Raw genomic sequence first — 72089 nt, forward strand, 5'->3', positions numbered from 1 at the left:
CTTAGTCAGTTAGTGACTCTGGGATCTTATTGCCTTCTCAAAATATTGTGTTTTTAATGAATAATTAAATCAATATATTCATGGGAGTGTTTCTGATGTTTTGATGAGCAAAAGCAGGGTTTTACATCTTGCATTGTGATGTGAAAAGAAAGTTTTGGAGGCTAGGGATTTCGAGTACCCAGTGTTACGGTGAATCTGCAATCCAGCAAGTTCAGTTTCCAGTGGAATTGGACAAAAAACACATAATTTTTTAGAGTATAGTTCTAAAAATAATAATCAGAAGGTCAGCACAGGTAGTAAACTATGAAGTGACTTAGCAGCAGTAGCAGTAAACTACAGAAAAGTAGTTTCATACATTTCATACAATTCTAAAGCTGGTGAAACAAACAAAAAAATTCTCTTCAATGCCCCCTCTCCCTGCCCCACCTTATCTTACAGGTAAATCAGCATTTACCAGTGTAGTTTTTTTTTTTTTTTTTTTTGGCTGTAGCCTTTCATAAGCAAATAAACAAAGATTTATGTCACTTCATGGTTTCCTATTTGTAGTACCATATTTCTGATATAAGAAATCATGTATATGGTAATAGGTTAGGACATCAGAGGTTCAAAACCTTATAAGCAATGTATTTGATGAGATAAATGTGGATTTCCAATAAACACAAACATAATCTAATTTTATGAATATTATATTTTTATTTACTTTCTAGAGTTCACAGAAAATCCTGATACTTGTTTTTCTTGTAATAGTATCAATTCTATTTCTTATTCTTTTTTTTTTTTTTTAGTAAAGCATTAGTACATTTTAAAAAAATGACATTTTTTCCCCTTGCTATTGCTTTTCTTTTTTCTTTTTTTTGGGGGGTGGGGGGGGTTCCAAAATCACTGCAGATGGTGACTGCAGCCATGAAATTAAAAGATGCTTACTCCTTGGAAGGAAAGTTATGACCAACCTAGACAGCATATTCAAAATCAAAGACATTACTTTGCCAACAAAGGTCCATCTAGTCAAGGCTATGGTTTTTCCTGTGGTCATATATGGATGTGAGAGTCGGACTGTGAAGAAGGCTGAGCACCGAAGAACTGATGCTTTTGAACTGTGGTGTTGGAGAAGACTCTTGAGAGTCCCTTGGACTGCAAGGAGATCCAACCAGTCCATTCTGAAGATCAGCCCTGGGATTTCTTTGGAAGAAATGATGCTAAAGCTGAAACTCCAGTACTTTGGCCACCTCATGAGAAGAGTTGACTCATTGGAAAAGACTCTGATGCTGGGAGGGAATGGGGGCAGGAGGAGAAGGGGACGACAGAGGATGAGATGGCTAGATGGCATCACTGACTCGATGGATGTGAGTCTGAGTGAACTCCGGGAGTTGGTGATGGACAGGAAGGCCTGGCCTGCTGTGATTCATGGGGTCGCAAAGAGTCAGACACGACTGAGCGACTGAACTGAACTGATTGCTTTTCTTTTAGTTGTTGAAACTCCACTGTGTCTGAGTCATTGTAACCCCATGGACTGCAGCATGCCAGGTCTCCCTGTCCTTCACCATCTACTGGATCCTGCTCAACCTTATGTCCATTGAGTCGGTGATGCCATCCAACCATCTCATCCTCTGTCATCCCCTTTTCCTCCCACCTTCGATCTTTCCCAGCATCAGGGTCTTTTCTAATGAGTCAGCTCTTCACATGAGGTGGCCAAAGTATTGGAGCTTCAGCTTCAGCATCAGTCCTTCCAATGAATATTCAGGATTTATTTCCTTTAAGACTGACTGTCTGGATCTACTTGCAGTCCAAGGGATGCTCAAGAGTCTTCTCCAACACCACAGTTCAAAAGCATCAGTTCTTCAGTGCTCAGCCTTTTTTATGGTCCAACTTTCACATATATGCATCACTACTGGAAAACCATAGCTTTGACTATACAGTCCTTTGTTGGCAAAGGACACCTTGTTCCATGTCTGGTTCCAACTGTTACTTCTTGCATACGGGTTTCTCAGGAGGCAGGTTAGGTAGTCTAGTATTACCATCTCTTTAAGAATTTTCCCCAGTTTTTTGTGATCCACAGTCAAAGGCTTTGGCACAGTCAATGAAGCAGAAGTAGATGTTCTTATGTAATTCTCTTGCTTTTTCTATGATCCAGTGGATGTTGGCAATTTGATCTCTGGTTCCTCTGCCTTTTCTAAATTCAGTTTAAACATTTGGAAGTTCTCGGTTCATGTAACGTTGAATCCTAGCTTGGAGAATTTTGAGCATTTCTTTGCTTGCATGTGAGATGAGTGCAATTGTGTGGTAGTTTGAACATTCTTAGGCACTGCCTTTCTTTGGTATTAGAATCAAAACTGACCTTTTCCAGTCCTGCAGCCACTACTGAGTTTTGCAAATTTGCTGCCATATTGAGTGATCACACCATTTTGGTTATCTGGGTCATTAAGTTTTTTTTTTTTTTAATTTTTAAATTTTTTTGGTTCTTGTGTGTATTCTTGCTAGCTCTTCTTAATATTTTCTGCTTCTGTTTGGTCCATAACATTTATGTCCTTTATTGCGCCCATATTTGCATGAAATATTCCCTTGGTATCTGTAATTTTCTTGAAAAGATCTCTAGCCTTTCCCATTCTATTGTTTTCCTCTATTTCTTTGCATTGATCACTTAGGAAGGCTCTCTTATCTGTCCTTACTATTCTCTGGAACTCTGTATTCAGATGCTGTATCTTTCCTTTTCTCCTCTGTCTTTAGCTTCTCGTCTATTCTTAGCTATTTGTAAGGCCTCTTCAGACAACCATTTTGCCTTTTTGCATTTCTTTTTCTTTGAGATGGTTTTGATCACCACATACTGTACAGTGTTGCAAACCTCGGTCAATTCTTTTCCATTAAAAATCTACATTCTAGTCTGGTATCATTCTGTTTTCTGAGTAATATTCATGATAAGAATGATGTTTTCTGAGGACTATTCATATGTATCTTTAATTCACTGTACTTATACCTCTGCATTTAATGTCGTATGGATGCTATTTGCAGCCTTAATATGAAAGCAGACAAAAAACATTCTGGAAATGTATGATACATATAAATATAGATAGACAGATACAGATGTATGCTTGTATATCCTTTTTTAACTTTTTTCAGTATGTGACATGGACGTGAGTCTGAGTGAACTCTGGGAGTTGGTGATGGACAGGGAGGCCTGGCATGCTGTGGTACTTGGGGTTGCAGAGTCAGACACGACTGAGCAACTGAACTGACTGACTGACTGATTGTGTAATATATAATAATTTAAAAACTTTTCTTTTTCTCTAGAGAACCCTTTTATCCCAAGGAAGTATTTATGAAACTTCATTATCTAAAACCAACTTTAGTTACATCACAGTCTTTCAAGATGCTCAGTTTCCTCATTGTGACCTCGGTTTCTCCTTGGCTAAATATACTGTCCATGTTACAAATAATTCAGTATATGTCAGTTTTAATGAAAATGTAGTTGGGGAGGAAGAAAAATGTTACATTTTAAGTAAATATATATTACACATTTTAAGTTATATAGAAAATTAAAATACCTAGAGCAAGAGCTCACTGATGGTCCCAGTTGCAGTCATGCAGAGGGGTCATGGGGGGAGTGGAGACACTGAGGACTGTTTCCTGGGTAACACAGTCCCCAGTCTATTCACCATCATACACCCAAGAAGGAAGTCACACAAAAATAATTTATATATGCATGTGTAAGGAGAATCCAATTCAGGTAGCGTGGTTTCTCCACTAAGAAATTAAAAGCAAATGCACACAAAAATTCTATGTATTAGACATTGAAGGGTATTTTCAGATAACATAAATGGAATTAAATGTTTAAATCTCATATATCTTCCCAACAACCTGGCAGGAAAGAAATTGAAATAACCTACCATATTTGCCAGAGTACTCGTTTGCATATACAAAACGTATAGCTGTAACAGAGATTATATGAACCCATGTATGTTATATGAAATGTTTCCCTGTAAAAAAAAAAAAAGACAAAAACAAAAACAAAAAAACAGTGTGGTATGATATGTTAGAACTCCCTTATTTTTAAACCTCTGTTCAATATTGGTCAAATGTATTAATTTTATCGTCTTGCACCCCCTATAGACATAAAAGCTTTCAGATAAACTTATTTTAACATAAAGGCTTCTAGATCTTTCCACACATAATTGCAATTTGGGTTTCATTTTTTATGAGGTAAGGTTTAGCATGTGTAGTATGTAATATTATGTGACTTTAATTTTGTAAATATAATGGTGTGATGGTCATTATACAAAAAGATGACAGAAAAGCTTACCTTCACCTATAAAACAGCACCTAAAATTTATAAAATGTTTTAGACATGTTTCCTTCATCTATATTTATATCAATCCATATCTATATCCACACATCTACTAACTCAGGTCAGTCTTGGCCCTTTGGCATTTTGGGCTGTATAATTCCTTGTTGCTACATCAAACACTTTGTGATCCCACAGATTTTATCCACAGAAAATTTATCCAGAATTTTCCTGACAAGAATACTGGAGTGGGTTGCCATTTCCTCCTCCAGGGTATCTTCCAACCCAGCGATTGAACGCATGTCTTCTGAGTCTTCTGCATTGCAAGCAGATTCTTTACTCACTAAGCCATTGGAGAAGCCCCCTTGTTGTTTGGGGGGCAGCCCTAATATACTAGGATAAATACCAGTCTCACTGTGATCTCGAGTGCTGACAGTGCTGACAGTACCTCCAGTGCTGTCAACCAAAATGCCTCAAAATACTGTTACATGTTCTTTGAGGGGTTGATCTTCACCAGTGAAAAACTACAGGTCTCTCTCTTTCTCCAGATATATATTTACCTCTCTTTTTTATTTCTATTTATATTTGTATGTTTTATTTATAGGATGCAGAATTTTTTCTTTGTGTTTAAAATATAATTTACATTTATTTTATTTATGTCATGTATGTAAACTAAAAGAAATCACTAAAGTTCATTAATGATATCATTGACTATACAATGTCTCTATAAAAATAGGTTTTCTGATTAAATGGAAACACACAATGGAACAGTGCTGAGCGAATTCATCCTCATGGGAATCACAGACCGCCCTGAGCTTCAGGCTCCATTGTTTGGGCTCTTCCTCATCATCTACATGATCTCAGCAGTGGGCAACTTGGGCATGGTCATCCTCACTAAGGTGGACTCCAGGTTACGGACACCCATGTACTTCTTTCTCAGGCACCTGGCTCTTACTGATCTGGGTTATTCAACATCTGTAGGACCCCAAATGTTGGTAAATTTTGTTGTGGATCAGAATAAAATTTCCTATCATTTGTGTGCCACACAGCTGGCTTTCTTCATCGTGTTCATTATTAGTGAGCTTTTTATTCTGGCCACAATGTCCTATGACCGCTATGTGGCCATCTGTCACCCCCTGCTTTACACAGTCATCATGTCACAAAGGGTGTGTTGGGCACTGGTGGCAATCCCCTACCTCTATAGCACATTAGTTTCTCTTCTAGTCACTGTAAACATTTTTAATTCATCCTTCTGTGGCTATAACATCATCAGTCATTTCTATTGTGACAGTCTCCCCATATTATCACTGCTCTGTTCAAACACACATGAAATTGAATTAATTATCCTGGTCTTATCAGGATTTAATTTGATTTTCTCTCTTCTAATAGTCCTTGTGTCTTACCTCCTCATCCTCGCAGCTATTGTCAGGATGAACTCTACTGAAGGTAGGCGGAAGGCTTTTTCTACCTGTGGATCCCACCTGACAGTGGTCACCGTATTCTATGGGACTTTGATATTTATGTATGTGCAACCAGAGTCCAGTCATTCCTTTGACACTGATAAAGTGGCATCTATATTTTACACCCTTGTTATTCCTATGTTGAATCCCTTGATCTATAGCTTAAGAAACAAAGATGTAAAATATGCACTACAAAGGACATGGAAAAAACTTTGCAATATCTTTCCTTAAAAGCCACTGTCAATGTCATTCCTACAACCTAGGTTGGCTACTTTCCACCTTGTGGTGGGTGCTTTCAGAGGGAAAAGCAAATACATATAAGATCATCATGAATTTGGAGTATTCTATTTGATAGTCACACTCCTAAGTGATATAAACACATTGGCAAAAAGAAAAAGGCAAAACCTTTGCCATCTCTGAGAAGTGATGAAATATAGGCATAACAATTAAGTATATTTTAGAGGACACTAGAATAGACCATCAGAGCAATCAAGGACTGTGTGTATGCTATGTGAGGGTAAGGAAGAGTAGTAGGTACAGAAGGGAAATTTAAATGACTTAATTGCCACAACTTGATCATAATATGTTTCTGTGTGAGCTATGGAAGTTTTTCCCCAACTTATATGTGTTAGTTTCTTGCGTTTGTACTTTTGTATCTGTCTTTATTCAAATGTGGGGAATTCTTGCCCATTATTTCCTTAAATAAACTCTTTTAGTGGTGTCATCTAAGTCCCTGAGTATCTCTTCACTTACTATTATTACTATTAGTATTATTATTATTCACTCCTCATACTCAATACTTTAAAATGACTTGAGTTTAATTCCCTGATTATTAACTTCTGATTGTTCTAATCTGCTGGTGAAACCAGGTAGTAAAATTTTAATTCAATTGTTGTTTTCGGCTTTTGAGTTTTTGATTTGGTTCTCTTTAAATTACTTTCTACCTGTGTCTGTGTCCTCAGTTTGTTTATATATGGGAGAGTTATGTTTATTTGAATTGATCTATTTTCCTTGTTTCCTTGTGATGTTTCTGTGTGTTTCTTTGTGATGCCCTGTGATCTTTTGTTAAAAATTTGGCATTTGAAAAAAGCAAGCACTTCTCCCATGATCTGTGGTATGGACTCTCAAATCAGACTGGCATAAAAACTCAAAAGTCCTGTCTCTATCTCTGTCTACACAGGAACACTCACAGAGGCAGATATGTGATATGTGTATCACGTAGAATTTGTTCACAACATATTAACATGTCAAACTCAAGGCTTTTTATTGGCGTATATGTTTTAGTAGTGTTCATGATAGCTGAGGATGAAAAAACAACAACATATGCATTAATAAAGAAAAGATCCACAACTTTCTTTATGTATTTTTTACTGTAATGAATAAAGAAAAAAAATCACATCATGGTATATGACAAATAATCAGCAAATTACATTAAACAATGCAATTTGCTGCTCAATAATAATATGTAGACATAGTAAAACATGTGCACAAAATATGACAATACTGCAAAATATATTGATCATGCAAGGCTTACATGAAGCACAGTAGAATCTGTGAATTGAGACAGAAAAATGAGAATGGGTATTGCATGTGGTAGTGAAAATGTTGAATTCAACGTTTCAGTACATTGAAATGTAATGAAAACAAAGCAAATGAAAGAGAGTTCTGTAATAAAATGATGCTGATGTTGTATGGAATGAGAATGTAAAATAGAAGTAGCTAATTCCTCTCCCTAGAGTTTTAAAATGAAAAAATAAAAAGGAAACATGATCTTATCTAGACACATCATATTATTATATTTAGTGCATTTAAACATTTTAAATAAGACAATGACTTAATACATCTCCATTATGCTATCCACTTAAGGAGATCACTGAGGAGCTACAGGAATGCTGAAGGGCTTGTACTATGGATAAAATATATCTTAATCCAAATCCTTATGAGGTCGTATTAGGGTGAACCATAGGAACAGAATTAATACAAACCTAAGTATGGGCTGCTGCCTATGGGGTCGCACAGAGTTGGACTTGACTGAAGCAACTTAGCAGCAGCAGCAGCAAGTATGAGGAAAAGGAAAATGAAATGCACACAAATAAGTCTGACTAGGCTACTGGGAAACACAAATTGCTCAAGACTACTAATAGCCACATCTCCTCCCTTGTTTCTGTTAAGATTTCAAATGCTTCAGGGATGATCAAGAAATTGCTTGGCATCTCCTTAGAGATCAGTCTCAGAGGGCAGAAAAGAATCCATAAATTGTTCACAATATGTATTTTATGAAGCACATGCGAAAGCTAAGAAGAGTTTTCATTACAGGTAAACAGATAGTATATTTTGTGTGGTGCCATATTTTACCAATATCTAGATTGTCTGATGATTTGCAATATAGCACTGATTCTATACCCCTTGTAGGCATCAAGTTGGTCATGGTGGGAGCACTGAGGACTCTTACCTGGAAACACAATATCTATTCATCATCATACCCCTGAAAAAAAGTTTAGTCACACAAACAGAATTTGTATGTACATGTGTAAAAACAATCTGTTTTAGGTAACTTGCTGTATCCATTAAGAAATGAAAAATAAATATCAGGAAAATCCTATTTAGCTGACATACGAAGATATTTCCATGGAATATTACAGGTTCCATGAATATACTGAAAGATTTCATTCTTAATTATCTTCCCAACAATCTTGCAAGAAATAGTTGATTTTGCTGATGGATATAAAGACATTAGGGGCTTCTCCTATGGCTCAGTGGTAAAAAATCCACCCGCACTGCAGGAGACAAGGGTTCAGTCCCTGGGAGGAAGGCATAGAAACCCACTCCAGGATTCTTGCTTGGATAACCCTGTGGACAGAGCAGGCAGGTGGGCTAAGGTGCATGGGGTTGGGAAGAGTCAGACACAATTCAAGTGACTGAGCAGGCATGCATGCATAAAGAGATTAAGATAGCTTGTATTTGCCAAAGTACTACTTTGTATGTACCAAAAACGTACATATAATGGATTATACCATCTATGCACACTTCTCAAAATGTTTCCTGATACGAAAGCCGATTATGTTTAACATGATCTGATAGAATTTCTTTAACTTCAGATCTCTTTCCAATATTAGGCAAGTGTGTTCATCATTTCATCCTGTGCATTCAGTAGACATAAAGTCTTTCACATAAATATGTTTTAAAGTGAGGGCTTCTAAACATTCCCACCCATAAAGAAGCTAAAGTGTATATCATTTCTTTTCCTTTCTGTTTTTTATTTACCTTTGTATGGATCTATGTGTGTGTGCTAAGTCACTTCAGTTGTGTTTGACTCTTGGCTACCCTATGGACTGTAGCTATGTGCACACACATGATCAGGGTTCACCAATCTTAGTTCTCTGACATTTTGGGCTGTATAATCCTTATTTGGAGAAGGCAATGGCACCCCACTCCAGTACTCTTGCCTGGAAAATCCCATGGATGGAGGAGCCTGGTAGGCTGCAGTCCATGGGGTCGCTAAGAGTTGGACACGACTGAGCGACTTCACTTTCACTTTTCACTGTCATGCATTGGAGAAGGAAATGGCAACCCATCCCAGTGTTCTTGCCTGGATAATCCCAGGGATGGCGGAGCCTGATGGGCTGCCGTCTATGGGGTGCACAGAGTTGGACATGACTGAGGTGACTTAGCAGCAGCAGCAGCAATCCTTATTTATTGGATCTGCCCTAATCTAGTAGGATGTTCAGAAGCCTCACTAAATCTTAACTATTAGAAGCCAGTAGTATTCGTCCTGCAGTGATGAAAACCAAGATTGTTCAAAGCATTATCAAATATTATTTGGAGGACAAATTTTCCCCTTTGGGAAGCTACACATCTCTCCCTATCTCCACATGTATTTCTATCTTCATTTCTGTTAATATTTCTATACATCTATGCTTTATTTCCAGGCAGAGGGCATAGAGTATTAAGCTTAAAATGTAAATGTAGATATATAAAACACCAAAAATTTACCTAAATGTACTACATGACTATGCTGATATCTCTGTCAAGAGTAGATTTTCCAATAAGCCCAGATGGGAAAACACAACAGAACAGTGCTGAGTGAATTCATCCTCATGGGAATCACAGACTGCCCTGAGCTGCAGGCTCCACTGTTTGGGCTCTTCCTCATCATTTATGTGATCTCAGTGGTGGGCAATTTGGGCATCGTCATCCTCACCAAGAGGGACTCCAGGATACAGACACCCATGTACTTCTTTCTCAGGCATCTGGCTTTCACCGATTGGTTATTCAACAACCATGGGCCCCAAAATGTTAGTAAATTTTGTGGCAGATCAAAATAAAATCTCCTATCACTTTTGTGCCACACAGCTCAGTTTCTTTCTCGTGTTCATTATTAGTGAGCTTTTTATTCTGGCAGCAATGTCCTATGACCGCTATGTGGGCATCTGTAACCCTCTGCTCTACCCAGTGGTCATGTCGCAAAGGGTATGTCAAGTGCTGGTGGCAATGCCATATTTCTATAGCATATTTGAATCTCTTCTTATCACTGTAAAGATATTTGACTCATCATTCTGTGGCTATAATGTCATCAGACATTTCTACTGTGACAGTCTTCCCTTGTTATCTTTGCTCTGCTCAAATGCAAGTGAAATTGGACTGATTATTCTTATCTCAGCAGGTTTTAATTTGATTTTCTCTCCTCTGATAGTTCTTGTGTCTTTCCTTCTTATTCTTGCATCCATTCTTAGGATGAGCTCTGCTGAAAGCAGGCAAAAGGCTTTTTCTACCTGTGGGTCTCACCTGACGGTGGTCACAGTGATCTATGGGACTTTAATATTCATGTATGTGCAACCAGAGTCCAACCATTCATTTGACACAGATAAAATGGCATCTATATTTTACACTGTCATTATCCCTATGCTAAATCCCTTGATCTACAGTTTGAGGAACAAAGATGTAAAATGTGCCCTACAAAGTACATGGAACAGAATATGCAATTCTTTCTCTTAAGTCTTGTGTACAATATGAATCATATAATTTAGGTGATGGGCTTCAAACTGTTCTCTGTGTGTCTCTGAAAAGAATAAAAAGTATGGAAATGTTCAGCACATATTTAGAAATTGCCTTCTAAGGGCTAGTCATACTTCTATGTGCTATATATACTTTAGCACCCAAAGGGAGAAAATATCTGCCTTTCTTGAGGGGAAGAGATGAATTACAAATATAATTAAGTAAATAGCACCATACCTTAGAATGAGTTAGGACACTCTAAGGACAAGTAAAGACAGTCAAGTGAAAAAGAATAGCATATATAAAAAGATTCAAATGATTATTGTTATCCCCAACTATTAGAATAAATTTCCTAGTGTCTACATGTGTTTGTGCATATACATGTGGTTTTATGTAAGCACATGCTTATGCTTTTATTCACTATACTTCTCTAAGGCATGTATTAAAATTAAACTTATGGTGGTTTCTAGGAGGCTCAGTGTAATAAAATGATTTGAATTCATCATTCATCTGAATTAATTCAGAGGCTCCCTTATCACGTGGAAGAGTTTAGGATCCTGCTCTGTCCTCATCAGTTAAGTTGCTTTTATATATGAGCCCTAGAAAGTCTTTAGACTCAGAACACTTAGCAATTCAGTAACTCACAGCATCTTATTTATCTAAATCAGACTGTTTCTCTGTAAATTCAAGTTCAGTCACTCAGTCATGTCCAACTCTTTGCTACCCCATAGGCTGCAGCACACCAGGCTTCCCTGTCCCTCATCAACTCCAGGAGATTGCTCAAACTCATGTCCATCACACCAGTGAGCCATACACCAACCTCATGCTCTGACGTCTCCTTCTCCTGCTTTCAATCTTTCTAAGCAGGAGGGTCTTTTCCAATGAGTCAGTTCTTCACATCAGGTGGCCAAAGTATTCTCTGAACCAGATACATTTTCTTAATTGTCTTTAATAATATTCTGTATTTGAAAGTTGCTAATAGAGTGGGCCTTAAATATTCTCACCTCAGAAAAAGGAATGATAATCATGTAATGTGAAAATGTTCAGTTCAGTTCGGTCGCTCAGTCATGTCTGACTCTTTACAACCCCATGAATTGCAGCACACCAGGCCTCCCTGTTAGCTAGTGCTAAATTATAGCCATATTGAGCTATATAAATGCATCAAATCAACATGTTGTTGATTTTAAATTTAAACCATATTAACTGTCAATTATGTCACAATAAAGCCAGAGGGAAAAAATTTTAATTTCTTGAGATTCTCCCATGGAAGCTTTGAGTTATATTTTTATATTTTATTGGGATCTTGATTTCTAACTGCTTTTTGATCAAACTAAATAGTTATATTTCCTTATCTGTCTGAAAAACAAAAATATTTCTTATTTAAAATTTGTGTTTTAATTATTTTTGTACTTTTGCATAAGAGGTCTACTCTATGCTGAACTAGCTTTGTGCTTTTGTTATAGGATAACCTTCTTCAGTATTGGTTCATAAGAGTGTGTAAAAAATCTTTTACTACTTATCCATGCATATATGTGTACCATATTGCATATTTTATTGCAAAATATTTTATTATATTCTATTGTTTGATTGCCATGGTTTGATCATCTCTTTGTAGCAAACAAAAGGCAAAATTCCATGATTTGGTCAATATTTCTAGGAAAAATGTAATTAGATATGTAACAATTTGTTTATATATAATATGCATACAAATATCTTCCCTGGTGGTTCAGACAGTAAAGCATCTGCCTGCAACATGGGAGACCTGGATTCAATCCCTGGGTCGGGAAGATCTCCTGGAGAAGAAAATAGCAACCCACTCCAGTACCCTTGCCTGGAAAATTCCATGGACTGAAGAGTCTGGTGGGTTACAGTCCAGGGGGTCTCAAAGAGTTGGACACAACTGAGCGACTTCACTTTCACTTTCATCCTCTTCAAAATTATGACTTTTTTGTTTAATTTTGTATTTTTAACATTTATGAAATTTTATTTACATCATAGACAGACTGCACTGTTCTTTGTTCACCATCCTTAAAAACTCAAAAACACTTTTACTAATTCAAGAAAAAGGCAAGTAGGACTCTTCCTTCCCATGATATTGACATTTTAATGGAGGTGGCATTCAATATGGCAAAGAAAAAAAATAAACAGTCCAGATTGGAAGGAAGGAATTTAAATTGTATTTATTAGTATATGATAAGATTGTACAGGTAGAAATATAAGCTATTAAAAAAAAAAAGCATTGCATTAAAAGGTGAATTTAGGATGGTCAAGGAAAGATCAGTACACACAATAATTTTTATTTCTATATGCTACAAATGAAATATTAGAAATGAAATTGTTAAATGTTGTTGTTATTGTTCAGTCGATAAATCACGTCTGACTCTTTGCGACCCTATGGACTGCAGGTCGCCAGGCTGTTCTATCCCTCATCAACTACTGGAGATTGCAAAGTTCATGTCCATTGTATTGATGATTCCATCCAATCATCTTATTCTCTGTCACCCTCTTCTCCTTCTGCCTTCAATTTTTCCCAGCATCAGGGTCTTTTTCAATGAGTCGACTCTTCACATCAGCTGGCCAGAGTTTTGGAGCTTCATATTCAGCATCAGTCCTTCCAATGAATATTCAGGGTTGATTTTCTTTAGGATTGCCTGATTTGATCTTCTTACAGTCCAAGGGACTCTCAAGAGTCTTCTCTAACACCACAATGCAAAGGCATCAATTCTTAGGCTTTCTGCCTTCTTTATGGTCCAACTCTCACATCCATACCTGACTACTGGAAAGATCATAGCCTTGTTAAATTGTTAAATACCTGTTATAAATTCATCATAATTATGAATTCCTTAAAGATATATACAAAACATGAAAGCCTGTATGGTAAAAATTAGAAAATATTCCTGAAAGATATTAATTGAGACAAAAACAAATGAGATCTTACCATATTTATTTACTGATTTATTCAATATTAGATCAGTCAGTGCAGTTAGTCGCTCAGTCATGTCTGACTCTTTGTGACCCCATGAATCACAGCATGCCAGGCCTCCCTGTCCATCACCAACTCCTGGAGTTCACTCAGACTCACGTCCATAGAGTCGGTGATGCCATCCAGCCATCTCACCCTCTGTCGTCCCCTTCTCCTTCTGCCCCCAATCCCTCCCAGCATCAGGGTCTTTTCCAATGAGTCAACTCTTCACATGAGGTGGCCAAAGTACTGGAGTTTCAGCTTTAGCATCATTCCTTCCAAAGAACACCCAGGGATGATCTCCTTCAGAATGGACTGGTTGGATCTTCTTGCAGTCCAAGGGACTCTCAAGAGTCTTCTCCAACACCACAGTTCAAAAGCATCAATTCTTTGGCACTCAGCCTTCTTCACAGTCCAACTCTCACATCCATACATGACCACTGGAAAAACCATAGCCTTGACTAGACAGACCTTCGTTTGGCAAAGCAGTGTTTCTGATTTTGAATATTCTATCTAGGTCGGCCATAACTTTTCATTGAAGAGTAAACGTCTTTTAATTTCATGGCCGCAGTCACCATCTGCAATGACTTTGAAGCTGTCCCCCAAAAGTCTGACAATGTTCCCACTGTTTCCCCATCTATTTCCCATGAAGTGATGGGACCGGATGCCATGATCTTCGTTTTCTGAATGTTGAGCTTTAAGCCAACTTTTTCACTCTTCATTTTCACTTTCATCCAGGGGCTTTTTAGTTCCTCTTCACTTCTGCCATAAGGGTGGTGTCATCTGCATATCTGAGGTTATTGATATTTCTCCCCGCAATCTTGATTCCAGCTTGTGTTTCTTCCAGCCCAGCATTTCTCATGATGTACGCTGCATAGAAGTTAAATAAGGGTGACAATATGCAACCTTGACAGACTCTTTTTCCTATTTGGAACCAGTCTGTTGTTCCATGTCCAGTTCTAACTGTTGCTTCCTGACCTGCATACAAATTTCTCAAGAGGCAGGTCAGGTGGTCTGGTGTTCCCATCTCTTTCAGAATTTTCCACAGTTTATTGTGATCCACACAGTCAAAGACTTTGGCATAGTCAATAAAGCAGAAATAGATGTTTTTCTGGAACTCTCTTGCTTTTTATATGACCCAGCAGATGTTGGCAATTTGATCTGTGGTTCCTCTGCCTTTTCTAAAACCAGCATGAACATCTGGAAGTTCATGGTTCACATATTGCTGAAGCCTGGCTTGGAGAATTTTGAGCATTACTTTACTAGCGTGTGAGATGAGTGCAACTGTGTGGTAGTTTGAGCATTCTTTGGCATTGCCTTTCTTTGGGATTGGAATGAAAACTACTTTTCCAGTCATATGGCCACTGCTGAGTTTTCCAAATGTGCTGGCATATTGAGTGCAGCACTTTCACAGCATCATCTTTCAGGATTTGGAATAGCTCAACTGGAATTCTATCACCTCCACTATCTTTGTTTGTAGTGATGGTTTCTAACATCCATGTGACTTCACATTCCAGGATATCTGGCTCTGGGTCAATGATCACACCATCATGATTGTCTGGGTCATTAAGATCTTTTTTGTACAGTTCTTCTGTGTATTCTTGCCACCTCTTCTTAATATCTTCTGCTTCTGTTAGGTCCATACCATTTGTGTCCTTTATCAAGCCCATCTTTGCATGAAATGTCCCCTTGGTATCTCTAATTTTCTTGAAGAGATCTCTAGTCTTTCCCATTCTGCTTTTTTCTTCTATTTCTTTGCATTAATCGCTGAAGAAGGCTTTCTTATCTCTTCTTGCTATTATTTGGAACTCTGCATTCAGATGCTTATATAGTTCCTTTTCTTCTTTTCTTTTCTCTTCTCTTCTTTTCACAGCTATTTGTAAGGCCTCCCCAGACAGCCATTTTGCTTTTGTTGCATTTCTTTTCCATGGGGATGGTCTTGACCCCTGTCTCCTGTACAATGTCTTGAACCTAAATCCATAGTTCATCAGGCACTCTATCTATCAGATCTAGGCCCTTAAATCTATTTCTCACTTCCACTGTATAATCATAAGGGATTTGATTTAGGTCATACCTGACTGGTCTAGTGGTTTTCCCTACTTTCTTCAATTTAAGTCTGAATTTGGCAATAGGAGTTCATGATCTGCGCCACAGTCAGATCCTGGTCTTGTTTTTGTTGACTCTATAGAGCTTCTCCATCTTTGGCTGCAAAGAATATGATCAATCTGATTTTGGTGTTGACCATCTGGTGATGTCCGTGTGTAGAGTCTTCCCTTGTGTTGTTGGAAGAGGGTGTTTGCTATGACCAGTGCATTTTCTTGGCAAAACTCTGTTCATCTTTGCCCTGCTTCATTCTGTATTCCAAGACCAAATTTGCGTGTTACTCTAGGTGTTTCTTGACTTCTTACTTTTGCATTCCGGTCCCCTATAATGAAAAGGACATCTTTTTGGGGTGTTAGTTCTAAAAGGTCTTGTAGGTCTTCATAGAACCATTCAACTTCAGCTTTTTCAGCATTACTGGTTGGGGCATAGACTTGGATTACTGTGATATTGAATGGTTTGCCTTGGAAACTAACAGAGATCATATTGTCGTTTTTGAGATTGCAATCCAAGATTGCATTTCGAACTCTTGTTCACCATGATGGCTACTCCATTTCTTCTGAGAGATTCCTGCCCGCAGTAGTAGACTTAATGGTCGTCTGAGTTAAATTCACCCATTCCAGTCCATTTTAGTTCGCTGATTCCTAGAATGTCGACGTTTACTCTTGCCATCTCTTGTTTGACCACTTCCAATTTGCCTTGATTCATGGACTTAACATTCCAGGTTCCTGTGCAATATTGCTCTTTACAGCATTGGCCCCTTCTTCTATTACCAGTCACATCCACAGCTGGGTATTGTTTTTTCTTTGGCTCCATTGCTTCATTCTTTCTGGAGTTATTTCTCCACTGATCTCCAGTAGCATATTGGGCACCTACTGACCTGGGGAGTTCCTCTTTCAGTATCCTATCATTCTGCCTTTTCATACTGTTCATGGGGTTCTCAAGGCAAGAAGACTGAAGTGGTTTGCCATTCCCTTCTCCAGTGGACCACATTCTGTCAAATCTCTCCACCATGACCCGCCTGTCTTGGGTTGCCCCACGGGCATGGCTTAGTTTCATTGAGTTAGATAAGGCTATGGCCCAGTGTGATTAGATTGACTCATTTTCTGTGAGTATGGTTTCAGTGTTTCTGCCCTCTGATGCACTCTGATGCAAATTTGGCCTTAGAATATGGAATGAAGCCCTCAATATTAGGTAAATATGACAATTTCTCAAGTCAAACACAAGTAAAATTTAAGCAGAAATTCTTTTTTGCTAGGAATTGAGAAGCCAAAACCAAAATACATAAAGGAGCTAAAATAAAACTATATGAAGTAAAAATCTAGAATAGCTGAACTTTAAAAAGAGGAATAAACTTGTATTATGAACATTAAGACATGGAGTAATGATATCCGGTCTTATTCCAAAGCTACAATTATTATTGTTTTTTAATTCTGCTCCTGATATAAAAATTGGTAATATATATCAATGAAAAGATATTGATAGATCAGAAATAGACTCATATGTATATGAACAATAAATGTTCCACAAGAAAAAGAGGAAAAAAAAGAAAAAAGCCATTTTGAGGAGAAAGGATAGATGTCTCAACTTCTCCTTTCATCTTGTTTATGTCCTGAGACCTTGTAACCAGGGGGTGTTCCCTCCGGTTTCTGCTGACTGAAGATGCTGGTTGTCAGGCTTGCATCAGGCCAGTGGCTGGGGCCAGAGTCATGAAGTGACAGGCAGCATTCCCTTGTCCAACCATATCAGTTCTCAGGGGAGTTAGTCTTAAGAACGAGTTCCAGTCCATAATGGAACTTTGTCACTTTTATCTTCATTGCTGAAAAATATCCAGTTCTGGAAAAATCCAGTCACAGTATTGCCTACTTGTCACTGTTTTGTAGTTCTGTGGCTGGAGGCACACAAAGGACTTTACTTTCTTAGGCTCTATTTGGAAGGAACTCTGGACTATGGGGAAGGAAGCTGCATATTTGCCCTTCTTTTAGAATGTCTCTTGCTTCCATAGACAAGTCATGTCATCATTGTTTAGCCACTAAGTGTGTCCAACTCTTTCCTGACCCCATGGACTATAGGCCTGCCAGGCTCCTTCTGTTAATGGGATTTCCCAAGCAAGAATACTGGAGTGGGTTGCCATTTCTTTCTCCAGGAGATCTTCCTGACCCAGGGTTTAAACCTGCGTCTTTTGCATCAGCAGGTAGGTTCTTTACCACTGAGTCACCAGGGAAGTCTACAGATAATGACATACAAAGGCCTATTATTAATAGTTTTGAGTTAATAAAAAGGCTTGGGCCTTCCCAGGGGCCTCAGTGGTAAAGAAGCCTCTTGCCAATGCAGGAGATCTGAGTTTGATCTCTGGGTCCAGAAGATCCCCTGGAGAAGAAAATGGCAGCCCACTCCAGTATTCTTGCCTGGAAAATCTCATGGCGAGAGGAGCCTGGCAGACTACAGTCCATGAGGTTGCAAAAAGTGGAAAACCACTTAGTGACTAAACAAACAAATGGATGAATAAGCAAAGTATGATTCTTAAGCACTACTCATTGAGTGCACTTATGTGCTAAATTGGATATATATTTTTAAAACATGAGTTTGAATACTCCAACTTTATCTTTAGGTATTACTTTAATATTGCATTTGACCTGCAATGAGCTTTCAGTACAAAATTGATTGCTGAGGTAAAGCAGTGAAGGTTAAAACAAATCACATACCTCATTGGATGACATTCAAATTTAGAGTCAACGTTCTAAAAAATCCTATCCTAGACACTTAAACCAAAACATGAGTAGTTGGAAAATCATCAGATTACCAGATTATTGTTAAATTAAAGAAAAGAAGACATCTCAAATTAATGAATTCACATCTTTCTATGAATGGAAATGTGCAAGCATCTGGGCTCATTGAAATTGTTGCTTTTATATTCCCAGAAAAGTGAAGGTGAAACTGTTAACTGCTTCAGTAGTGTCCAAGTGTAAGGAAAAAAAAAAAAAGAAAACAAAAAACTAATGAAATTCATAGAAATTTCAAAGAAAGAAATGAAAACATCCCTATTTGCAAAAGATATGCTTTCTAATAAAAAAAAATTTCCACAGAACTGAGGAAAATAAAACAATCTGGAAAACATGAGTTCACAAAGGAGACAAGATATGTGATTAACAAAAATTATATAAATGTATTTATCTCTATATATAGGTATTAATAAAACAAGACCATTTACAGTCACTTCATATCTAATGAAAAAGTATGTAAAAACTAACAAAGCCTGCACAGGATCTGTATGCTGAAAAGTACAAATCCCAATTTTAAAAATCAAAAGAGATTTGAATAATTTAGTAGATATATTTAGCTCAGATCAGTATACATAAGATAAAATTCTTCCAAAATTGATCCATAGATTTAATGCAAACCTAAATAAAATCTCAGCAAGATTTAGTGCAGAGGTGATTTTATACTGAATTTTATTGAAAGGTTAAGGAGAGAACATAGATGAAAACACATTTTAAAATTTAGTATAACTAGGAAAAAGCACTCCTTCATGTTAGGGTTAATAATATAACCATAAAATCAAGATTTTGATATTGGTAGAAACACAAACATATAAATTAATGGAACAGAATTGACAACACAGAAATAGATTTTTATAAATAGTTCAACTATTTTTTCATAAAGTTGCAAAGGTAATTCAAAAGAAGGGGTGTAGCCTTTTAAAATCATTGTGCTGAGCTAATTAGGGATATAGAGGAAAAAATAAACAAGCAAATAAATAATGTTGACCTAATATAATAATTAACTCAAAATGAAGAACAACTTAACTGTAAAAATGCTAAACTATGAAACATTTAGGGCTTCCCTGGTGGCTCAGTGGTAAAGAAACTGCCTGTAGTGCAGGAGACTCCAGGTTGGGAAGATTCCCTGGAGAAGGAAATGGCAATCCACTCAGTATTCTTGCCCGGAGAATTCCATGGACAAAGGAGACTGGCAGGTTACAGTCCATGGGTTCAAAATAGAGTTGGACATGACTTAGCAACTAAACAACAGCCACAAATAAAATATTCAGGTAAAACAATAGGGGGAAATCCATATTTAGGATCTAGGCCTGGTGAAGACTTCATAGCATGCATATGTGCTCAGTCCCTCAGCTGTGTCCAACTTTCTGAGACCCCATAGATTGTAGCCCACCAGATTCCTGTGTCCATGAGATTTTCCAGGCAAGAATTCTGGATTGGGTTATCATTTCCTTCTCTGGGGCTCTTTCTGACCCTGGAATAGAACCTGTGTCTCCTACCAGGTAAGCAGATTCTTTACCACTGGGCCACCTAAGAAGCCCATCTTTAATTCTGTATTTTTCAATAATTAAATAAGACAATGTTTAAACATTTCTATACCATCATTCATTTGAGAAGACCACTGTGGACTTGCATACTTAATGGGCCTGCCCTAGAGATAGGTTTAATTAAAAGACTTGCATACTACAAAAGGAAAATTAGCCAAGAATAAAAAAAAACAGGAAAGAAAAAATTGCCCTAGAAAATTGGAAAGACAATCTCCAGATATTTTGTTGTAGTCTTAGGACTTTAGGGATGATCAGCACATTCTTTGACATCTCCTCAGGGAGAGTATCCAAAGGTGAAAGAGATCCATAAATTGTTCCACTTGGCCATGTAAGAGCCACATGAGGGAGTCATGACAGAGACTTCATTACAGGTAAAATGATGGAGTATTTCATGTGATGTCTTGTTTCCAATATGCTGACAGCATTTCAGTGACAGGTTCAAAGTCTCACATTAATTCACTGGCAGTGCCTGAGTGAAATGAGACCATTTCTGGTTCAATTCTCTCAGGAATAGGACTCCTCTTATCTTTTCATATTAATTTTTTGAAAATATTCACATATTTACGGACTAAACCCTGAAAAGCATTTGTGAAACATCATTGTGATACCCATTTGTATTAATAATGATATTTCTAGTGGAAGGCAAAACTAAGAGTAAATAAAGCAAAACTAAAGATGCATGAGGGCTTCCGTGATGGCCCACCTGGTAAAGAATCTGCCTGCAATAGCCCTGGTTCCTTCCCTGGGTCAGGGAGACCCCCTGGAGAAAGAAATGGCAACCCACGGCAGCATTTTTGCCAGAGAAACCCCTTGGACAAATAAGCCTGGCGGGCTACAGTCCTGGGGTTACAAGAGTCAGACATGCTTTAGCAACTGAAACACCACCACTGCCAAAAACACATGAATATTTAGAAATTGGCAAAATTAGAAGCCTCATGTATTCAGTCTCTTATTGTAATGTTCTTCTAAATTTTTAGTCATTTACTACTCTGGGTATTTTTTTATAACTGTTTCAATATAATTTAATATTTAATGATTATGTACATCAGTATATAAATATGATTATTTCTGGATCTCTTGATGAGACAGAAGAGCATTTCTACCTTACAATGGGATGTGGAAATTGCTATTTGGTTATTAGCAGGCTTTTAAGTATAGTTTTATGGCAATTGTGCAATATTCAGCATGTCCTTCAATTTCAAGTGGAATCTGATTGCAAATTGGATAAAATTATCTCACAGGGCACATCTGATAATTGACAATCAGATTTTTAAAAATTGACAATCAGATTTTTTAAAAAGTGTTAAACTCTGAGATAGCTATTTGGGTCTATCCATAGAATGATAAAGCTGTGACAAAACAACCAAAAATGCTTCTATCATTTCTGACCTTTACAGGAAACTTGGAAATTACAAAGTCTGATTTTTTTTTTTTAGCTTTTCATAATTGCAAAACAAAGACAAGAAAACAAGATTTATACTACTTCTTATTATTACATTTACTGAAGATATTTTGCCACAATAACTGTTGACTGATATACATTTCATGTTTCTAATATTAGAAAATTGTTTGCATCAAGTCCAGGTAGACTATCAGGAGGTCTTAAAATTGTAAACAATATTTTAAGTAAGCAAAATGCTAATTTCATGTAAATACTTTCATATTTAATGTTATAAATTTTTCAAATAGTGAAATAATATGTAAATTTAAAAATTAATTTTATTACAGAGCACTCAGAGACTGCAGTCATTGAAAATTTATAGTACATATACACAATGGAGTATTACTCAGCCATTAAAAAGAATACATTTGAATCAGTTCTAATGAGGTGGATGAAACTGGAGCCTATTATACAGAGTGAAGTAAGCCAGAAGGAAAAACATAAATACAGTATACTAACGCATATATATGGAATTTAGAAAGATGGTAACAATAACCCTGTGTACGAGACAGCAAAAGAGACACTGATGTATAGAACAGTCTTATGGACTCTGTGGGAGAGGGAGAGGGTGGGAAGATTTGGGAGAATGGCAATGAAACATGTAAAATATCATGTAGGAAACGAGTTGCCAGTCCAGGTTTGATGCACGATGCTGGATGCTTGGGGCTGGTGCATTGGGACGGCCCAGAGGGATGGTATGGGGAGGGAGGAGGGAGGAGGGTTCGGGATGGGGAACACATGTATACCTGTGGTGGATTCATTTTGATATTTGGCAAAACTAATACAATTATGTAAAGTTTAAAAATAAAATAAAATTAGAAAAAAAAAAGAAAATTTATTGTAACCAATTTTATTGATATTTTTTAAAGGAGCTGCTTAGGCTGACAATATTTTGCACCGAATAATCTTTTTACCTTGATCTGCCATTTACCTCTTACTCTTGTGAGTTAGTTGCTTAGATATACCTGACTCTTTGAGACCACTGGCTCTTCTGTCCATGAAATTCTCCAGGAAAGAAGGCTGGAGTGGGTAGCCATTCCATTTTCCAAGGTATCTTCCCAACCCAGAGATCAAATTCAGGTCTCCTGCATTGCAGATTCTTTATCGTCTGAGCCACCAGGGAAGCCCATCTCTTATTCAGGTACATTCGTACTACGTATATTATTATTATATTCAGATACACTTTTATTTGATTTTATAAAATGTTGATTTGTGTTTTGTATTATATTATCATTTGGTGGAGTTTTGTGGCCTTAAAATACACAAAAGTTAAGTAACAGCCCTATTCCATGTATATTCTTTTATTCATGTCTACAGTATTGTGTGGGGCTTCCCTGGTGGCTCAGTGGTAAAGAATCCACCTGTCAATGCAGGACCTATCCCTGGGTCAGGAAATGGCAAACCCACTTCACTAATCTTGTCTGGGAATTCCCATGGACAGAGGATCCTGGCAGAATACAGTCCATGGGGTCACAAAGAGTCAGAAAGGAATTAGTGACTAAACAATAGCATAGCATTGTGTGACACAGTAACCTTGCACTTTTTTTTTTTTTTTAAGTACAGCATCTTATTTTCCAAAAGGAGTTTTTAATGAATCTTCATTATGTGGAAAAAAAATGCCAATGACTACTCTTTCTTTCAGTTTGTTTAGATCTCCTCGCATTCTCCTGGGCTCATGCATGACAACGTATATTTGAATTGGTACATACAAATTAATATATGCCAATAGTAGTGAAAATGCTCCTAGGGAAAGATTATATTTTAGGAAAATTTGCATCATAATGAACTTTCATTTTTGCTAACATAGTAAATAAAACTAGAGCATAAAGAATCCACTTTATGGGCTTTAGAGGTCCAATTTTAGTCCTGCAGAGGGGAATAGTGAAGGGCTTGGACTAACTTAAATATGCTCCATTCTACTCGACCTAATCCTAACCTATTGATCATTATATCATAGCCTTGACAAATAAGATAATGTCACAGTGCAGAAGAACTGATGCAAAATACATAAAGAAACTCTCTTTGAGCTAAGTTATTGTCACCATGTAATATATATATATATATTTTTTTTTTACCTGAATTCCAGGTAAGCCTAAACACATTGAATCCTTTAATCATTTTTCTCTCCCAACCACCCTGTAAAGAAATATCAGTTTTGCATAAGAAAATAAAGATTTTCAGATAAATTATTTGCCCAAAGTAATCATCTGTATATAACATAAAAGAAAATATAGCAGAGGTTATATCTATATACTGGAGAAGGAAATGGCAACCCACTCCAGTACACTTGCCTGGAAAATCCCATGAATGGAGGAGCCTAGTAGTCTCAAGTGTGTTCTGCACATTTTTGGAATCTATGGCTTTACATTTTTATCATAATTCTCATACAATTGAATAATATAATTTTAATATGTATTAAGTGATATGATTAAGTGATATTATCAAATATAATTTATAAATATCACAATCTGATTGCAATTATATAAATGACTAGTAGAAAACTTTAAATATGTATCATATAAGTTTATATATATAAATTTATATATGAAACACTTTTAATTTTTATTTCATTTCTAATGTACTTCTATGCATATGTTTCTGTATCTTTATCTATGTATCTATAGGTATCCACACCTATACGTGTATCTATATATTTATATGGGGCTTCCCAGGTGGCCCCAGTGGTAAAGAATCTGCCTGCCAAGGCAGGAGACGTAAGAGACACAGGTTCAATCCCTGGGTCAGGAAGAATCCCTGGAGAGGGCATGGCAATCCACTTCCATATTCTTGTCTGGAGAATCCCATGGACAGAGGATATTTATCTACCTCTGTATTTATGTCTAGGTATACCATCTATACCACTCTTGTTTTTCAGCTTTAGCACTACCGAGATTTTGGACTGATAAGGGGTGTTATGAGATGTTTAGAAACATAACTGACCATGGACCATTATATGCAAGTACCACTCACCTTCCAGCTGCAATAACAAATGTCTTTCAGATGTTGACAGCTGTTATTTGCTTAGTAAAATAACTCTTATTTGAGAACTAATGAATATCCCAGACTCTGTCTCTATCTTTATTTATGCATATTATTATACATAGGATATGGGATTTTAAAATATATCCTGTTTTGGGAAGTTAGGATGTATTTTACGTATACAAGCTTCACATATGAAAAATCTGCCAGGTGATAATACATGAAATCCACTTACTATGCTTGATGTCTCCACACAGAATACATATCCTGATAAAGCTGCATGAAAACACAAAATCTAACTGTGCCAAATGAATTCATCCTCATGGGAATCACAGACCGCCCTGAGCTGCAGGCTCCATTATTTGGGCTCTTCCTCATCATCTATGTGACCTCAGCGGTGGGCAACCTGGGCATGGTCATCCTCACTAAGGTGGACTCCAGGCTACAGACACCCATGTACTTCCTTCTCAGACACCTGGCTCTTACTGATCTTGGCTATTCAACAGCTGTAGGACCCAAAATGTTGGCAAATTTTATTTTGAGTCAAAATTCAATCTCCTATTACATGTGTGCCACACAGCTGGCTTTCTTCATCATGTTCATTATAAGTGAATTTTTTATTCTGGCAGTAATGTCCTATGACCGCTATGTGGCCATCTGTCAACCCCTGCTTTACACAGTCATCATGTCACAAAGGGTGTGTTGGATACTGGTGGCAATCCCCTACATCTATAGCACATTCGTGTCTCTTATAATCACTGTAAAGATTTTTAATTTATCCTTCTGTGGCTACAATGTCATCAAACATTTCTACTGTGACTGTCTCCCCTTGATATCTTTGGTCTGTTCAAATACGCAAGAAATTGAGCTGATCATTCTGATCTTCGCAGGTGTTAATGTGATCCTCTCCCTTCCAATAATTCTTATGTCTTATTTGCTCATCCTTGTAGCCATTCTCAGGATGAACTCTGCTGAAGGTAGGCACAAGGCTTTTTCTACCTGTGGATCCCACCTGACGGTGGTCACAGTGTTCTTTGGAGCTTTGATATTTATGTATGCGCAACCAGAGTCCAGACACTCCTTTGACACTGATAAAACGGCATCTATATTTTACACCCTTGTTATCCCCATGTTAAATCCCTTGATCTACAGTTTGAGGAACAAAGATGTAAAATATGCACTACAAAATGTGTGGAATAAGCTTTGTAACATTTCCTCTTAAAGCCTACATACAATACAATGCCTATCATTTAGATTCTGGGCTTCAAACATTTCTCTGTGTGTCTTTAAATGGACTAGTGAACACAAATAAGTTCAATATACTTTTAGAGATTGGCTTTTATGTGCCAGTAACACATTTATGTGCTGTACCTACACTAGCACACAAAGTAAGGAAAATATCTGCCTTCTTTGAGTGAGAGAGATTAATCATAAATATAATTAAGTAAATGTCATTATACAGGAGAATTGATTAGGAAACTACAGAGTATTCAAGCAGGTAAGGAGAATGGGTATGCTGTGTGTGAGAAAGGAAGAATCAGTTCAGTCGCTCAGTCGTCCAACTCTGCAACCCCATGAACCACAGCATGCCAGGCCTCTCTGTCCATCACCAACTCCTGGAGTCCACCCAAACCCATGTCTATTGAGTCAGTGATGTCATCCAACCATCTCATCCTCTTTTGTCCCCTTCTCTCCTGCCCTCAATCTTTCCCAGCATCGGGGTCTTTTCCAATGAGAAAGGAAGAATAGTAGATATAAAAAGTGAGTTTAAATGTTTATTGCTTTTCTCAACTACTAGAATAAACTTCCCCATGACTATGTGTGCGTTTGGGCATGTGCATATGTTTTTGTGTAAGAACATCTATCTGTTTGAGCCTCCATACACTTCTAAGGCATATGAAAAATTAAACTTTCCTGGAAAAGGACATGGCAACTCACTCCAGTATTCTTGCCGGAAAATTCCATGGACAGAGGAGCCTGGTGGGCTACATTCCATGGGGTCACAAAGAATTGGGCATGACTGAGAACACAACACAAAAGTTAAACATGTTGTGGTTTCAAGGAGGCTCAGTGTAGCATAATGATTTGACCTCAGCAATTATCTGAACTTTCCCAGATGTTTCCATACCGCATGGAGGAGGTTAGTGTCCAGCTCTGTTCTCATCAGTGAAGTTACTTTCATACATGAGCCCTAGAAAGCCTATTAACTCAGCACACTTTGCAATTCAGTAACCTACAAAATCAGCACAATATTTTATTTCAATCAGTTCATTTTCTATACCAGTGGACATTCCAATTAAGATCAATTTCCTTGATTATAGTTAGCAATCTTTACTGTATATCTGAAGGTTAAGAGAGCAATATTTAAATGCTTTCATCACAAAAAGAAAGTAATATGATGGAGGTATTGTTGGTGGTGTTTAATCGCTAAGTCATGTTTAAGTATTTGCAACCCCATAAATCACAGCACTCTAGGCTTCTCTGCATGCCACTATATCCCATCTTTATCGTTTAGTTGGTAAGTCATGTCCGACTATTTGGGACCCCGTGGACTATAGCCAGCCAGGCTCCACTCCATGGGATTTCCCAGGCAAGAATACTGAAGTGGGTTGCCATTTCCTTCTCCAGGAGATATTCCTGACCCAGGGATTAAACCTGCATCTCCTGCATTGGCAGGAAGATTCTTTACTACTGAGCCACCAGAGAATCCCAGAATTTGCTCAAATTCATGTCCATTGTCAGTGATGCTATCTAATCATCTTATCCTCTGCCACTCCTTTCTCCTTCTACTGATGGAGCTATTACTTCATGCTAAGTTGTAATCATGCTGCAGTGTGTAAGAGTATCAAATAACACATTATACAACACAAACTTACACAATGCTGTAAGTCAATTATATCTCAGTGATGCAGAAAAAATAAATCTCTTGAGGTCTTCCATGGACACTTTTAATTTTGTATGTATAATTTTTGGGAATTTTGATTCCTAACTGCTTCTTCTTGTTTAATGTTGTTATTCAGTTGATAGGTCATGTCCGACTTTTTGAGACCCAACAGACTGCTGCCTACCAAGCTTTCTTGTCCTTTGCCATCCCCCTGAGTTTGAGCAGACTCATATCCTTTGAGTCATTAATTTAACTAACCACTTCATTCTCCACCACCCCTTTCTCCTCTTGTCCTCAATGTTTCTCAGCATCAGGATCTTTTCCAATAAGATTACTCTTCCCATTAGGGGGCCAAAGTAATGGAGCTTCAGCTTCAGCATCAGTCCTACCAATGAATATTCAGGGTTGATTCCCTTTAGGATTGACTGGTTTGGTCTCCTTGCTGTCCAAGGGACACTCAAGAGTCTTCTCCAGCACTACAATATGAAAGCATCAATTCTTCAGCACTCAGCCTTCCTATGGTACAACTCCTACATCTGTATGACCACTGGAAAATCTATAGCTTTGACTATATGGACCTTTGTTTCATGAGGTTGTTACATTTCCTGACCTCTGTGAAGATCAAGAATATTTCTTGTTTAATATTTGTGCATCTTTACATAAGTGGTCTTTTCTATACTGAATTAGGCTTGCTGTCTCTTTCATGGGGTGACTTTCCTCAATATTGGTTCATAAGAGCTTATGATATATTTTTATTAAGACCAATTTGATAATTCTTCTTATAAGAAGCAAACGAAGGTAATTCCATGATTTATTCTATACTATGTTTCCAGTGAAAGTGTAGTAAGATAAGTACCACTATATAAATATTATGTCTTGTGAACTCTCCTAACCCTTCTAAATTTCCACTTTCTTTGGTTATATTTAGTGTTTTTAACACTCATGAAAGTTTATTAGCATCATAGTTTAAACACTTTTTTTACCATCACGGATTAAATTCTTTATGTAGTCAAGAACACGTGTATACCTGTGGTGGATTCATGTTGATATGTGGCAAAACCAATACAATATTGTAAAGTTAAAAAATAAAATAAAATTAAAAAAATTAAATACAAATTAAAATAATTTATTGGAATAAAAAGTAATTATAGATACTTTTTCAAGTGAGGTAAAATGTAAGGAATTTATATAGTTGATTTTTTTAAATGACTAAGAAAAATATGTACTGAATATAAACATTCCAAATATAAATGCAGAGAAATTTTGGTTTTTGGAAAATGTATGTTGGACAAAGATACGGTAAAATGATGATTAAATATTGATAGCTTCTGAGAACATGAAAATGTTTAAATTAATATTTTTGGATATGTAGTTTGCTAAATTATCTTCAGTGAATATGTGTGACTTTTATAACAGAAAAAAAGTAGAAGAATCTAATGTCTGGATTTGAAAAAAATAAACTGTGACTATATCTATCCCAATAACCTATTTCTAAAATAAATCTTGCTGTACATTGTATAGTCCCTCCAAAGATGAACCAGAAAGAGAACAAAATATGTAGAGATTAACAAAGTTTGCTAATATATATTTTTTTCCATTTTAAATGTTGTTCTTCAGTCACTAAGTTATGTCTGACTCTTTGTGACCCATGAACTACAGCACATCAAGCTTCTCTGTCCTTCACTATCTCTTGGAGTTTTTTCAAGTTCATGTCCATTGAGTCAGTGATGCCATCCAACCATCTCATCCTCTGTCACCCTCTTCTCCTCCTGTCCTTAAAATTTCCCAGCATTAAGATCTTTTCCAATGAGTCAGCTCTTTGTATCAGGTGGCCAAAGTATTGGAGCTTCAACTTCAACATCAGTCCTTTTAATGAATATTCAGAATTAAGTTCCTTTGTCTTTAGTCTTCCCATATATTTAGTGACTTGCCTATAATTGCTGCTTTTGGTTCAGCCTAGCGTATAAACAGCATCAGAAATTGTATTAGTTTTTTGGCCTCCAAAATCACTACATATGGTGACTGCAGCCATGAAATTAAAAGACACTTACTCCTTGGAAGGAAAGTTATGACCAACCTAGACACCATATTAAAAAGCAGAGACATTACTTTGCCAACAAACGTCCGTCTAGTCAAGGCTATTGTTTTTCCAGTGCTCATGTATGGATGTGAGAGTTGGACTGTGAAGAAAGCTGAGCACCGAAGAATTGATGCTTTTGAACTGTGGTGTTGGAGAAGACTCTTGAGAGTCCCTTGGACTGCAAGGAGATCCAACCAGTCCATTCTGAAGGAGATCAGCCCTGGGATTTCTTTGGAAGGAATGATGCTAAAGCTGAAACTCCAGTACTTTGGCCACCTCATACGAAGAGTTGACTCATTGGAAAAGACTCTGATGCTGGGAGGGATTGGGGACAGGAGGAGAATGGGACAACAGAGGATGAGATGGCTGGATGGCATCACTGACTCGATGGATGTGAGTCTGAGTGAACTCCAGGAGTTGGTAATGGATAGGGAGGCCTGGCGTGCTGCGATTCATGGGTTGCAAAGAGTCGGACATGACTTAGTGACTGAACTGAACTGAGTATATGAACATTTGTGTGATCAGTTGCTCAGTTGTGTCTGAGTCTTTATGACCCCATAGACTAGCCCACCAGCCTCCTCTATCCATGAAATTCTCCAGGAAAGAATACTGCAATGAGTTGCCGTTTCCTACTCCATGGGATCTTTCCAACCCAGGAATCGAACCCAGTTCTCTTCTGTCTGGTGCATTGGCAGGCAGATTCTTTACCACTAGGCCATCTGCAGAGCCCATATAAGCAATTAAGCTTACTCATTTCTTGTATCTTAATTAGGCTAGTTATGACTCCCATCTACATGTACAATTACTAAATAAAATATATATGGTTTAGTCTTGTTAATCTTATGTCAATCTAATTATTAATCCAGACAAGAGCCACTGTGGAAAGAAGACGTCTTTCTTCCACTTGAGCTATTGATTTATTTATTTATTTTTGTGTGGTCATCAAAGCCCAGAAACAGCAGAAATGTTCATCCATTTGAGGTCAAAAGAACCTAGAAGAGTAGGGGAAAACTTTCATCACCAAAAATGCAATCACTTTTAAGTGAAAGTTCATAGTAGAAAAGTGGAAAGAACACACAAGTCTTTCAATAAGTGAATATTTAAACAAATTATCATCAATATCATGGAATATTACTCAACAACGTAGGGAATAGATGATCTATACACACAAAAGTGCCAAAGAATCTCAAGAGATTTATGTTGAAAGAAAATTCCAATCCCTACTTTTTATATGAAAAAATGTAGAAATAGAAAAGCTTAGTGATGGCCAAGGGTTGGGAATGGTAGAAAAGAGGTGTGGTTATAAAAGACAGGCACAGGGAGTATGTGATGACACAGGTGCTTATTGGAATGGGGTTACAGACTGGAATAACTAAAATGGTAATTTATGCAGTGAAGAAAAAGAAAAAAAAAGCAGAAGTTGTAAACAGCCATGTGATAGAAACTCACGATGAAATAAGAAGTGCTGCGGTGTGCTTAGTCGCTCAGTCATGTCCAATTCTTTGCAACCCCATGAATTGTCGACAAGCAGGTTCCTCTGTCCATGGGATTCTCCAGGCAAGAATACTGGAGTGGGTTGCCATTTCCTTCTCCAGAAATAAGAAGTAACAGTAAGTAAGTAATTTCTGTCTCAGAGAGATAATTAAAAACAATCACATGGGCAACAAAGCAAGGGGGTGACATCTCATATCAGCATAACATTATTTTAATTTCCTAAATATATTAAATACTATAATAAAACAATGTTGAAAATTTCTCCAAAGTCACACATTTGAGGAGAACCTGTAGAAATACTGACTCTTAGTGGACATGCCCTATCGATGCAAGATTTAATCAAGAGTCTTGTGTGCTACAAAAGGAAAGTTAACCAAGAGTTAACAAATATATAAATGTATGTATATATATGCAAAGAAAGAAGGGGGGTGGGAGGAAGGAATTCAGGAAGTAAGAAAGAAAAGAAAAATGTCCCAGTCAATTAAAAGACAGTCTCTAGACTTGTTGTTTTGCTCTCAGTACTCTAGGGATAATCAACAAATTGCTTGGCATCTCCTCAGGGAGAATCTCAAAAAGTGAAAGAAATTCATAAATTCTTCTCACTTAGCCATGTCAGAAATACAGGTGAGGGTCATGAGAGATGCTTCATTACAGGTAAAATAACAGGATATTTCATGTTTTGCCCCATTTTCAATATCAACAGTGTTTCAGTGACATATTCAAAGTTCCAGTTTAGCTCAGTGGCAAAGCCCAAGCAAAATGAGACCGCTTTTGATACCATTTTCTTTGTTTTCCACTACTCCATAATTCCTGAACAGGAATAGGACCTCTCTTCTTGTCTCTTCATATTAATTTGTTGAATGTTACTCCATAGGATGACAGAAAAATGCTGAAAAGCACATTTGAAACATCACCATGATATTTATTTTATATAAACAACAATATCTCTAATGGAGGGCAAAGTAGAGAGCAAATGACACATAACAAAAGAGACGTGAATTTTTAGAAATTGGGAAAATTCAAAAGCTGGAGGTAAAAAACTCCTTTAAAAACTCCTTCTGAATTCTTATTTAGTGCTCCACATGCTTTTGTGTGACCTCCCCTCAACATCATTTAACATTTAATGATTATTTAAATAAATGTAAAAGTCTAATTCTTTCCAGATCACTTGATGAGGCAAAATGGAATTCTCACCTCACACTGAGATGTAGAAAACATTATTTGCATATTAAGAGACTTCTAAGTAGCCAGTTTTATGATAATGGTACAATGATCAACATATTCTTTGATGTCAAGTGAGATCTGACGGAAAATATATAATTATCTCATGAGGTACAGCTTTAAAAAAATAACAATTGATAGTCAACAAAGATGTTAAATTCTGAGAAAACTATTTGGTTCTTGTAGAATGCTAAAACATGAGAGAAAAACAAAAAAAATTCTATCTTTTCTTATATTTACAGGAAAATTGAAATTTGCTGTTTGTATTTTCTCACTTTCATAATTGCAAAGCAAAGCAAAGAAACAAAGACAAGTTTCATACTACTTCTTATTAAATATATTGAAGATATTTCTCTAAACATATTCTCTAGTGATGCACATTTCAATATTTCTGATATAAGAAAAGTGTATGCATCAAGGCAAGACTGGTGATTAGGAGGTCATAAAATTGTAAGCAGTATTTTTAGTGAATTAAATCAGATTTCATGTAATCATTTTCACATGTAATGTTATAAAATTGTGCTTTTATTCCTTTTCTTATAGAGATCCTTTAGCTATTACTGTCACTGTAATTTTTATTGTAATCTGTATCATTTCTATTTCTTTAAAGAAACATTCAGGCTCACAATATTTTAAATTTAATAATTATCTACCTTAAACTGCCATCCACTTCTTACACTGGTATATTCTTGATATGTATATTATTAAGGTCTTTCAGATATATTTTTATTTGATTATATAAAAATAACTATGTTTTGTATTATAGTTGAAGGAATTTCTTTGGCTTGAGATGTAAAATTTAAAATAATATGCAAGGATCCATGTATAGCCATTCTATAGTGTATTTCATCCCATCATTCTCGAACATTATTACTTAACATAGGAATTTTGAACTTTTTTTTTATCATACTGTGGCCCGTTGTGCTCAGTTGCTAAGTTCCAGGTGACTGCGACCCCATGGACTATAGCCTGCCAGGCTTCTCTGTCCATGGGATTTTCCATGGCAAGAATACTGGAATGTGTTGCCATTTCCTTTCCATGGGATCTTTCTGATCCGGGGATTGAACTCATGTCTCCTGCATTGGCAGGCAAATTCTGTAATCCTGAGTCACCAGGGAAGTCCCCTTTTAAAGTTTCAGTTCAGTCGCTCAGTCGTGTCCGACTCTTTGCAACCCCATGAACCGCAACACGCCAGGCCTCCCTGTCCATCACCAACTCCCAGAATTCACCCAGACTCACATCCATCGAGTCAGTGATGCCATCCAGCCATCTCATCCTCTGTCATCCCATTCTCCTCCTGCCCCCAATCCCTCCCAGCATCAGAGTCTTTCCAATGAGTCAACTCTTCGCATAAGGTGGCCAAAGTACTAGAGTTTCAGCTTTAGCATCATTCCTTCCAAAGAAATCCCAGGGCTGATCTCCTTCAGAATGGACTGGTTGGATCTCCTTGCAGTCCAAGGGACTCTCAAGAGTCTTCTCCAACACCACAGTTCAAAAGCATCAATTCTTCGGTGCTCAGCTTTCTTCACAGTCCAACTCTCACATCCATACATGAGCACCTGAAAAACCATAGCCTTCACTAGACGGACCTTTGTTTGGCAAAGTAATGTCTCTGCTTTTGAATATGCTATCTAGGTTGGTCATAACTTTCCTTCCAAGGAGTAAGCGTTTAGCATCACTTTATTCAAAGCAAGTTATTATGATATTCAAGATATGAAAATGATGCTAATTACTTCTCTTTCTTCCAATTTGCTCAAATTCCCTCATATTACCCTGGGTTCTTGCATAATAAAGTACATTTATATTCTTACAAGTTATAGAAGTCCATTATAGTGAAAATGCCCCTTGGGTCAGATTAATATTTTAAGGAAATATAGATCAAAATAAAATTTTATTTACATTTTGCTAAGATAACTAAGAAATTTAGAAGATAAAAAAATTCAAGCACTCTGATGGCCCAAAATTATTTCTGCAGAAGGGGCAAGGCTTGGAGTAAATTGCATGTATTCCATTGTACATTATATAATCCTCACCTGTTAATCATATTGCCTTGACAAAGAAGGTATGTCACAGTGCAGATGAATTTACATACATAAAGATCTCTTTGAGCTAAGCTGTTGACTTCATTTTGTATATTTTATATATATACATATACATTTATGTACTTGATTTCCAGGTAACATAAAGAATTTAATTATTTAATCCTCTTTCCCACCTGACAATCCTGTAACCATATTGGCTTTGTGTATGAAAATAAACTTCCAGATAAGTTGAATTATTTGCCCAAACTAGCCCTTTTTATATACCATAAAGAAATTTAGAACAGAGATTCTAGGTATCTATCATCTATCTATTTTTCTATCTACGTATTATATGTCTTATATATTTCTTCACAGAAATACAGATAAATCTCATTGCAATCTGCTACAGTTTTCTTATTTATATAGCTGTCTAATATGTCTGAAGTGTGTTAACTGTTTCAGCCTATATCAACTGTGCAAAGAACTCTGTCTTGGAGTAGCAAGTTCTACACATTTTCTGAATTCTGATTTTAAAATTTTATTATGGATAGTATTTAATAGCATCATAATTTATTATATAATTGGCATATGTATTGTCATATTATTAAATTTAATTTATACGTGTCACTATATAATTGCAATTATATAAATGACTAGACAGAAATTATAGAAAGTTTACAAGAACAGCACGATAATAGTTTATATATGTAGCCCTCAAATTTATGTCTTAACTTTTTTCTTGTCATATCTATGTCTGTATCTATTGTATTTCTTGTCTGTATCTATACATCTATGTATGTACATATGTATCTGTCTATTTATCTATCATCTATCTATAACATCCTGGTTTTTCAACTTTAGTACTATTGAGATTTTAGACAGATATGGTGCTTTATAGGATGTTTAGCGACATCACTGACCTCTAACCATCATATGCCAATAGCTTCCACATTCCAGTTGTAACAATTAACATGTCTTCTCAATTATGACAAATGTCCTTTGGTTAGTAAAATAATTTCCAGTTGAGAAACAGCAACTATCTCTGTCTCTATCACTATTTATATATTTTATTATACTTAGGAAAATTAAAGTGTTAGTTGCTCAGTCATGTTTGACTCTTTGCAACCCCATGGACTGTAGCCTGCCAGGCTCCTCTGTCCTTGGGATTCTCTGGGCCAGAATACTGGAGTGAGTTGCTATTCCCTTCTCCAGGGGATTTTCCCGATTCAGGGATTGAACCCAGATCTCCTGAACTGCAGGCAGATTCTTTACTATCTGAGCCACGAGATGAGTTTATTTCAAATATCCTAAATTGGAAAGTTTAATCTGTTTATACCAGCTTTGCATAGTGAAACTCTTCCAGATAATGATACATAGAACCTATTGACTATGTTGATGTTTCTACCCAGAACAGGTTCTTTAATAAACCTGAATGGAAACACACAATGGAACAGTGCTAAATGAATTCATCCTTATGGGAATTACCAACTGCCCTGAGCTGCAGGCTCCATTGTTTGGGCTCTTCCTCATCATCTATGTGATCTCAGTGGTGGGCAACTTAGGTATGATCATCCTCACCAAGATGGACTCCAAGCTTCAGACATTCATGTACTTCTTTCTTAGACACCTTGCTTTTACAGATCTTGGTTATTCAACAACTGTGGGACCCAAAATGTTGGTAAATTTTATTGAGGATCAAAATATAATCTCCTATTACTTTTGTGCTATGCAGCTAGCTTTCTTTCTTGTATTTATTGTTAGTGAAATTTTTATTCTGTCAGCAATGTCTTATGACCGCTATGTGGCCATCTGTAACCCTCTTCTCTACCCAGTCATCATGTCACAAAGAGTGTGCTGGGTGCTGGTAGCGATCCCCTGTGTCTACAGCACATTTGTGTCTCTTCTCGTCACCGTAAAATTATTTAATTTATCTTTCTGTGGCTACAGAGTCATCAGTCATTTCTACTGTGATAGTCTTCCTTTGTTATCTTTGCTCTGCTCAAATACACATGAAGTAGAAATGATTATTCTGATTTTAGCTGGGTTTGATTTGATTTTGTCTCTTCTGATAGTTCTTGTGTCGTACCTTCTCATTCTTGTATCCATTCTCAGGATGAGCTCTGCTGAAGGCAGGCACAAGGCTTTCTCTACCTGTGGATCCCACTTGACTGTGATCATAGTGTTCTATGGGACTTTACTATTTATGTATGTGCAACCAGAGTCCAGCCATTCCTTTGACACTGATAAAGTGGCTTCCATATTTTATACTCTCATTATCCCTATGTTGAATCCATTAATCTATAGCTTGAGGAATAAAGATGTAAAATGTGCACTACATAGGGTGTGGAAAAAATCATGCAACCTTTTTTATTAACATGCAATACTGGTTATGGACTGGTTATGGACTCTAAATTTTGTTCTATGTGCCTCCAAATTAAGTAGTGAGTATAAATATGTTCAACAATTATTTATATATTATATTATATATACTAGGCACTTCCAATTGCTGCAAAGAGATTAATGAAAAAAATAGTGAAAAAATTTGCCTTGAGCATAAAAGACCAATTTTGTATATAAACTAAGTAAATGTTAGGAGAATGTGTTAGGTAGATATAGACAAAGAAATGACTGTCCAGGTTCCTGAATGTTTTCTCATCTTTTAGAATAAAATTATGGCATGTTGTGTGTGTCTGTGAATTCTTTATTTTCTTTTGATTTTGCCTTCATACTTTTCCACAGTATGTTTAATCTGTGTATTTGAAGCCATCAATCACATTTATTTTCTCAAATACCCTTATTCTTTAACACTGAGATCCCACATTTTTTTTATCATCAATTCCTCTAATTCCTTATAAGAATCTATTTACCTATTAACTGAAACTATGTTGCAATTCAGCAATTCATAAGTCTGACTGAAGCCTGATTTTGTCTCAATTCATACATTTTGTTGAAATCAGAGGACATTTAAATGAAGATAAAATTTGGGATCCCTCAGTAGCTCCCAGATTGGTACTTCTTATTCTCTCAAGTGGTAATTCTTTCTCATAACTGGTAGTTTCATTGAAGGGATAGTAAAATAATTTTGTCTTTTTGAATAAAAATATTTATCCATGTTTAAAAGTAATGTTCTACTTTTTGTATTCTTGAGTAAGAGAAACACTGATGAATTAATTGTGTTGGTTCTCTTTCCTTGGGTTGATGTTTCCAATTTTTATCAACACTGTTTATGCAGTAAGTTTTAATTGACTTTCAGTATTTAACTGCACAATTCATTATTCTACTTGTGGAAAGCAAAGGGAAACAATATCATTGTTGGCACTATGCCATAATTCTAAGGCCTAATACATGGCAGGGAGGCAATTATCTTGCTTTTTATAAGTGATTTCTACATTTTCCCATGTGCTACCTTTTACTCTACTTAATAATCCTGCAACTTTACTGAGGCTATTAGTCTACAATATATGCTTTGTTTAGTATCTTGCAATAAAATTATTTGTTTATCCCATGAAGCGTTAATAAAACATCTTCACTGGAATACAATTTTTAAACAACATGACACAAAACAACCAAGATCTCCTTTAATATGAGTATGGATAAAAAAAGATGGTATATCCAAAAAATGGATGATAGCCTTTTAAAAACATGTGCTGACATTATTGGGAGTACAGAGACAAAAATAAACAAATTAACAAATAATGCTGACCCAAACCTTATAAAGATGTATTCAAAATGAAAAAAAAAATTAGGTTTAAAATGCTAAACCATAAAACATTCAGATAAAGCAATAAGGGAAAATCTATATCCAAGACCAAGGGCTAGTTAAAAGTTTGTATGACATCAAAACATAATCTAGATAATACAATCAAAAAATAATCAGAAGACCTAGTCATTTCTCAAAATAAGGCATACAGATGGTCAAAAGACACATGAAAATATGTTCAGAGTTGCTGATTATTAGAAAAATGCAAATCAAAACTTCAATGAGATATTACCTCACATCAGCTAGAATGGCTATCCTCAAAATATCCACAAACAATAAATGTTGGAAGGGTGTGAAGAGAAAGGAACCCTCCTAAAATATTGGTGGGAATATAAATTCATACAGAAACTATGGAGGACAGTATGGAGGTTACATAAAAGATAAAAATAGAGCTACCATATGACCCTGGAGTCCCACTCCTAGGCATATATATGGATAAAAATATGATTTAAAATATATACACAGCAAAATGTCATTGCAGCACTGTTTAAAGTAGTCAAGACATGGAAGCAACATAAATGTCCAAAAACAGTGGGGTAAATAAAAAAGATATAGCACATATATACAATGGAATACTACTCAGTCATTAAAAAGATCAAATAAAGCCATTTGCAAGAACATGAATGGGCTTAGGGATTGTTCACTTCAGTTCAGTCACTCAGTCATGTCCAACTCTTTGTGATCCCATGGACTGAAGCACACCAGGCTTCCCTGTCCATCACCAACTCCTGGAGCTTACTCAAACTCATGTCCATCAAGTCAATGATGTCATCCAACCATCTCATTTTCTGTCATCTCCTTCTCCTCCTGCCTTCAATCTTTCCCAGCATCACAGTCTTTTCCAGTGAGTCAGTTCTTCGCATCAGGTGGCCAAAATATTGAAGTTTTAGCTTCAGCATCAGTCCTTCAAATGAATATTCACGATTGATTTCCTTTAGGATTGGCTGGTTTGATCTCCTTGCAGTCCAAGGGACTTTCAAGAGTCTTTCTCAACACCACAGTTCAAAAGCATCAATTTTTCAGTGCTCAGGTTTCTTTATAGTCCAACTCTCACATCCATACATGACTACTGGAAAAACCATAGCTATAACTAGATGTACACCGTTGGCAAAGTAATGTTGCTTGCTTTTTAATATGCTGTCTAAGTTAGTTATAGCTTTTCTTCCAAGAAGCAAGCATCTTTTAATTTCTTGGCTGCAGTCATCATCTGCAGTGATTTTGGAGCCCAAGAAAATAGTCTCTCACTGTTTCCATTGCTTCTCCATCTATTTGCCATGAGTGATGGGACCGGATGCCATGATCTTAGTTTTCTGAATGCTGAGTTTTAAGTAAGCTTTTTCACTCTCCTCTTTCATTTTCATCATGAGTCTCTTTAATTCCTCTAAACTTTCTGCCATAAGGGTGGTGTCATCTCCATATCTGAGGTTATCAATATGTGTCCTGGCAGTCTTGATTCCAGCTTGTACTTCTTTCAGCCCAGCATTTGGCATGATGTACCCTGCATATAAGTTAAATTAGCAGGGTGATATACTCCTTTCCCAATTTGGAACCAGTCTGTTGTTCCATGTCCAGTTCTAATTGTTACTTCTTGACCTGCATCCAGATTTCTCACGAGGCAGGTCAGGTGGTCTGGTATGCCCATCTTGATAATTTTCCACAGTTTGTTCTGATCTACCCAGTCAAAGGCTTTGGTGAATCAATAAAGCAGAAGTAGATGTTTTTCTGGGAATTCTCTTGCTTTTTTATGATCTAACAGATGTTGACAATTTGATCTCTGGTTCCTTTGCTTTTGCTAAACCTGGCTTGAACATCTGGAAATTCATGGTTCACATACTGTTGAAGCCTGGCTTGAAGGATTTTGAGCATTACTTTGCTACCTTGTGAAATGAGTGCAATTGTGTGGTAATTTGAACATTCTTTGGCATTACCTTTCTTTGGGATTGGAATGAAAATTGACCTTTTCCAGTCCTGTGGCCACTACTGAGTTTTCCAAATTTGCTGACTTATTGAGTTCAGCACTTTCACAGCATCATCTTTTAGGATTTGAAATAGCTCAACTGGAATTTCATCATCTCCACTAGCTTTGATCATAGTGAGGCTTCCTGAGGTCCACTTGACTTCACATTCCAGGATTTCTGGCTCTATGTGAGTGATCACACCATTGTGGCTATCTGGATCATGAAGATCTTTTTTGTATAGTTTTTCTGTGTATTTTTGCTACCTCTTCTTAATATCTTCTGCTTCTGTTAGGTCCATACTATTTTAGTCCTTCATTGTGCCCATCTTTGCATGAAATGTTCTCTTGGTATCTCTCTGATCCAAAGTGAAAGTGAAAGTTGCTCAGTTGTGTCCATCTCTTTGCGACCCCATGGACTATCCAGACCATGAAATTCTCCAGGCCACAATACTGGAATGGGTAGCCTTTCCCTACTCCAAGGGATCTTCCCAATCCAGGGATGGAAACCTGCATTGCAGGTGGGTTCTTTACCAGCTGAGTCACAACAGAAGCCCACGAATACTGGAGTGGGTGGAGTGGGTAGCCTATCACTTTTCCAGTGGATCTTGCCGACCCAGGAATTGAACCAGAGTCTCCTGCATTGCAGACCAATTCTTTACCAACTGAACTATCAGGGAAGCCCCAATAAATGTACAATTCTTTCCAGATCCCTTGATGAGGCAAAATCGGGGTTTCCAACACAGATTGAGATGTGGAAATAATTAATTGGATATTAACAGATTTTAAAGTACAAAGTAATTGGATAGTAACAGATTTTTAAGCTTTATAGTTTTATTATTATTTAATTTCACAATACAACCTGTTACATAATTGGCATATGTATTAAGTCATATTCAGTTCAGTTCAGTTGCTCAGTCGTGTCTGACTCTTTGCGACTCCATTAATTGCAGCACGCCAGGCCTCCCTGTCCATCATCATCTCCCGGAGTTCACTCAAACTCACATCCATTGAGTCAGTGATGCCATCCAGCCATCTCATCCTCTGTCGTTCCCTTGTCCTCCTGCCCGCAATCCCTCCCAGCATTAGAGTCTTTTCCAGTGAGTCAACTCTTCACATGAGGTGGCCAAAGTACTGGAGTTTCAGCTTAACATCATTTTTTCAAAGAACACCCAGAGCTGATCTCCTCCAGAATGGACTGGTTGGACTTCCTTGCAGTCCAAGGGACTCTCAAGAGTCTTCTCCAATACCACAGTTCAAAAGCATCAATTCTTCGGTGCTCAGCTTTCTTCACAGTCCAACTCTCGCATCCATACATAGCCACTAGAAAAACCATAGCCTTGGCTAGATAGACCTAATTAGCAAACGCCATTTATACATGTCCCTATGTGATTGCAGTTATGTAAATGACTAATAGAAGGCTTAGAAGAATAGCACAAAAATAGTTATACATGTAACCCAAAATTTTTGTTTTAGCTTTCTTCCTTTGCATATCAAAGTTTATGTATCTGTATCTATATATTTATCTAGCTCTATCTATTCAACTATGTATGTATCTATTTATCTAACTAACCATACTGGTTTTTAAATCTTATAACTCTTCAGATATTGGGCTGATAAAGGGTATTATAAGATGTTGAGAATCATAATTGACCTCTAACCATTGCTGGCAAGTAGCACCCAACTCCTAGTTGTGACAACCAACATGACTCCTAGACATTGACAAATGTTCTTCAGTTAGTAAAATAATGTTCAGTTGAGAACTAATAAACATTTCTGACTCTTTATCTATCTGTGTATACATTATTATATGAAGAATGTGGGTTTATTTTTAAATATCCTATTTTGAGACATTAAGATGCATTTTATTTAGACTAGCTTTGCATTTAAAAATCTTTCAGGTAATAATACATGAGATCTTCTTGCTATGCTCATATCTCTATCCAGAATAAGTTTGTGATAAACATGAATGGACAAATACAGTATAACGGTGTTGAGTGAATTCATCCTTATGGGAATCAGACTGACCCAAGCTGTAGGCTCCATTGTTCTTGGTTCTTCCTCATCATCTACGTGATCTCAGTGGTGGGCAACTTGGGCATGATCATCCTTACCAAGCCAGACTTCAGGCTACAAACCCCATGTACTTTTTTCCCTGGACACCTGGCTTTTACTGAACTTGGTTGCTCTACAGCTATAGGACCTCAAATGCTAGGAAATTTTGTTTTGGATCAATATACAGTCTCTTATTATTCTTGTGCTATACAGCTAGCTTTCTTTCTTGTGTTCATTATTAGTGAACATTTTATTCTGTCAGCAATGTCCTATGACCACCATGTGGTACATGTAACCCCCTGCTCTACCCAGCTATCATGTCACCAAGGGTATGTCGGGTGTTGGACAATCCCGTACCTCTATTGTGCATTTGTGTCTCCTGTCATCACTGTAAAGACATTTAGTTTACCATTCTGTGGTTATAATGTCATCAGACATTTCTACTGTGACAGTTTCCCTTTGCTATCTTTGCTCTGCTCAAATACACATGAAGTAGGAATAATTATTCAAATTATAGCTGGTTTTGATTTGATTTCATCCCTTCTGATAGTTCTTATATCTTACCTTCTTATTCTTCCATCCACTCTCAGGATAAGCTCTTCTGAAGGCAGGCACAAGGCTTTTTCTACCTGTGAGTCTCACCTGGTGGTGGTCACAGTGTTCCATGGGGCTTTAATATTCATGTACATGCAGCCAGAGTCTAACAATTCATTTGACACAGATAAAATGGCATCTATGGTTTATACTCTCGTTCAGTTCAGTCGCTCAGTCGTGTCCGACTCTTTGCGACCCCATGAATTGCAGCATGCCAGGCTTCTGTCAATAACCTCAGATATGCAGATGACACCACCCTTATGGCAGAAAGTGAAGAGGAACTAAAAAGTCTCTTGGTGAAAGTGAAAATGGAGAGTGAAAAATTTGGCCTAAAGCTCAACATTCAGAAAACAAAGATCATGGCATCCAGTCCCATCACTTCATGGGAAATAGATGGGGAAACAGTGGACAGGGAGGCCTGGTGTGCTGTGATTCATGTGGTCACAAAGACTCAAACACGACTGAGCGACTGAACTGAACTGAACTGAGGCTTCCCTGTTGATCACCGACTCCTGGAGTTCACTCAAACTCATGTCCATCGAGTTGGTGATGCCATCCAGCCATCTCATCCTCTGTCATCCCCTTCTCCTCCTGCCCCCAATCCCTCCCAGCATCAGAGTCTTTTCCAATGAGTCAACTCTTCGCATGAGGTGGCCAAAGTACTGGAGTTTCAGCTTTAGCATCATTCCTTCCAAAGAACACCCAGGGCTGATCTCCTTTAGAATGGACTGATTGGATCTCCTTGCAGTGCAAGGCACTCTCAAGAGTCTTCTCCAACACCACAGTTCAAAAGCATCAATTCTGTGGCGCTAAGCTTTCTTCACAGTCCAACTCTCACATCCATACATGACCACTGGAAAAACCATAGCCTTGACTAGACGGAACCTTGTTGTCAAAGTAATGTCTCTGCTTTTCAATATGCCATCTAGGTTGGTCATAACTTTCCTTCCAAGGAGTAAGCGTCTTTTAATTTCATGGCTGCAGTCACCACACTCTCATTATCCTTATGCTAAATCCCTTGATCTACAGTTTGAGGAAAAAAGATGCAAAACATGCCCTACAAAGTACATAGAAAAGACTGCTCAATTTTCTCTCTTAAGGCTTCCATACTATATGAATCCTATAATTTAGGTGATGGGCTTCAAACTGTTATCTGTGTGTCTCTAGAAGGAATAAAACATATGGAAATGTTCAACACATATTTAGAAAATGCCTTCTAAAGTGAAAGTGAAGTCGCTCAGTCGTGTCTGACTCTTTGTGACCCCGTGGACTGTAGCCCAGCAGGCTCCTCCGTCCATGGGATTCTCCAGGCAAGAATACTGGAGTGCATTGCCATTTCCTTCTCCAGGGGATCTTCCCCACCCAGGGATCGAACCCAGGTCTCCCGCATTGTGGGCAGATGCTTTAACCTCTGAGCCACAGTGCTAGTCATATTTCTATGTGCTATACATACATTAGCACCCAAAAGGGGAAAATATCTGCCTTTCCTGAGGGGAAGTGATGAATTACATATATAATTAAGTAAATAGCCCCATGCCTTAGAATGAGTTAGGACACTGTAAGGGCAAGTAAAGAGAGTCGAGTGAGGAAGAATGGTGTATATAAAAGGATTCAAATGATTATTGTTATTCCCAACTATTAGAATAAATTTCCTAGTGTCTACATGTGTTTGTACATATACATGTGGTTTTATGTAAGTGCATACTTCTGCTTCTTTATTCACTATACTTTTCTAAGGCATGTATTAAAATTAAACTTATGGTGGTTTCTAGGAGGCTCAGTGTAATACAATGATTTGAATTCATCAGTCATCTCAATTGATACAGATGCTCCCTTATCAAGTGGAAGATTTTAGGATCCTGCTCTGTTCTCATCAGGGAAGTTGCTTTTATATATGAGCCCTAGAAAGCCTTTAGACTCAGAACACTTAGCAGTTCAATAACTCACAACATCTTATTTATCTAAGTCACACCATTTCTCTGTATATTCAATTTCAGTCACTCAGTCATGTCCTACTCTTTGCTATCCCATGGGCTGCAGCACACCAGGCTTCCCTGTCCATCACCAACTCTGGGAGATTGCTCAGACTCATGTCCATACACCAGTGATGCCATCCAACCACCTCATGCTCTGCTGTTCCCTTCTCCTCCTCCCTTCAGTCTTTGCCAGCAGGAAGGTCTTTTCCAAAGGATCAGTTCTTCACATCAGGTGGCCAAAGTATTCTCTGTACCAGATATATTTTTAAGTTGTCTTTAACAATATTCAATAGTTGGAAGTTGCTAAAAGAGTGGGCCTTAAATATTCTCACCTCACAAAAAAAAATGATAATCATGTAATATGGAAATTTTAGCTAGTGCTAAATTGTAGCCATATTAAACTATATAAATGAGTCAAATCAACATGTTGTAGACTTTAAATTTGCACCATATTAACTGTCAATTTTGTCACAATATAACCAGCAGGAAAAAAGGTAAATTTTTTGAGAGTCTCCCATGGAAGCTTTGAGTTACATTTTTATATTTTATTAGGATCTTGTTACCTAACTGCTTTTTGATCAAAACAATAGTTATATTTCCTTATCTGTCTGAAAAACAAAAAAGTTTCTTATTTAAAATTTGTGTTCTAATTATTTTTGTACTTTTGCATCAGAAGTCTACTCTATGCTGAACTAACTTTCTGCATTTGTTATGGGATAACCTTCTTCAATATTGGTTCATAATAATATGTAAAAAAATTACTATATATGCATGCATATATGTGTACTGTATTGTACATTGTATTGTGATGTATATTATTATAGTTTATAATTTTTATTCCATTGTTTGATTGCCATGGTTTGATCAAATCTTTGTAGCAAACAAAAGACAAAATTGCATAATTTGGTCAACATTTCTAGGAAGACTGTAATAAGATATGTAATAATTATATATATAATATGCACACAAATGCCCCCTTAGTCCTTTTAAACTGTCATTTTTTTGTTTAATTTAGTATTTTTAAAATTTATGAAATTTTATTTACATTGTAGAGAGACTGCACTGTTCTTTGTTCACCATCATTAAAAACTCAAAGACATTCTTCCTAATTCAAGAAAAAGGCAAATAGGACTCTTCTTTCCCATGATATTGACATTTTAATGGAGGTTGTATTCAACCAAAAGGAAAAAAAAAAAGTCCAGATTGGAAAGAAGGAATAAAGTGCTTTTATTACTACATGATGAAGATGGGCGAGTGGAAATATCAGTTCAGTTCAGTCACTCAGTCATGTCCGACTCGTTGCGACCCCATGAATCACAGAACGCCAGGCCTCCCTGTCCATCACCAACTCCCAGAGTTCACTCAGACTCACGTCCATCGAGTCAGTGATGCCATCCAGCCATCTCATCCTCTGTCGTCCCCTTTGCCTCCTGCCCCCAATCCCTCCCAGCATCAGAGTCTTTTCCAATGAGTCAACTCTTCGCATGAGGAGGCCAAAGTATTGGAGTTTCAGCTTTAGCATCATTCCTTCCAAAGAAATCCCAGGGCTGATCTCCTTCAGAATGGACTGGTTGGATCTCTTTGCAGTCCAAGGGACTCTCAAGAATCTTCTCTAACACCACAGTTCAAAAGCATCAATTCTTGACATTCAGCCTTCTTCACAGTCCAACTCTCACATCCATACATGACCACAGGAAAAAGCATAGCCTTGACTAGATGGACCTTTGTTGGCAAAGTAATGTCTCTGCTTTTGAATATGCTATATAGGCTGGTCATAACTTTCTTTCCAAGGAGTAAGCGTCCTTTAATTTCATGGCTGCAATCACCATCTGTAGTGATTTTGGAGCCCAGAAAAATAAAGTCTGACACTGTTTCCACTGTTTCCCCATCTATTTGCCATGAAGTGATGGGACCGGATGCCATGATCTTTGTTTTCTGAATGTTGAGCTTTAAGCCAACTTTTTCACTCTCCACTTACACTTTCATCAAGAGGATTTTGAGTTCCTCTTCACTTTCTGCCATAAGGGTGATGTCATCTGCATATCTGAGGTTATTGATATTTCTCCCGGGAATCTTGATTAAAGCCTGTGTTTCTTTCAGTCCAGCGTTTTTCATGATGTACACTGAATATAATTTAAATAAACAGGGTGACAATATACATTCTTGACGTACTCCTTTTCATATTTGGAACCAGTCTGTTATTCCATGTCCACTTCTAACTGTTGCTTCCTGACCTGCATACAAATTTCTCAAGAGGCAAATCAGGTGGCCTGGTATTCCCATCTCTTGAAGATTTTTCCACAGTTTATCGTGATCCAAACAGTCAAAGGCTTTGGCATAGTCAATAAAGCAGAAATAGATGCTTTTCTGGAACTCTCTTGCTTTTTCCATGATCCAGTGGATGTTGGCAATTTGATCTCCGGTTCCTCTGCCTTTTCTAAAACCAGCTTGAACATCTGGAAGTTCACTGTTCACATATTGCTGAAGCCTGGCTTGGAGAATTTTGAGCATTACTTTGCTAGCATGTGAGACGAGTGCAATTGTGTGGTAGTTTGAGCATTCTTTGGCATTGCCTTTCTTTGGGATTGGAATGAAAACTGACCTTTTCCAGTCCTGTGGTCACTGCTGAGTTTTCCAAATTTGCCAACATATTGAGTGCAGCACTTTCACAGCATCATTTTTTAGCATTTGGAATAGCTCAACTGGAATTCCATCACCTCCACTAGCTTTGTTAATAGTGATGCTTTCTAAGGCCCACTTGACTTCACATTCCAGGATGTCTGGCTCTAGGTCAGTGATCACATTCGTGATTATCTGGGTCATGAAGATCTTTTTTGTACAGTTCTTCTGTGTATTCTTGCCATCTCTTCTTAATATCTTCTGCTTCTTTTAGGTCCATATTTCTGTCCTTTATCGAGCTCATCTTTGTATGAAATGTTCCTTTGGTATCTCTGATTTTCTTGAAGGGATCCCTAGTCTTTCTCATTCTGTTGTTTTCCTCTATTTCTTTGCATTGATCACCAAAGAAGGCTTTCTATCTCTTCTTGGTATTCTTTGCAACTCTGCATTCAGATGCTTATATCCTTCCTTTGCTCCTTTGCTTTTCACTTCTCTTCTTTTCACAGCTATTTGTAAGGCCTCCCCAGAAAGCCATTGCGCTTTTTTGCATTTCTTTTCCATGGGGATGGTCTTGATCCCTGTTCCTGTACAGTGTCACGAACCTCATTCCATAGTTCATCAGGCACTGTATCTATCAGATCTAGGCCCTTAAATCTATTTCTCACTTCTACTGTATGATCATACGGGATTTGATTTAGCTCATACCTGACTGGTCTAGTGGTTTTCCCTACTGTCTTCAATTTAAGTCTGATTTTGGCAATAAGGAGTTCATGGTCTGAGCCACAGTCAGCTCCTGGTCTTGTTTTTGCTGACTGCATAGAGCTTCTCCATCTTTGGCTGCAAAGAATATAATCAATCTGATTTCGGTGTTGACCATCTGGTGATGTCCATGTGTAGTGTCTTCTCTTGTGTTGTTGGAAGAGGGTGTTTGCTATGACCAATGCATTTTCTTGGCAAAACTCTCTTAGTCTTTGCCCTGCTTCATTCCATATTCCAAGGCCAATTTGCCTGTTACTCTAGGAGTTTCTTGACTTCCTACTTTTGCATTCCAGTCCCCTATAATGAAAAGGACATCTTTTTTGGGTGTTAGTTCTAAAAGGTCTTGTAGGTCTTCAGAGAACCATTTAACTTCAGCTTCTTCAGCATTACTGGTTGGGGCATAGACTTGGACTACTGTGATATTGAATGGTTTGCCTTGGAAACGAACAGAGATCATTCTGTAGTTTTTTACATTGCATCCAAGTACTGCATTTCAGACTCTTTTGTTGACCATGATGGCTACTCCATTTCTTCTGAGGCATTCCTGCCCGCAGTAGTAGATATAATGGTCATCTGAGTTAAATTCACCCATTCCAGTCCATTTCAGTTCGCTGATTCCTAGAATGTCGACATTCACTCTTGCCATCGCTTGTTTGACCACTTCCAATTTGCCTTGATTCATGGACCTGACATTCCAGGTTCCTATGCAATATTGCTGTTTTCAGCATCGGACCTTGCTTCTATCACCAGTCACATCCAGAGCTGGGTATTTTTTTTGCTTTGGCTCCATCCCTTCATTCTTTCTGGAGTTATTTCTCCACTGATCTCCAGTAGCATATTGGGCACCTACTGACCTGGGGCGTTCCTCTTTCAGTATCCTACCATTTTGCTTTTTCGTACTGTTCATGGGGTTCTCAAGGCAAGAATACTGAAGTGGTTTGCCATTCCCTTTTCCAGTGGACCACATTCTGTCAGACCTCTCCAACTTGACCCGCCCGTCTTGGGTTGCCCCACGGGCATGGCTTAGTTTCATTGAGTTAGGCAAGGCTGTGGTCCTAGTGTGATCAGATTGACTAGTTTTCTGTGATTATGGTTTCAGTGTGTCTGTCCTCTGATGCCCTCTTGCAACACCTACCGTCTTACTTGGGTTTCTCTTACCTTGGGCCTGGGGTATCTCTTCACGGCTACTCCAGCAAAGCGCAGCCGCTGCTCCTTACCTTGGATGAGGTGTATCTCCTCACCGCCTCCCTTCCTGACCTTCAACATGGGAAAACTCCTCTAAAAAGCATTGAATTAGAACATGAGTTTAGGATGGTTTCAAGGAGAGATCAGTACATACAATAATTTTTATTTCTATATACTACAAATGAAAAATTAGAAATGAAATTGTTAAATGTTGTTTTTATTGTTCAGTTGACAAGTCTTGTCTGACTCATTGTGACCCTATGGACTATAGGACCCCAGGCCATTCTCTCCCCCATCATCTCCCGGAGTTTGCCAAGTTTATGTCTATTGAATTGGTGATGCCATCCAACCATCTTATCCTCTTCACCCACTTCTCTTTCTGCCTTCAATTTTTCCCAGCATCAGGGTCTTTTCCAGTGAGTCGGCTCTTCACATCATGTAGTCGAAATATTGGAGCTTCATCTTCAGCATCAGTCCTTCAAATGAACACCCAGAACTGATCTCCTTTAGGATTGATTGGTTGGATCTCCTTGCCGTCCATGGTACTCTCAAGAGTCTTCTCTAACACTGCAATGCAAAGGCTTCAATTCGAGGCTCTCTGACTTCTTTATGGTCCAACTCTCACATCCAGAAATGGCTACTGGAAAGATCATAGCCTTGTTAAAATTTTAAATACCTGCTATAAATTCATCATAATTATGAAATGCTTAGATAAATAAAAAAATATGTAAGCATATATGGTAAAAATTAGAAAATATTCCTGAAAGATATTAGTGGAAACATAAACAAATGAGATCTTACCATATTTATTTACTGATTTATTCAATATTAGGTAAATATAACAATTTCTGAAATCAAACACAATTAAAATCTAAGCAGAAATTCTTTTTTGATGGGAACTGAAGCTAAAACCAAAATACTTAAAGGAGCTAAAATCAAACTGTAGAGAGAAAAAGATCTAGAATAGCTGAACTAACTTTAAAATAAGGAATAAACTTGTAATTTGAACATTAAGACAAGTGCTAATGATATCCAGTCCTATTCCAAAGCTACAGTTATTCATTTTAAAAGTCTGCTCTTGATATAAAAATTGGCACTATATATCAGTGAAAAGATATTGATAGATCAGAAATAGGCTCATGTGTATATTAACAATAAATAATCTACAAGGCAAAAGAAAGAAAAAAAGCTAGTTTGAGGAGTAAGCACAGACTTTTCAACTTCTCCTTTCATCTTGTTTATGTCCTGAGACCTTGTAACCAATGAGACATTCCCTCTGGTTTCTGCTGGCTGAAGATGCTGGTTGCCAGGCTTGCATCAAGGCAAGCCAGCTGGCCTTGATCACAATAAACTGTGGAAAATTCTGACAGTGGTGGGAACAACAGACCACTTGACCTACCTCGTGAGGAATGTGGATGCAACAGATTAGAACTGGACATGGAACAACAGACTGGTTCCAAGTAGGAAAAGGAGCACATCAAGGCTGTATATTGTCACCCTGTTTATTTAACTTATATGCAGAGTACATAATGCGAAATGCTGGGCTGGAGGAAGTACAAGCTGGAATCAAGATGGCCGGGAGAAATATCAATAACCTCAGATATGCAGATGACACCACCCTTATGGCAGAAAGTGAAGAGGAACTCAAAAGCCTCTTGATGAAAATGAAAGTGGAGAGTGAAAAAGTTGGATTAAAGCTCAACATTCAGAAAACTAGGATCATGGCATCTGGCCCCATCACTTCATGGTAAATAGATGGGGAAACAGTGGAAACAGTGTCTGACTTTATTTTGGGGGGCTGCAAAATCACTGCAGATGGTGACTGCAGCCATGAAATTAAAAGACACTTACTCCTTGGAAGGAAAGTTATGACCAATCTAGATAGCATATTGAAAAGCAGAGACATTACTTTGCCAACAAAGGCCCGTCTAGTCAAGGCTATGGTTTTTCTAAAAAAGAAAGAATCTCCATCTTGCACTTTCAATGAGCTTTGGATTATGTGCCCTGTAGCCATGGGAATAACATACCTATGGCTGAACTGGCCTCCTGGACTGATAAACACCAGATTCCATATCAGTATTTCCCATCACCAAAAAGAATGTAATAATCCCCTATGTAGTCAATCACCTTTGTAAACTTTATGGCACCTATTGGTGTGGGCTTCAATGTAAAACCAGCTGACTCTTCTGATTATGAATCATGGCTGTAACCTGATTGCATCTCCCTTTAATACTTCCCAGACTATGTTTAAGGAATTTGGGGATGTGGGCTTGAGTGGTACTGTTGGGAAGCACAGTGCAAAATAGCCTTGAAGGAGAAGGTCCTTGGAAAAATGGCAGAGGGCCAGAAGTACCCAGATTTGTGTACTGATAGCTGAAAAACATCTCCTAAATTTGGCCTTGGAATACGGAATGAAGCAGGGCAAAGACTAATAGTTTTGCCAAGAAAATGCATTGGTCATAAAAAACACCCTCTTCCAACAACACAAGAGAAGACTCTATACATGGACATCACCAGATGGTCAACACCGAAATCAGATTGATTATATTCTTTGCAGCCAAAGATGGAGAAGCTCTATACAGTCAGCAAAAACAAGACCAGGAGCTGACTGTGGCTCAGACCATGAACTCCTTATTGCCAAATTCAGACTTAAATTGAAGAAAGTAGGGAAACCACTAGACCATTCAGGTATGACCTAAATCAAATCCCTTATGATTATACAGTGGAAATGAGAAATAGATTTAAGGGCCTAGATCTGATAGATACAGTGCCTGATGAACTATGGAATGAGGTTCATGACATTATACAGGAGACAGGGATCAAGACCATTCCCATAGAAAACAAAAGCAAAAAAAGCAAAATGGCTGTTTGGGGAGGCCTTACAAATAGATGTGAAAAGAAGAGAAGTGAAAAGCAAAGGAGCAAAGGAAAGATATAAGCATCTGAATGCAGAGTTGCAAAGAATACCAAGAAGAGATAAGAAAGCCTTCTTTGGTGATCAATGCAAAGAAATAGAGGAAAACAACAGAATGAGAAAGACTAGGGATCTCTTCAAGAAAATCAGAGATACCAAAGGAACATTTCATGCAAAGATGAGCTCGATAAAGGACAAAAATGGTATGGACCTAAAAGAAGCAGAAGATATTAAGAAGAGATGGCAAGAATACACAGAAGAACTGTACAAAAAAGATCTTCATGATCCAGATAATCACGATGGTGTGATCATTGACCTAGAGCCAGACATCCTGGAATGTGAAGTCAAGTGGGCCTTAGAAAGCATCACTATGAACAAAGCTAGTGGAGGTGATGGAATTCCAGTTGGGCTATGCCAAATGCTGAAAAATGATGCTGTGAAAGTGCTGCACTCACTATGTCAGCAAATTTGGAAAACTCAGCAGTGGCCACAGGACTGGAAAAGGTCAGTTTTCATTCCAATCCCAAAGAAAGGCAATGCCAAAGAATGCTCAAACTACCACACAATTGCACTCGTCTTACATGCTAGCAAAGTAATGCTCAAAATTCTCCAAGCCAGGCTTCAGCAATATGTGAACAGTGAACTTCCTGATGTTCAAGCTGGTTTTAGAAAAGGCAGGGGAATCAGAGATCAAATTGCCAACATCCACTGGATCATGGAAAAAGCAAGAGAGTTCCAGAAAAACATCTATTTCTGCTTTATTGACAATGCCAAAGCCTTTGACTGTGTGGAAAAATCTTCAAGAGATGGGAATACCAGGCCACCTGATCTTCCTCTTGAGAAATTTGTATGCAGGTCAGGAAGCAACAGTTAGAAGTGGACATGGAACAACAGACTAGTTCCAAATAGGAAAAGGAGTTCATCAAGAATGTATATTGTCACCCTGTTTATTTAACTTATATACAGAGTACATCATGAAAAACGCTGGACTGGAAGAAACACAAGCTGGATCAAGATGTTGGGAGAAATATCAATAACCTCAGATATGCAGATGTCACCACCCTTATGGCAGAAAGTGAAGAGGAACTCAAAATCCTCTTGATGAAAGTGTAAGTGGAGAGTGAAAAAGTTGGCTTAAAGCTCAACCTTCAGAAAACAAAGATCATGGCATCCGGTCCCATCACTTCATGGCAAATAGGTGGGAAACAGTGGAAACAGTATCAGACTTTATTTTTCTGGGCTCCAAAATCACTACAGATGGTGACTGCAGCCATGAAAATAAAAGACGCTTACTCCTTGGAAGGAAAGTTATGACCAACCTAGATAGCATATTCAAAAGCAGAGACATTACTTTGCCAACAAAGGTTCATCTAGTCAAGGCTATGGTTTTTCCTGTGGTCATGTATGGATATGAGAGTTGGACTGTGAAGAAGGCTGAGGGCCGAAGAATTGATGCTTTTGAACTGTGGTGTTAGAGAAGACTCTTGAGAGTCCCTTGGACTGCAAAGAGATCCAACCAGTCCATTCTGAAGGAGATCAGCCCTGGGATTTCTTTGGAAGGATTGATGCTATAGCTGAAACTCCAAGACTTTGGCCACCTCATGCGAAGAGTTGACTTATTGGAAAAGACTCTGATGCTGGGAGGGATTGGGGGCAGGAGGAGAAGGGGACAACAGTGGATGAGATGGCTGGATGGCATCACTGACTCGATGGACGTGAGTCTGAGTGAACTCCTGGAGTTGGTGATGGACAGGGAGGCCTGACGTGCTGCGATTCATTGGGTCTCAAAGAGTCGGACAGGACTGAGTGACAGATCTGATCTGATCTGACCTTTAGTTATACTCTGTGCCAAGATTTAATAATTAAATATTAAGGATGTTGCTTGAGAAAATGGGTCATGGGATAAACACATGGGTGATTTAGAATGCGCTGTCCTTGAAGTATCTATTACTGATTATGTCTTAACCCCATACGTGGTCTGCTGGCCTTATACTCTAAGCTCTTTGTTCCTGCTTCTATAAAAAGGCTCGACTGCAGAAATAAACTTGTCAGTCCTTGCAAGAGACTGTCCAAGTGTTGTTCTTTCAGGTCGTTGTTTCCAAGTCCCAAGGAGAAAATCCCTGACAGGTGGCACGAGAACAAGGACTTGAAAGGAAGGCTGAACAAAGCAATGAGCCCTTCAGAAAGAGGTAAGCAGGATGGGACAACATAGCAGTAAGATTTCTTTCATTTCTATCATGCCTCATTTTTTGAAACAAAATGGTGTTAATGTTTCAAGAGATCAGTTGAACAACTGTTATCATATACTATTGGAATATAATCCATGGTTCCCGGAGGATGGGACGCTTTATATTGGTGTATGGAAAAGGGTTAAGAATAATGTTTTGCGAGCATATCAGCAAGGAGTCCGCATTCCTCCTCAGTGTTGGGTTACCTGGTCACTCATACGGGCTGTCATAGAACAAATTGAAGGACATAACGTTGATTTAGAGGTAGAGACTGTTCGGTCTTTGCACGAACACGAACTTGATGAACAAGACATGCAAGGTGCTTTGAAATGCAAAAATGTCATGCTCAATCAAACACAAACCCTGGAAAAACAACTTGAGAATATATCTATTAAGGATGTGTCAAAACCAAAACTGCTTAAGGCAGAAGTCATTTCGTTCAGCGGACAGCCCAAATCTGAGGTTTTTCCTTCTGCTCCGTCTGTAACTGCAGTCACTAACCTTGCTCATACTAACCGCCTCACTCCTCCTCGGGAGTTGCCTGCTTGCGCTTTCACTTTCCCAATACAATTTGATCAACCTGCCCAGGGTCAAAATACTTGGGCTGGTATAGATTTTGGTATGTTGTCTAGCTCTAAGAAAGCATGTACTCTGTATGGACCTACTTCTCCTTATCATGTAGAATTACTCAGAGGATGGGCTGACCATTGGATGCTATATGATTTTTTTTCAAGTAGCAAAGATGGTTTTAAATCCTCAACAATTACTACAGTGGCAAATGTGGGTTGGTGATGAGGCCCAACAAATGATGATTGACCAGCAATCTCGTGGTAACCCCGCCAATTTAACTTATGATATACTTACTGGAACAGGGACCATGGCTGATATAACTGCACAATTAGCTAATATTACCCCTCAGATGTTGCATTTCATTAAAGAAACTTCCTGAAGGGCATGGGCAAAGGTTGATAGTGCTAACTCTGATGGTTCATTTGTTAAAATTATTCAAGGACATGAGGAGGAATATTCTCAATTTATAGGAAAATTAAAGGATGCAGTTGAAAAATCTATTAAGGATGTGACTTTACAAAATATTATTTTAAAACAACTTGCTTTTGAAAATGCTAATGAGGAATGTTGATCTGTACTTAGAGCAATTTGAGAGACTGGCTCTCTTATGGAGTATTTGAAAGCTTGTAGGGATATCAGATCTATGTCCCATAGAGCAAAATTGGCAGCATTGGAAACTTTTAATGTACAGAAAGCTGCTAATGCCAAATGTTTTAACTGCGGGAAGGCTGGCCATATGAAAAAACAATGCCGCCTGCCAACACAGGCCGGAAAAAATAATACTACTTCTACCAAGAAGAGACCCCCAGGAGTATGTCCAAGATGTAAAAAGGGGTTTCATTGGCTGAATGAATGTCATTCCAAATTTGATAAGGATGGAAACACATTGACCCCTGGTGCACAACAAAAACAACAGGGAAACTGATAAAGGGGCCGTCCTGTAGCCCTGCTACTAAAGGAGGACCCAGCGTTATGATGCTACAAGCAGCTACATCTAAGAGTGCTTGTATTGATATACCTAGTCCTTATGACATGGAATTAATAGAATTATACAACCCCCACAAAATTCCCACTGGATATTATGGCCCGATTCCATCCGGGATGGTGAGACTGATTTTGGGACATAGTAGTTGAACAATGAAAGGTTTAGTGGTATTGACCGGTATTGTGGACAAAGATTATGAAGGGGAAATACATGTTATGGTAAATGTTGTGAAAATGGGAAATGTATACTTACAAAAAGGGAAACGTTTTGCACAATTATTACTTTTACCATATGTCAAACCAATGAAGGCATCTGATAAAGTTCGGCAGGGAGGTTTTGGTAGTACCAACCTTACTGCTGCACTATCCACCTTATTAAAGGAACATCAGAAACCCATGCTCACTTTACACATATGGGGAAAAAATTTCACAGGCATGCTAGATACCAGAGCTGACACTTCAATCATTATAGCTGAAGAATGGCCCCTTGATTGGGGTAAGGTTGTGGCTCCTTCTAGACTACTAGGAGTGGGTGAAGCTGATACCACACAAACTTTTGTCAGTGCATCCTATTTACAAGTGTATGGCCCTGATCAATTTGTAGCTTATATCAAACTATATATTACCAATATCCCTATCAATTTATGGGTACGGGATTTTCTTGAACAAACGAAAGCCACAATTTCTTTAAATGAACCTTTTTAGTGGGGGCCATTGAGTTAACACTGCTGCCTCTTGATTGGGAATCTGATACCCCAGTATGGACACCTCAATGGCCTCTAACTAAAGAAAAATTGGCAGCTCTTACACAGTTAGTAAATTAACAATTACAAAAAGCCCATATAGAACCTTTATTTTCCCTGTGGAATTCCCCTGTTTTTGTAATAAAAAACAAATCAGGAAAATGGCAAGTGTTGATAGATTTAAGAAATGTTAATAATACCATGTTACCTATGGGGCCCTTACAACCCAGATTGCCCTCCCCTTCTATGGTACCAAAAGAATGGTCTGTAATTATCATTGACTTACAAGACTGCTTTTTTACTATACCTCTGCACCCTAAAGATAGAAAATATTTTGCCTTTTCAGTTCCTTCTATAAATCACATGGTTCCTGTTAAAAGATTTCAATGGAAGGTGCTACCTCAGGGAATGATGAACTCTCCTATCATTTGCCAATATCTCATATCTGTTTTATTACAACCCCTTAGAGATAAATACCCAACTGCTTTCATAATTCACTACATGGATGATATACTTCTCTCCATGAAATCTGAACTCTGTTTACAACAGTTATATAATGAAGTTGCTACTACTCTTCAAAACCATGGCCTGCTTGTTGTGCCAGATAAAATTCAATTGAAAGCACCCTTTAATTATTTAGGACATGTTATGGAAGAATCTAAACTCAAACCTCAAAAAACTCAAATTTCTGTGCAGTCTCTGCACACACTGAATGATTTTCAAAAATTGCTAGGAGATATTAATTGGCTGCGGCCATCTGTCAGCATCCCCACCTATTCCTTACAAAATCTATTTAAAATTTTAGAGGGATCCCCTGACCCTAATAGCCCTAGGCAGCTAACTAAAGAGGCCAAAGACGAACTGGCCTTAGTGGAGAAACGCATTCAACAATCTTTCTTAACTCGGCTAGATTATGATCAACTGTTTTTTTAATATATATTCCCCACTGAACATTTGCCCACTGCAATTATAGCTCGGCATAGCCCAATAGAATGGATATATTTACATACTAAACAGTCTAAAAAAATCGTATCGTATATTGAGAAAATAGGGCAATTAATCGTGTTGGGGAGAAGCCGTGTACAAACTTTGACTGGACTTGATCCATATGCAATACACATCCCATTGACAAAAAAGGAATTGCAAATTGCCTTACAGTATAACCTGACAATGCAAATAGCATTAAGTGATTTTCAAAATGTTATCTCATTTCATTTGCTGAAAGGAAAATTATGGGACTTTCTACAATGTACTAAATTCATTATAACTAATATCATTGCATCCTAGCCTATTTCCAATGCACCCACCTATTTCATTGATGGCAACAAGAAAGGCATAGCAGGGATTGTCGGCCCTGATATCAAAGAGAAATTACCCACTACCTATTCTTCAGTACAAAGAGTTGAATTGTATGCTTTATATGCTCTTTTGTCTCTTCAACCATTACCCTTCAACGTATGTACTGATTCCAAATACCTTGCTTCCCTTTTTCCCGATTTTGTTACTGCCCTTTTACACAACATAGATGAAGAATTATATACTCTTCTTTCACAGACTCAAGCCTTAATCCACTCACGTATTGCTGGGGTCCAGCCCCAGCTGATCCAGGGTATTCGAAGGAGAGATGGCTTCGGCAACCTATTTATTTATTTATCAAAGATATAAAGAGTAATAGAATGAGGATAGCTCAGTAGGAAAATTCAGTGGAGAAAAGAAGCTGAGTAGCTTGGTTTATGCAGAAAATCAATATAACCCATGACACCAGGTTAGCTCTGACCACAGAGGCCGCAGGCGCCCTCTCAAATAGCGGAAGGTGCCCCACCTTAGACACCTTCTCGAGTGGGTCTTAGAAGCCCAGGCAAATAAATGGTCGCAGAGGATATCCGCGCTCCAGATGGAGACTCAGCTGGAAGTTAAGGGGAAGAATGACGTGGGGAGACCAAGCATTGGTGAGCAAGGCCCGTAGCTTTATTTTCAATAGGGGCTTATATACCCTAAGTTACACATAGAGGATAATAGGGGATGCAAAGTCAGCAGTCTTTGATCCTTATCAAAAACCAGGGTTTCTTTCCTGCAAATTTATCGTATACAAATGGTTTAGGTGATTTACATCATCTTCTGGCCAGAAGGCTTATTAACATTTTATGACTCTTGACAAAGACTTATCAACAAAGACTTATTTTCTCTAAGAGTAATTATTTTAAGGTTTGGCGCCATTTTCTGAAGATAAAATTGCATTCCTATAGGGCGGATGTGTAATGGGTTTACAACAAAGGAAACAATTTATTACCTTAAGGGTCTAAAGTTTCTAACACCAAGGCCACTACTTATTTTTTCTACATACCAACTATTAATTAATACACATTCAAGGATACAATTCAGGGGATGTGAAAACTTGGCAACAAACATTGGCTCATCAATGAAATCTTTTACTAGTTTTATTCTGACAGTTTCTAACTCTCTGAGAGGCTCTAAGCTATTTGAATACCTTAAGCTTCCCATGCCTCTCGAGGCTGGGAGACTGTAAACAATCGTATGCATAGTTATAGGAGTCCGGGTAAACTTGTCAGGCGAGTTAGAGAGCCATCTGAGGGGTTTGGATTTTAACACTCCTAGTTGCCCAGAAACTTTATTAATTGGAGCTGTAAATTAACTCTTTGACAGAGAGAGCGAGATGGTGGTGGGGGACAGCCCCCAATAAAGTCAGAGGTGAGAGCACAAAGCAATAAAGTAGGCAGACTCTGGTTTTTTTAGGGGTAGATGCTCGAGAATATCCAGGGGGACTCCTGAGGCTCGATCCCGCCTTTGCATATGCCGAGCCTCCTTCCTCATGACCTTTGTCACGAGTGGAATGTCTCTCGCTGGCTCCTGGCATCTCCCCCTTTTTTATTTCTTAAAACAGACAGATGTAGCTCAGTCGCAAGCCTCTGAATGCTCTGCCAAAGAATCCTGACAATACAATTAAGAATGATTATGAGAAGCAGAATTAAAGCAGCCACTGCAGCATAGCTAAGGACGTTAGAATATTCTTTCCTGAGATGTAGTTAGAGAAAGTATGGAAGAAATCATTTGCTGTTCTAGCAGCAGTAAAATCTAATCGGGAGTGTTCCATGGTTGCTATTTGATTATGAAGTTTCCCTAAGTCTAAGCCAATGTCAGAGCTGTTCCAGATACCTGAAATATGGTTTTTAATTTTTTCCCAGTCAAAATCTGTCTCATTTACTTTCAGGGGTGTTACACATATCCACCGATAGTCAGCATGACAGGACAATGCCATTTTCACCTTTAAAACCTGCAATTCAGTCCCAATATGTATTATTGCTTCCTCTAGGTCATCTACCCTCATTTATAATTTTCTGTCTATAGCTTCCTGTGTTGCCAATGCTAAAGAAACATTTTTGGACATAGAATCAACATATTGAGCAGTATGTACTTGTTGAGTCAATGATATTGCTGCCACAGTAACAGAAGTAATTGCACTTATCAAAGCTGCTATTCCCAAGATAAGTAAGCCCACAAACCATTGTGTTCACATTAAATCCTGCAGTTGTAATACAGCAAGAGCATAATTCAATAAGTGGTTACATCATAAGGTGGATGTTGTAACATTACAAAGGAGAAAACATTATATTGAGGGTTTAAACAAGATGAACCAGGGAGCAGCTGTAGGCATCGGCCGGGGGAGCAGTGTCCCCAGCAGCAGGAGGCAGAACGCGAAGGGCAGGCTGTGGGCCGCAGCACCTATGGCGGGCAGAGGGGCAGGGTTCGAGGACTTGGGCTAGCTGCCGCCGTTTGGGCTTGGGGCGTTTCCCTCTCGCTGCCGAGGCCGCGGCCTGCTGGTCTGGATGGCACTCCATGGGCACGCTTTCCTCTCTGGCCCTCACTCGCCACACAGACTTCTTTGCTGTAGGTCGCAGGGTGCAGCGAGGAGGGTGTGATGTGCTGCTGGTGGTGCTGAGGCGAGAGCTGGCTGGGGGAGGGGGAGCGAGCGAGTGCGCGCACCGGGAACCTGGTCTTTGGGGAATGTGACATGACAAATTTTTCTGAGATCCAAATCGGAGAATCTGCATTCTGTAGAAATATACAAGCATACCCTCTCCCACAAGTTAGCAACACATCTGGCCTTTTTCACTCTCCAGTAAGGAGGTCTTTTTACTCGATCAGGGGCCGAATTGTAGCCTGTAATTCAGGCATCTAGTGTCTCATCATTGTAGTCTGCCCCTGTGTTTATGTTTAAGTGATTAATTACAATTTGGACATAACTTTTGTCTAGCTGTTTCCCTAGGGATATGAAATTTATACCTTAAACCAGCTGCATTTTGATGGTGAATTTTGTGAGAATTTTTGGCCTTATCAATCTTTTTATGTAAGTTTAAAACAATTACTTTAGTCAATGCATCTGCCAAAGCATTTCCGTCATATAAAGTGCCGGGCAAGTTGGAATGGGCTCTATGTCCCACAAAATATTTTTTATCTCTGTGTTTAATCTCCTTTTGTAAATCAGATAACAAGGAGAAGATAGTAGTTTTATTTTTTGGAATATTAGCAGTTTCAATATGAGGAAACAACCCTACAGTATATCTGGAGTCAGTCAAAAGATTAAAGGTGTGGTCTCCTAAATGTTGAAAAGCCTAAATAACTGCTCGTAACTCAGTCTTGACATTTTATTCCCTTGAATTAAAAGATCCTTTAAAGGCCTTGGAGCTGTAACTTCCTGCACCCAAAAGGCTAGACCACTAGATCTAAATGCTTTGTGGCTCTTACCTGATAATAAGGTAAAAGCAAAAGCTGTGTTACTCTTTGACCTTTATTAATTTGTACAGTTTTGGTAGGTGGTGAGATCAAGACTTTAATTTTTCCAATATAATCAGAATCTACTACACCATGCACCACCGAAATTTCTTTCTTTTCTTTTCTTTTTTTTTTGAAAAGAAAGCGAGCTATGCCCCAGGACAAATCTTACAATGTCCAAAGGTAGGGGGCCAGCCACTCCCGTTGGAATTGGAGTAAGCGGCACATCAGGGGTTAATATTGCTGCTAAATCCCCTTGCCTTTTCACTTTTCTCCTAGCCTGGGTGAGACCCCCCTGAGGGGGTTTTCTCTAAGGAACACGCTCTGCATATCTGTACTAAAAGCTCCTTTGTTTAAAAAACTTTTTATCTTCCTCAGGCTTAGGCAACGCTTTGAGAAGTTTTGGGGGCAAAGTGGGGAATTCCTGGGCCCTGGGAAGCACAAACAGAGGCGGTGGCAATCACCTTAAATCAGAAAGTGGTGGATAAGTTTTTTTAAAGGTTTGCGCAGAGGGGGAGGGAGCTCGCCAGGGCGCTCGGCCGCAGCGTCCTGTAAGCCCTCTCCTTCCTCGGGAGGTAGAGCAGTCTCCCTCCTTTTTTTTTTTCCTAATGGCAGAAATTATGATCTGTGCAGAAAGTGGAGACTCACCACCATCCACCGCTATAGCCTCTCCCATAGGCTATCTAACAGCCTCATGATGAAGGTCCAGGACATGTCTAATCATATTCCACAGTCAATAAACATTTGTCTATTCTTAGATGCAGAGAAACCCATTTTTTTTTTTTAATTTTAGAAAATATTTTTATTTATTTTGTACCCTCTTTACCCTATCTAAAGTGCAGAGGGGACTAGAAAAGAAGCCTCAAGGTGAGGATCAAATTCACCCTTGGGACTAGAGAAAACCCTTTTCTGGGAAACTCCTAGCAGAGGCCCCTTACCCCTACATGGAGTAGGAGGCATGGGGGGATGGGAGCATCCCGTATTTCTCCTCTCCTGTTCCGGAGATCCTTTAACTGTTTGGTGACTAAATCTTATGGACTGTCTGATCAGGGATGTTTCCCTCAAGCTCCTAGGAGCTGATGGTCTGATTAGGGATGTTTTTCTTAAACTTTTAGGAGCATCTTTAGCTAAAAAAGACCAATCCTCATCAGAATGGTATTGAGCTGCTGTTTCCTCTAAATCTTTCTCATCTTGAGGGGAGAGCTGATCTTTCTTCTCATCCCTATCTTCTACATGCTCATTGTCAGTCATAGCGGCTAGCCATTTGTTTAGCTGCCAATAGCTAGGTATAGCCTCTTCATTTTCACCTTCCTTTATAACAGGTACCTTTTCAGATTCATGAGCTGGATCTAAAGCATCTCTAATCATAATCCATAGAGGAAAGGTGTAAGTAGGAATTTTTTCCAAGCCTTGTTGAGCAAGGCTTGTTGAGCACAATAAGCTCTTAGCTGTTTCCCTACTTTTTCCCAGATATCTAGGTTAACAGTGCCCTGTTGTAGAAACCAAGGGCAGTGTTCTTGTACAAATGTAAAAAATGATTGAATGGTAGATATTTTAACTTTGATTCCTCTTTTACTTAATAACTGTAAAATTACTCCTATAAAGAGCCGTCTTTCATTTGATTCAGTGTTACCCATGTCAGAAAATTAAGTATAATAGAAGATTTTGCTTTTAGCTATCAAAAGATCAGGCTTTTCTTTGGCCTTTTAACTTCAGAAACTGTTTTCTCTCTCTAAGTCTAACTCTTTAACACTTTCAACACTTCCCACTCCTCTCGCCCTGTCTATTCTACAGGGGGGTCCGTGGCACCCTGAGTGGGGTCCTAGCCATCCCAAACACTGGAAGAACAGTAGGGCTGATGACCCAGATTGTCCCGAGGGAGGAACAGTAGGATGATGACCCAAACTGTTCCAAGGGATGAGCAGTAGGGCTGATGACCCAAAGAGTTCCGTGGGAGAACAAGAGGACTGATGACCCAGTTGTTCCGAGAAGGGGGAGCAATAGGGCTGATGACCCTAATTGCTTTGGGGAGCTTACCTTCGAAACACCTGTCTCGGGCGCCACCTGCCAGGGTCCAGCCCCGGCTGATCCAGGATATTCGAAGGAGAGATGGCTTCGGCGACCTATTTATTTATTTATCAAAGATATAAAGAGTAATAGAATGAGGATAGCTCAGTAGGAAAATTCAGTGGAGAAAAGAAGCTGAGCAGCTTGTTTTATGTGAAAAATCAATATAACCCGTGACACCAGGTTAGCTCTGACCACGGAGGCTGCAGGCGCCCTCTCAAATAGCGGAAGGTGCCCCACCTTAGACACCTTCTCGAGTGGGTCTTAGAAGCCCAGGCAAATAAATGGTCGCAGAGGATATCTGCGCTCCAGATGGAGACTCAGCTGGAAGTTAAGGGGAAGAATGACATGGGGAGACCAAGCATTGGTGAGCAAGGCCCATAGCTTTATTTTCAACAGGGGCTTATATACCCTAAGTTACTCATAGAGGATAATAGGGGATGCAAAGTCAGCAGTCTTTGATTCTTATCAAAAACCAGGGTTTCTTTCCTGCAAATTTATCATATACAAATGGTTTAGGTGATTTACATCATCTTCTGGCCAGAAGGCTTATTAACATTTTATGACTCTTGACAAAGACTTATCAACAAAGACTTATTTTCTCTAAGAGTAATTATTTTAAGGTTTGGCACCATTTTCCGAAGATAAAATTGCATTCCTATAGGGCGGATGTGTAATGGGTTTACAACAAAGGAAAGAATTTATTACCTTAAGGGTCTAAAATTACTAACACCAAGGCCACTACTTATTTTTTCTACATACCAACTATTAATTAATACACATTCAAGGATACAATTCAGGGGATGTGAAAACTTGGCAGCAAGCATTGGCTCATCAATGAAATCTTTTACTAGTTTTATTCTGACAGTTTCTAACTCTCTGAGAGGCTCTAAGCTATTTGAATACCTTAAGCTTCCCATGCCTCTCGAGGCTGGGAGACTGTAAACAATCGTATACATAGCTGTAGGAGTCTGGTTAAACTTGTCAGGCGAGTTAGAGAGCCATCTGAGGGGTTTGGATTTAAACACTCCTAGTTGCCCAGGAACTTTATTAATTGGAGCTGTAAATTAACTCTTTGACAGAGAGAGCGAGATGGTGGTGGGGGACAGCCCCCAGTAAAGTCAGAGGTGAGAGCACAAAGCAATAAAGTAGGCAGACTCTGGTTTTTTTAGGGGTAGATGCTCGAGAATATCCAGGGGGACTCCTGAGGCTCGATCCCACCTTTGCATATGCCGAGCCTCCTTCCTCATGACCTTTGTCACGAGTGGAATGTCTCTCGCCGGCTCCTGGCAAAGTATGGAACCTTTCTTCATTGCACATATACGTGCTCATTCAGGTTTACCTGGCCCTCTGGTTGCAGGAAATGATGCCATTGACAGGCTCTTAGCTCCTGTCTTTAAGTCTGCCAGTGACGAACATGCTAATCTTCATACCAATGCTAACAGATTGCACTCTAAATACCGTATTCCTCTCACTGAAGCAAGGTGTATTATTAAAACGTGTGATGTCTGCACCCCTCTGCACTTAAGAACTATGATTTCAGGAGTTAACCCCCGGGGGCAACAGCCTAATTCCCTTTGGCAGTCTGACTTCACTCACTGCTCCCTAGGAAAGTTTTCTTTGCTTTTTGTCTCAGTAGATACATTTTCAGGCTTTTTCTGGGAAGTACCTGTCTCTTCAGAATCCAGCTAGCACGCCATTTCTGCACTCTTACTCACCTTCCCCATTATGGGGATTCCTTCAGTCTTGAAAACAGACAATGGACCTGCATTTACCTCACACTAGTTTTGTTCATTTTTATCAGAATGGAACATAACACACATTACTGGAATACCCTATAATCCCCAGGGTCAAGCCATTATTGAAAGAGCCCACTGCACCCTAAAAACTCATTTATTAAAACAGGAAGGGGGAATTTGGAAGAGGAGATACACTTCTTATCCTATGAACCCTCAGTTATTATTATCTTTAACTCTTTATTCCCTAAATTTTTTAAGCTTAACAAAAAATAATTGACACTCGTGCAGATAGACATTTTGCAGAAGACAAAAACAGCAAATTAGAAATCAATACACCAAAACAGTATAAGCAATTTAATCAGTGGCAGCCAGGAATCTTACAACTCCTAGGCAAGGGTTATGGTCTTCTCGTTGCAGATGGAGAGGAAATCTGGGTTCCCTTTCACCACACCCATTACCGAGAAGGACCCCAAGACTGGAATCCCTCGGCAAGTGACAAAGCTTACGCGAAGGGTCTCGTCAATGACTTTGGAGGAGCCAATGAGAAAACGCCATCATCTGAATCCTTACCCGACGTGGGCTCAAGTGAAAAACATGACTCTTCAGGTTGAGCAGACACTGAAAAACACTGGAACTCCTATGACTCCAGATAAGCTGTTTCTGGCAATGTTAGTTGTTCTTTCCTGTTCTTCTGGGGTAAGTGCAGAATATGTTTATTGGGCATGCATACCCAACCCACCACTTCTCCCCATAGTGGATTGGGTAGATAAAGCCCCTATGATCTTTACCAATGATAGCATGCTTTTTCCAAGTCCCTGGTCCACAAAGCGACCAATCCATGAAGAAGATGATGGAAAGCCAATCAACATTTCCATTGGATTCAAAACCTTGCCTATTTGTTTCAGATCTCACCCCCTTTGCATGACTATCTTCCCACAGTGGTGGGCATACTCTGCCAACAATGGGACTGCTTTGTGTCTGGGAATGTTCGCTATGGCATCTTTCTTACTTAATGGCTCCAAGCGACATTATCCAGGCCAGATAGCCAACTATTCGAACTTGTTTTTTCAACCAGAGGAACCTTCATGTCATACTGTATCTTGGAGAAGAAAACATGAGATACAATCGTTACACTGGTCTGGCTGTCAAGGCCAATTTGGGAAAATTTCTATAATTCAGCAAAATCATACCAATCATACATTAAAATTTGTCGACTGGGGACCTCACAGGTTATTTGTAAACTGTTCTGAAGAGCAGGAGGAACATCATAACTGCTCCTGGTTTAATAGATCAAGCATTGGAGGCTTTCATAAATCTAAGACAATTTTCTGGACTGATAAGGACATATTGCTGAATTGGTTTAATGGGGGCTTATCACCCCCACAACCCAGGATCGTCGTCCCCATTGTGGGGCCAGAGCAATGGCACATTTGTAAATTCCAGCAGCCTTAGAGCAATTCGCTAGTGTTTATGGGACTGTGGGTGTGTTTCATCCTTCTAATTATACCTTCCTATACAATAGTACTGGCTATGTTCAATCATGTGTTCACCTTCCGTACTTGTTTATTGTAGGGCATTTTGATATTGACTTATCGGCCAAGATTGTCAATTGTACTGCATGTGCATTGTATACCTGCCTTAATCACACCATTTCATATCACAATGCTAGTATTGCGCTAGTTAAACCAAGATCTGAGTTATGGCTGCCCGTAAACTTAACGGAACCTTGGACTAATTCTGTATTTCTTTCTGTATTGTTGAAAACTGGACTTAGGCAATCTAAGCGCATCATTGGGTGGATTATTGCAGGCATCCTAAGCCTTATTGCCATTGTGACTGTAGGAACGTTGTCTGGTATGGGTTTACATAATTCTATACAAAATCATGATTTTATCACTGCATGGCACAAAGACTCTCATGATCTTTAGACTCGACAAGCTCAAATAGATCAGCAATTACAAACATGAATTAATGAGTTACAAACTGTGGTAATCCACTTAGGAGATCAAGTGCAGTAACTGACTTTCCAAACACGTATACATTGTCACTGGAATTTTACTTCTTTGTGTCTGACTAACATACCCTACAATAGCACTGAGTATCCTTGGGATAAAGTTAAAGCACATTTGCAGGATCTCACAGATAACTCAAGTTTAGACATCAATCTGTTGAAACAACAAATTGCTAATTTTCAAGTTAAAGTACCTAAGGAATTGTACAGCACTCAATTTTATGATATTTTAACTAAAACCCTATCATCTCTACACCCTAGAACTTGGTTTTCAGGAAGCAACGTTGTTATATATGTATTAATCACCCTGCTTTTTCTGTCATTGCTTATAGGATACAGATGTCTCTACTCAAGACTCTGTGCCTCCCATAACGGAGTCCAACTAGCAGCTGCCGTGCTTAAATTGAAAACAAAAGGAGGATATGTTGGGAAGCGCAGTGCAAAATAGCCTTGAAGGAGAAGGTCCTTGAGAAAATGGCAGAGGGCCAGAAGTACCCAGGCTTTGCGTTCTGATAGCTGAAAAACATCTCCCGCCTTTAGCTATGCTAGGCACCAAGATTTAATAATTAAACATTAAGGATGTTGCTTGAGAAAATGGGTCATGGGATAAACACATGGGTCATTTAGAATGCGCTGTCCTTGAAATATCTTTCTGCTGGCCGTATACTCTAAGATCTTTGTTCCTGCTTCTATAAAAGGGATCGACTGCAGAAATAAACTTGTCAGTCCTTGCAAGAGACTGTCCGAGTGTTGTTCTTTCAGGTTCATCGTTTCCAAGTTCCGGGGAGAAAATCCCCGACAGGTACAGTTAAGGTATATAAGCTTTTCACAAAAGTTGGTTGGGGTCCCTGGCTAAAGAGGAAACTCTGCCTCAGACCCACCGGTGTAATAAACTGCACTCCACTATTCACACTGTCCTTCTGAGTGAGTTTGTTTCCTGGAGCATTTGGTTATAACAATAGAACTCTATCATGTTTCAATATTTTAATTATCTGTAGAATGTAGGCTAAATCTGAAAAGAATAAATAGAAAGACACTAATTTAACTTACCAAAGACAGAAAAGTTTAGGATATCAGTTTATGTAGGATACTCATATATATATTTTCATGGTTTCTTACTGTCTTATTGGAAATGAAATCAGTTAATGTTTCTTCAGAGATTCAGATTGATCAACACTTTAATGACAGATAACTGAAGATCTTTCCAGGTTAAAAAATGCCCCAATAAAACTTAATACAAAGCAAACATATTGGAAAAAAGAAACAACGGTTTTATGTCTTTAATTCTCTCCTCAAAGAGAACAAATTGGAAAGAAAGGGCAGGTACACATATATACATATGCAGGTTTTTGTTTTAGTGAGGTCAGCTTCCTGTAGTGGAAATGCTGATTATACTAAAGCAACAAGAACAACACAATTACACTTTGAATTGCATCCTAGTTTCTCAAGGGATCTTCTCAGGGTACTTCAGTGGAACTGTTTATTGTTGTTGTTTATTTGTTTTAAGATGTGCAATATAAAAAAAATTACAAAGGGTGGAAAGGGACAAAGCCAAAGGTTAAAAAATACTAGAATAATTGATTATAAATAACTTCCATAACATGGAAAGAATTTCATTAATATATAATATGGACTGAACCTACCCTTAGTGAGGAAAAATTGCATAAGTAAAATTGGCTTCACAAGGCTATTGTGTCTAGAAGCTTCTTAGGAAGTGACATCTTACCACCTATACTATATAATTCTGTTTAGAGTCTGATTCTGCATTTGATATCACAGGTAGAATGAACATGTGTTACTCCTATCTGGAGTGATGTTTAGCTTCAGTAGTCTCATTTATTTCACAAATATTTCTTGAACGAAAAAGTCAAGATGGACATTGTGTTAGGCACAAATATCCAGGGATTATCAAAATCAAACAGGTAAGCAAACATGGTTGGCTATCCATTACTAACAAATGGAAGACAAGTTATAACTCCATGCTCCTCAAAATTATTTTAAAAGATAACACACTGAAATGCTAAACATAAATGTAAAATATTCTATAACATTTGCAGGTTACAAAAAATGAATGAAATGATCAGGCTCAAAAGGAAGAAAAAGAAGTAAATCAGAAGTAAAAATAGGTGCTGACATCATGGCTCTCCTACAGGCTTTACAGAACTTTTTAACTTCATAATTGAGACTAAGTTTAAAAAATGCAAAGCCTTTGAGAATAAGAGAAACATAATATCCCATTAAAATCTATATATAAACCCATTACCTTTAAAAACTGACATTTTCATTATCAGTGTTAATTAAATAAAATTGCTTATCCACAAAAATCATAAATAACCTTATCTATCATGGTCGGATATCTGGTTAGGAAAAAATCCTCATGTAGAATCAACTGTCACAGCCTTTCCTCACATGGGTTAAAGTTTGGATTTTGCTGTCTGCAAAAGTGAGGCTCCTTCAAGCTAGAAATTAACATACAGCATACTGAGTTGGTAGCACTGAGGGATCCCTAACAGAGGCAGTCTTCCAGGAATATCACAGAGAAGTCCTGTTTAATGTATATTCACCATCCAATTGCAAATCAAAATGAGAAAGAACATCTTCAAATTTCTGAGACACAAACTGAGAGCAAAATAAAGGGGCTGTTATTTCAACCCACTAAACTTTTGAGTAGTTTGTTTTGTAGCATCTTTATCAGAACAATAAAAATTGATTGATGAAAACCATTGATTAAGTTGACTTGATTGAAGGTAATAAATTTGAACTTCTGTCCATCAAAATACAGAAAGAAAGTAGATAACAGGGGGAATTTTACTGAAACATGAAACCAATAAAGGACAATATCCAAAACATGCAAAGAACTCCCATTGCTTGCAAAAGCAATACTTTCTAAAGAATTTAATATAATCTATATCAAGCTATGTCAGCTATAAGTTCCATAGGCATGACCAGAACAAAATAATAACCAAGTATTTGAAAATATATCAATCAGTTCAGTTCCAGTTCCATTCAGTCACTCAGTCATGTCCAACTCTTTGTGACCCATGGACCGCAGCATGCCAGGCCTCCCTGCCCATCACCAACTCCTGGAGTTTACCCAAACTCATGTCCATTGAGTCAGTGATGCCATTCAACCATCTCATCCTCTGTCGTCCGCTTCTCCTCCTGCCTTCAATCTTTCCCAGCATCAGAGTCTTTTCAAATGAGTCAACTCTTCACATCAGGTGGCCAAAGTAGTGGAGTTTCAGCTTCAGCATCAGTCCTTCTGGTGAATATTCAGGACTTATTTCCTTTAGGATGGACTGGATGGATCTCCTTGCAGTCCAAGGGACTCTCAAGGGTCTTCTCCAACACCATAGTTCAAAAGCATCAATTCTTCGGTGCTCAGCTTTCTTTATAGTCCAACTCTCACATCCATACATGACTACTGGAAAAACCATAGCTTTGACTAGATGGACCTTTGTTGGCAAAATAATGTCTCTGCTTTTTAATATGCTGTCTAAGTTGGTCATAACTTTCCTTCCAAAGAGCAAGCATCTTTTAATTTCATGGCTGCAATCACCATCTGCAGTGATTTTTGAGCCCCCCAAAATAAAGTCAGCCACTGTTTCCCAATTTATTTGCCAATAAAAATACTAGAGTAACTAGAAAAATACATTGAAATTTTATACATGAATATTAACATAAATATGAGCTATATGTTAAGGGAATGTAAAGACAAGACAGGAAATGTCGACAGATAATTGTCTTGGATTGCAAACTAGCCCCCATACATGGAGAGCAAATAGAGGCAGCAGAAAGAGCTGACCACTCCAGATGGAAGGTGTAAGGTTTAATAAACAAGGGAAATCAACAAATGAGCTTGTTTTGGGAGACCAAATTTTTTGTAAATCGCCACCCATACCTGCCAGAATCTTAAAATTTATGGAGAGACCTTAACTGGATTCAGTCATATATTCAGTCCAGATTATCTCAACAACACCTTCCTCTCTCAGGGCAGTGTCCCTAAACAATGCCTGTTATAGGAATGCTGGGCAGAACATATATTCCCAGGATGAGGGGTGGTGAGGAACATCCACTATCTGGGTCCAGCTCACCATCAATGCACAATCATATCCTCTGGAATAACTCCTCAAACAAGCTGGAAACTATAAACATCTGTTTAAATGAAATTTCTGCTTCTGTATAGGTAAAGATAAGTTAGTATCTTTACGGTAGAAAGGTAGAAAACGCTAAATTGCTATGGGGCAATGGTCCAACTAACTTTAATGTTACATAATTTTTAGAATTCTAATTTAAGGCTTCAGTGACTGTAAAAATACTTATTTTTATATAAACTCTAATTTCTACTTGAGATATTTTTCAAAACAAGTGAGAAACTCCAGTCATTCCCCTCCCCCCCCCCCACACACACACACCCCGGGGAGTATTTGCCTAATCCGAAATATATTACTGGGTCATTTATCCAGATTGGGAATCTCCGATGGGAAAGTGAAAAACTGTAAAGAATGTGTTAACCAACACTAATATGAAAAATATGAAATTAAAAGAAATTCAAAGCTGTGTCAGGTTATTTCCATGAAGCATTTTTGAAACTGTAAATGGTTTAGAGATGTAGACTAAACCTATGAAAGACAAAGTTAATTATATTTCAGTTGTATCTGTTCATTAGAAATAGAATTCTATCAGTATGTATTGATTATCAAACTTATATGAAAAGTATAAAGAGTCAATCAAGAATAGCTAAATCCTTCTGAAAAAGAAGACCAAGGGACATGTTCCAGTTCACACAGATTACTAAGACACAGTGGCTGGAGTGTTTGATAGACTCTAATATTGGCACAGGGATAGATCAATAGAATTCCAGAGTAACACTGAATGAGAATTGTTTTCCAGATACGTA

General features: G+C 38.2%; 3 protein-coding genes, 1 non-coding gene and 2 pseudogenes across 4 annotated transcripts; all 6 read left to right on the plus strand.

Annotated features, from left to right (window-relative positions):
- The first annotated feature begins 5025 nt into the window (after window positions 1-5025).
- Window positions 5026-5967, plus strand: OR8K3B (olfactory receptor family 8 subfamily K member 3B). The gene has a single exon (NM_001389937.1). It carries the CDS (start codon window positions 5026-5028, stop codon window positions 5965-5967), a length of 942 nt encoding a protein of 313 aa, NP_001376866.1.
- On the plus strand, window positions 9792-10731 carry OR8K69P (olfactory receptor family 8 subfamily K member 69, pseudogene; annotated as a pseudogene).
- Window positions 24821-25762, plus strand: OR8K61 (olfactory receptor family 8 subfamily K member 61). The gene has a single exon (NM_001390107.1). It carries the CDS (start codon window positions 24821-24823, stop codon window positions 25760-25762), a length of 942 nt encoding a protein of 313 aa, NP_001377036.1.
- A 9910-nt stretch (window positions 25763-35672) lies between these two features.
- OR8K64 (olfactory receptor family 8 subfamily K member 64) lies at window positions 35673-36614 on the plus strand. The gene has a single exon (NM_001390452.1). The coding sequence runs from the start codon at window positions 35673-35675 to the stop codon at window positions 36612-36614; it is 942 nt and encodes a 313-aa protein (NP_001377381.1).
- OR8K45P (olfactory receptor family 8 subfamily K member 45, pseudogene) lies at window positions 41973-42876 on the plus strand (annotated as a pseudogene).
- Window positions 53479-68085, plus strand: LOC112441588 (uncharacterized). Its single transcript, XR_009490726.1, has 3 exons — window positions 53479-54245; window positions 65596-65874; window positions 67522-68085. It is a non-coding gene; the product is annotated as an uncharacterized protein (transcript).
- Window positions 68086-72089: the final 4004 nt, after the last annotated feature.

Source organism: Bos taurus, chromosome 15, assembly GCF_002263795.3.
Source record: "Bos taurus isolate L1 Dominette 01449 registration number 42190680 breed Hereford chromosome 15, ARS-UCD2.0, whole genome shotgun sequence".
In the NCBI taxonomy this organism is placed as follows: Eukaryota; Metazoa; Chordata; class Mammalia; order Artiodactyla; family Bovidae; genus Bos; species Bos taurus.

Coding starts and splice junctions, on each gene's coding strand:
- OR8K3B (NM_001389937.1), top strand. CDS start 5,026: ATGGAAACACACAATGGAACAGTGCTGAGCGAATTCATCCTCATGGGA.
- OR8K61 (NM_001390107.1), top strand. CDS start 24,821: ATGAAAACACAAAATCTAACTGTGCCAAATGAATTCATCCTCATGGGA.
- OR8K64 (NM_001390452.1), top strand. CDS start 35,673: ATGGAAACACACAATGGAACAGTGCTAAATGAATTCATCCTTATGGGA.